This window comes from Gymnogyps californianus, unplaced genomic scaffold (assembly GCF_018139145.2).
Source record: "Gymnogyps californianus isolate 813 unplaced genomic scaffold, ASM1813914v2 HiC_scaffold_134, whole genome shotgun sequence".
In the NCBI taxonomy this organism is placed as follows: domain Eukaryota; kingdom Metazoa; phylum Chordata; class Aves; order Accipitriformes; family Cathartidae; genus Gymnogyps; species Gymnogyps californianus.
The window spans coordinates 1-60,944 of NW_026114015.1; the positions used below are offsets into that span (position 1 = coordinate 1).

At 45.3% G+C, this 60,944-nt stretch overlaps 2 protein-coding genes across 3 annotated transcripts; both read left to right on the forward strand.

Annotated features, from left to right (window-relative positions):
* Positions 1-27,533: 27,533 nt before the first annotated feature.
* LOC127028012 (ubiquitin-associated protein 1-like) lies at positions 27,534-44,332 on the forward strand. 2 transcript variants are annotated; one of them, XM_050913842.1, is made up of 7 exons: positions 27,534-27,576; positions 32,322-32,446; positions 35,016-35,945; positions 39,923-39,958; positions 40,397-40,594; positions 42,091-42,192; positions 43,640-44,332. In XM_050913842.1, the coding sequence occupies exons 1-7, from the start codon at positions 27,543-27,545 to the stop codon at positions 43,778-43,780; spliced, it is 1,566 nt and encodes a 521-aa protein (XP_050769799.1). In that variant the 5' UTR covers positions 27,534-27,542; the 3' UTR covers positions 43,781-44,332. The 2 variants fall into 2 exon arrangements, with proteins under 2 accessions (XP_050769799.1, XP_050769800.1); XM_050913843.1 differs by lacking the exon at positions 39,923-39,958.
* A 7,585-nt stretch (positions 44,333-51,917) lies between these two features.
* On the forward strand, positions 51,918-53,246 carry LOC127028011 (uncharacterized). Its single transcript, XM_050913841.1, is given in 1 exon segment — positions 51,918-53,246. A coding segment is annotated over 1 exon segment (1,167 nt). The 3' UTR covers positions 53,085-53,246.
* Positions 53,247-60,944: the final 7,698 nt, after the last annotated feature.

The following is a 60,944-nucleotide window of genomic DNA, read 5'->3' on the forward strand; positions in this document are numbered from 1 at the left end:
TGTTGTCACTTTGCAGAAAAGTGTTTTGGTGAGCACACTTTTCCAGGTATGCTGTGATCAGCTCTTAGGTGCTTCAGTAATAGGAAGTTTTTAGAACTTCTGCTTTCATGTATCTCAAAGTGTATATTTGGTGAAAGAGTAACTTATGGTGAATAGGGTTGTTTCCTGGAAAACAGGCAACACTGATGAAACTGAAAGAGGGTAGATTTAGATTGGACATAAGGAAGAAGTCTCTTTTATGATGAGGGTGGTGAGACACTGGAACAGGTTGCCCAGAGAAGTTGTGGATGCCCCATCATTGGAAGTGTTCAAAGCCAGGTTGGATGGGGCTTTGAGCAACCTGCTCTAGTGGAAGGTGTCCCTGCCTGTGGCAGAGGAGTTGGACTAGATGATCTTTGAAGGTCCCTTCCAACCCAAACCATTCCATGATTGGCTTCTCAATTAAGTGAATTTTCAGGGAACTTGCATTCTCAGAATGTGGCTCTTTTAGTTGAGAGAAATGAGGTATGTTATTGGAAAACAGACATGTCAGATGTCTGGAAAAGTTCAGCAGTTTTAACCATATTATGGGAGAGATCCTGTAGGGAGTGTCCTGGTTTTGGCTGGGATAGAGTTAATTTTCTTCTTGGTAGCTGGTACAGTGCTGTGTTTTGGATTTAGTGTGGGAATACTGTTGATGATAACACTGATGTTTTAGTTGTTGCTAAGTAGGGCTTATCTTAAGCCAAGGACTTTTCAGTTTCCCATGCTCTGCCAGCAAGCAGGTGTGCAAGAAGCTGGGAGGGAGCAGAGCCAGGGCAGCTGACCTGAACTAGCCAAAGGGGTATTCCATACCATGGAATGTCATGCCCAGTATATAAACAGGGGGGAGTTGGCCGGGAGGGGCGGATCACTGCTCGGGCATTGATCAGTGGGTGGTGAGCAATTGCATTGTGCATCACTTGTCTTTTCTTGGGTGTTATTTCTCTTTATTTTTGTTATATTTCTTTTCATTACAATTATTATATTATTATTATTAGTTAGTATTATATTTTATTTTACTTATTAAACTGTTCTTATCTCAACCCATGAGTTTTACTTTTTTTTTTTCTCCTCCTCCCCACCCCACTGGGAGGGGAGGGGGAAGCAGCTGCGTGGTGCTGAGTTTGCTTAGTTGCTGGCTGGGGTTAAACCATGATAGAGTGGGAGAAGGCTGTTGGTGGCCTTATGTGTATTTAAACTGCTTGGACTGAGGGTGCAATCAGGATTTGAAGCAGTGGCTCCCATGCTGAGTTCAAGGTTTTAGCCTGCTTGCTACAGGGCACACAGAGTTGTTTGTAGGTGGAATGGTTAATTTAACAGGCTGTATTTTCTGTCAGTACAATACTGAGTTTTGCTGGGAAAATATTAAATGTGTGATGAGAGTGGGTAGCGCATGTGACCCTAGTATAAGAGGAAAAATTGATGAATCTATAGTAGTCTAACACTGGTCCCTTTATACACGTGCAGTATACGTGTATTTTGGCTGAGTTCAAATATGAAATGGCAAGTGATGTCTGACCTGCTAGCTGATTTTATTTTTCCATTTTAAAACTTTTGTCCGAGTTGATTTCTTGCTAGATGTTTTTTGTCTGTTTTGTTAAAGTAATTCCATAAGCATTCATATTTCACCAAATTTCTAACCAAAAACATAAATATCAATAAATAGTACCATTTCTCTTCTGAGCTTTAACAGGGAAAAGGTGACAGTTGTATAGCTTGCTTTGGAATGGATTTTTTAGGTGGAGTCATTTAATTGCTGTAGTGTGTTTAAATGCATTAAAATCCAGTTAATTAATATTTATCAAAAGAATACAAATTGCTTTCTGCAATAAAATAATTTGAGTTCTTATGTCAGTATTGGGAGTAGGTCCTGGTATTGTCAACAGAGTTGAACTTGTTTCTGGATAATATAAGGTCAGCTACCTGTACACCTCTCTTGGTCAAAGAGCATAAGAAGAAAAAGCTTGAAACTGCACAGATTCTGTTATTTTTGGATTAAAAAGGAGATGTTCTGATTAATGGCAAAAGCTGTTTTACTCTGTTATGTTGGCAGCATTTTGGGAACGTTTGTCTAGCTCTCCTCATTCATAACTGGGACAAGTCTGAAGTATTAATAATATTCAAGTACTTCAGTCAGCTTGTTACATATTGAAGTATCACTGCAACAAATAGAGCAGCATTTTAATTAGCTTATGCTGCTCTGGGTTCCAGGCATACATTTTAAATGTGCAGGATATTCCACTGTTTTTCATACATCTTTACCAGAAGAACAGAATAAGTGGGGTATTTTGTTGAAGTTAGCAACTTTCTCTAGCTAGCAGTCTCTCTCATTCGAGAAGGGTTACATTGAAATATTAGCTTTCTTCTAAAGTGCTAGGATTAACTAGAAAAGTTAATGCACATACCTGGCTCTGGCTAGTGCTAAGATTGTTAAATATTTGACTCGTTCATAGTAGTATGAAGTCTTGTGCTAATTAAGCTGAAGTAGCTAAATTTGTTAATAATTACTAGATGCGTTCCATCTGACTATTTTAAGCTCTCAGAAGTGGTAGGTATTTGCTATCCAAGACTTTAGATATAGGAAAGTAGTAGTTAAAAGCATTTGCTCTGCTCATCAAATTTAGGACTTGTTACTGCATTGTGAGATTATTATAGCCCTCACTAGTGGTATGAGTGCTGGATCATCTTTTCTCGCTTTTTTCCCTAGAATGTAGGAGTTGCACAGCATATTTATATTTTCTGCTATGGTTTGTCATGCAAATTTGTCTTGTTTCTGTTTATCTCAAGGAGGGGGAGATGGTCCTTCTATTTCTAGTTTACCACCCTTTTCTTGGTGATGTTGTAGCTTCTAGATTAGTGAAGCTGATCTTGAGAAGCAAAAAAAGATGTAAACTCATTTTTTTTCTTTAATTTTTTTCCTGCTTTTCTGTTTAGATGACCTTTAACTTAGGTAATAGTCACTAGTAGGAACTACACTCTAAAAACCCACATCTGTTCTCGGAGTTGACAGAACGTGGGCTATCCCCTTATTTGCTGAGTTTGGAAGTCAGGCTGGCCTTAGATGTTAGTTGCAGATGCTTTTCTCTTGTGACAGGACTCTCTTTTTGGAAAGAGTCCATTTTAAAAAGGCCACCCATTTGCTGCAACAGTTAAATGTGAATTTAGAATAGGTGCATCTTCTATGCTCTTGTTTGGCACGTCAGTCTCTGGCCAAAGGAAAAGCTTGCACTGATCTGCCTTGACCACAGGGCTGTCTGTAAGTAATTTTCAGTTTTCTTATGCTCTTGACTGTGAAACTTCTAGTTCTAGAGGCTTGTGTGGTGTATAAGCTTCAACTTCACTGGAAACTTATATGGCTGGTAAGTGATTCAGTGATTGAAAAACTGGTGCATTAGTGTACTGCATTTCCTCAGCCTTGTAGGGTTTTCCCTTATTTCTGGATGAAATGTATGGCAAATTACCTTATATCCCAAATACGCAGTCAGGATCTTAAAGGAGGAATAGAGCTGTCCGTTATCAGTTAAGAGCCTTAAATCCTTAACCAGCTCAAATAGTATGTGCTTTTAACAAGTGCAGTGTCTTTAATGAACAAAGTGGGACATGACATGAGGATAGCTGCGTAACTACAGATGTCTAATATTAATGTAATGAATCCATACAGAACAACAGAGCAAGAGATGCCATGCTTTTCTGAGAGCCTGTGGAAGAGCTGTCTTCTGCTTTAACTTCCCATTGATTGCTGCTTTAACTTCCCATTGATTGCTGCTTTAACTTCCCATTGATTGCTGCTTTAACTTCCCATTGATTGATATGTACTGAAGCAGAAGGTCTAATTGCCCACTATGTCACATTAAGCAACGGCACAATTTGAAGAATCAATTTCTCCTAATGTTTGTCACTGCTAGGAAGATGCTATCCAACATCTGCATGTAGAGCCCTATAATGGATGTTATTGCCATTGCTAAAGAGTGGTGTCTTGTAATCCAATAATGTGATCTGCACACAGACCTACTCTTCAGGGGCTCTTTTCTCCCTGTCCTTCCTACTCACGTATTCTGGAAATGTTTTTACAAGTGCTGTTTTATTGGTTCCTGTCCCTCTGCCCCTCAGTCATTGCACTGGAAATAACAAACTGAATTAGTTTGATGTTATGGACTGTCCTTCAAAATTTAGATCTCTTGTCACAGTTGCTTGGATTGTTGATCCATGGGGTGTGTACGCAGCAGAGAGATCTCATCCCTTCCTCCCTCCACCCCCTGTTGTCAGTGTAATACCTACTATGCATTTGGTTAAATGTAGGGTGACCACTTGTACTTATATCCCATGAGATGAAGACATATCATTAGATTTGTTTTAACCAGTGGCCATTGAAAATTGAATGGAAACTCCATATCAGTGTTTGCTTCAAGGAGGGTCTGGTTTGTTCTTGTTGATCTTAAAATAGAACAAGAACCTTAATGTACCTGTCGTGGTTTAGCCCCAGCCGGCAGCTAAGCACCACGCAGCCGCTCGCTCACTGCCCCCCCACCCCTGGGATGGGGGAGAGAATCAGGAAAAAAAAAAACTCGTGAGTTGAGATAAAGACAGTTTAATAGGACAGAAAGGAATGAAAAACAATGATAATGATAATAATAATATGACAATAGTAATACTAAAAGAATTAAACTATACAAAACAAGTGGTGCACAATGCAATTGCTCACCACTCGTTGACCGATGCCCAGTTAGTTCCCGAGCCGCGATCCCCCCTCCCAGCCAACTCCCCCAGTTTATATACTGGGCATGATGTCATATGGTATGGAATAGCTCTTTGGCCAGTTTGGGTCAGCTGTCCTGATGGTGTCCCCTCCCAGCTTCTTGTGCCCCTCCAGCCTTCTTGCTGGCTGGGCAGGAGAAGCTGAAAAATCCTTGACTTAGTATAAACACTACTTAGCAACAACTAAAAACATCAGTGTGTTATCAACATTCTTTTCCTACTAAATCCAAAACACAGCACTATACCAGCTCCTAGGAAGAAAATTAACTCTGTCCTAGCCGAAACCAGGACAGTACCTTATCTCCTGGATTGCAGTAGATATACTTAAAACTTTTTTTTTTCCTGTTAAGACTAGTGAAAATTATGCTTTTTCTTTTTTCTTTTTTTTTTTCTTTTTCCCCCTGCAGGGTATGTAGTTGCAACATGTCAAATCTAGTTTTACAATGACTTTATCCAAAGAGCTGTTATCAGTGGCTCAACATCATCGTGCTTTATGAAAGGGGAGTACCTCCACACAGCTGACTGTGCTCATTGTTTGCAGAACTGTTAGAGGTACAAAGCAGAAGCAGTTGCTGCAGATTTTGGGGTGATGTCATCTATTTGGAGACTGCAGTAAATGAAAACGGAATCTGTTTTGTACTGTAGTAAACTTCTGTGATCAGCTTTTTACTGTCACTCTCCGTAAGAGATCTCAATTGCGTAGCAATAATTGAACGCTTACATACGTGGGAAGCTTTGATATGAGAATCTTAACTTTTGTTTTATCTTAGCAACAGGCACTGTCTACTTCTATTTTTGTTGTATGAGGCTATATACAGAATCCTGATGTTGGTTATAGCCTTTCACTTGCACTGAAACAAGTAGTTATAGTAAAAACTTAAACCACTGTCTAAATCTGGAATACCTGTGATGCATTAGAAATCAATCACTTGAATCAAACTGCTTTTCACTGTTTCTCAGTGTAAAATCAGTAGTAGTTCATGAATGTAATATAGGCAGCAAAAAAACCCTCTTCTTTTTAAAGTGTGTTTTTGTCTTTTTGTAGTTTTCAGAGTGAATGGATGCATCCTCAGTTCTGTATACTTAGACTACACAATGTATTAACAGGCAAAATGGAAGTTACAAGATCAGGTCTCCTCTGAAAATCATAGATGTGCTGAATTGATTATGGTTGATAACTTGAGGCATTTTGGTTTCCTCTGACCCATAATAAGTAAATTTCTCACTTATCTGAATCTTAGGTGGGAGTTACTTTAGAGAATTCATGTGGTCTGGAATCTAGACATACTTGCACCCCAAAATGAGGGATATAGCAACAAGAGACCAATTCTTCTTGACAAATAGTTAAATTGGCTTGAGTTATCACTGAGAAAGCTGTTCCAGGTACCATTAGTGATAGGATGCTTCCAACTTGACCAGTCAGAGCTCTTTCAGAAGAAAAGGAATGTAGATTAAACTTCAGGGTAAACACCAATAGAAGGAACATGGAAATAATAATTAAAAAACACCCCAACTTCCCAGCAGCTCCCCATGAGTCACTCTTGGTAGTAACTTTTTTTTCTCATCTGTTGATGAGACTGTCCCTTTGGTATTGCTTGACTGCACCAAGTCATGCTTCTCTGTGTTCTCCTTGTTGTCTGGCACCACAGCTAAGTAGTCATTCAGGTTTAAGTGGTGATGTGCCAGGTGGACTGTCTTGGTCATCTCTGCTGTCCCTTCAAGCCTTTCCAGCTTGTCACCTATCTCTCTTTGTGTCAGTTGTTTCTGTCATCAGTTTTGTCTTGTCACTTCTCTGTTTCTGCATCTTTGTGTTGTTTTTTTGTTGTTGTGGTTGTTTCCCTGTCCCCCCCATCCCCTTCTATCATCACTCTGAGGTCCTCTGCCCTCATCCTGGGCTCTGCTATACTGTGTTCCTCTGGCTGGTTTTAAGAATGTTGCCCTATTGCCTCAGTGTTAAGTGAAAAATGAACATACAGACAGGAAGGAAAGAGCTCACATCAGGTTGCTTCAGTGGCTGCTGACGTTAAATTTGCTTATAACTTTTAGGCACTTGTAGCCCTGATTTTTCTTCAGAGGGTTAGCCGGAACCAAGAATGAGGGAATGGGGCTAAGGAGGTCTACATTTATAGAAGAGAGCTTGTAGGTGGCTGTAAGAAAACCTTGTAGTACTATGCAACTAACTTGTTTCCCTAGCCCAGGAAAGGTGTTGAAAAAGTTTACATGCAGTAGAGTATGTTCTTTGTCAATTTAAAATGTGCAATAAAGCATCAGACCAAAATTTGTGCCCTGTCCTGGTTTCAGCTGGGATAGAGTTAATTTTCTTCCTAGTAGCTGGTATAGTGCTGTGTTTTGGATTTAGTATGAGAATAATGTTGATGATAACACACTGATGTTTTTAGTTGTTGCTAAGTAGTGTTTAGACTAAGTCAAGGATTTTTCAGCTTCTCCTGCCCAGCCAGCAAGAAGGCTGGAGGGGCACAAGAAGCTGGGAGGGGACACAGCCAGGACAGCTGACCCAAACTGGCCAAAGGGATATTCCATACCATATGACATCATGTCCGGTATATAAACTGGGGGGAGTTGGCTGGGAGGGGTGGATCGCTGCTTGGGGACCGACTGAGCATCGGTCGGTGAGTGGTGAGCAATTGCATTGTGCATCACTTGTCTGTCTTGGGTTATATTTCACTCTCTTTTTTTAATCTTCCTTTTTATTACTATTATTATTATATTTTTTAATTTCAATTATTAAACTGTTCTTATCTCAACCCATGAATTTTACTTGTTTTCAGTTCTCCTCCCCATCCCACTGGGGGGAGGGGGGAGGAGTGAGGGAGCGGCTGTGTGGTGCTGTGGTGGGTTGACCCTGGCTAGATGCCAGGTGCCCACCAAAGCTGCTCTATCACTCCCCCTCCTCAACTGGACAGGGGAGAGAAAATATAATGAAAGGCTCGTGGGTCAAGATAAAGGCAGTTTAATAAAGCAAAAGCAAAGGTCATGTGCGAAAGCAAAGGAAAAAAAAAAGATTTTATTCTCTGCTTCCCATCAGCAGGTGATGTCCGGTCACTTCCCGGGAAGCAGGGTTTCAGTACGTGTAGTGGTTGCTCCGGAAGACAAATGCCTTAATAACGAATGCTCCCCCTTCCTCCTCCTTCTCCTAGCTTTTATTGCTGAGCAGACGTCATGTGGTATGGAATATCTCTTTGGTCAGTTTGGGTCAGCTGTCCTGGCTCTGTCCCCTCCCAAGATCTTGCCCACCCCCAGCCTAGTGGTGAGGGGGGACAATGTTGGAGAGACAGCCTTGATGCTGTGGGAGCACTGCTCAGCAGTAGCCAAAACACTGGTGTGTTATCAACACCTTTCTAGCTACCAATACAGAGCACAGCACTATGAGGGCTGCTGTGGGGAAAATTAACTCCATCTCAGCCAGACCCAATACAATCTCCACCCCTTATTCCATACCGTTTGCGTCATGCTCAGGTCCCACATAATTTAATACACATATATACCATTGTATTTAATTCTCATTACTGAAATCCCTTCTTACCAACACTTACGACTTAAACTACATACTTAAACCATCTTTATACCCAACATACAGATTTACACATTCTCATTAACTACCATCCTCTGTCCTTTAACAGAGAGATATCACTCTCCCATTCCATGGGCTTCTTCCACTCCTCCAGATGTTCACTAACAGGCTATGACTTGGGCCCCGTCTGTCAAGATGGATGTTCAGGGCAGGAGAAGCAGTATGTTTGATTATTGGGAACCAACACTGGCTTGGTTTCGGTCATCGTTGCACTCGTCTTGTTCCTTGTGAAACTCACTCTTCATCAGTTCAGGTCATTCCTGCTGCATTACTTCCTACAACATACAACTCACATCACAGATTATTTTTCCCCCAAGGTTAAATCTCCTTGAGGCACACACCGGGCCACCCCATCCTTCCGCATTATCCACCAAGTACACCCAGGTCCTTGAGCAAAGATAATCCCACAAATGGGTTTGCCTTTTCCCAAGGGAGGAGCAATCCATACCGCCTTCCCCAGCCACTTCCCCATGTGCACTATGGGGGCCTTATCTCCTCCCACAGTGTGTAAGGGTTTTGTTTGGGCAGGACCAGGACGGTTAGCAGATCCCCTGGTGTTAACCAGCCAAGTGGCTTCTGCTAAATTTGTATCCCAGTGCTTCCATGCCCCATTGCGCAGCGCTCTCAACATAGTCTTTAACAGTCCATTATATCTCTCAATCTTTCCAGAGGCTTGTGGGTGATAGGGGATGTGATACATCCACTCAGTGCCGTGTTTCTTTGCCCAGGAGTTTATGAGGTTATTCCAGAAATGAGTCCCATTGTCTGATTCAATTCTTTCTGGAGTACCATGTCACCACAAAATTTGCCTTTCGAGGCCTAAGATGGTGTTTCGGGCAGTGGCATGGTTTACAGGGTATGTTTCTAGCCAGCCAGTAGTTGCTTCCACCATGGTGAGTATGTAGCCATTGCCTTGGCGTGTTCGTGGCAGTGGTCCAATATAGTCAATTTGCCAGGCCTCGCCATATTGAAAACGCAGCCACCGCCCTCTGTTCCAGGGAGACTTTACTCGTGTGGCTCGCTTGATTGCAGCACATGTTTCACATTCATGAGTGACCTGTGTGATGGCCTCCATGGTCAGGTCCACCCGTCGATCAGGAGCCCGTCTGTGTGTTGCATCTCTCCCTAGATGTCCCGATTGTTTCGTGGGCCCATCGAGCTACAAATAGCTCAAGCTTACGCTCCCAGTCCAGGTCCACCTGAGCTACTTCGATTTTGGCAGCCTTGTCTACCTGTTCATTGTTTTGATGTTCTTCAGTGGCGTGGCTTTTGGGCATGTGAGCATCTACATGACGTACCTTTAGAGCCATGTTTTCTACTCGGGCAGCAATGTCCTGCCACAATGCAGCAGCCCAGATGGGTTTACCCCTGCGCTGCCAACTGGTCTTCTTCCACTGCTGCAGCCACCCCTATAGGGCATTAGCCACCATCCAGGAGTCAGTATAGAGATAGAGTACTGGCCACTTTTCTCGTTCAGCAATCTCTAGGGCTTTCACTTCGGCAAACTGACTTGACTCACCTTCTCCTTCAGTGGCCTCAACGACTTGTCGTGTGGGACTCCACACAGCAGCTTTCCACTTCCGATGGTTTCCTACCACACGACAGGATCCATCAGTAAACAAAGCATAACGCCTTTCATCTTCTGATAACTCATTATATGGTGGTGCCTCTTGAGCATGAGCCACCTCCTCAGGCAATGCTCCAAAATCTCTGCCTTCTGGCCAGTCCATGATCTCTTCCAGGATTCCTGGGCGGCTGGGTTTCCCCAGTCGAGCTCGTTGCGTGGTCAACGGTATCCACTTACTCCATGTAGCGCTGGTTGCGTGGTGTGTAGAGGGGATGTTTCCTTTGAACATCCAGTGTAGCACAGGCAATCGTGGTGCCAAGAGGAGATATGCTTCTGTACCAACAACTTCTGAAGCGGCTCGAACCCCCTCATATGCTGCTAGTATCTCTTTTTCAGTTGGGATGTAGTGGGCTTCTGATCCTCGATACCCCCGGCTCCAAAACCCTAATGGTCGACCTCGGGTTTCTCCTGGTGTTTTCTGCCAGAGGCTCCAGGTGAGACCATGCTCCCCAGCTGCAGTGTAGAGTACATTTTGCACAGCTGGTCCTGTCCGGACAGGCCCAAGAGCTACTGCACGAGCTATTTCCTGTTTGATCTGATCAAAGCCTTGTTGTTGCTCAAGGCCCCACTCAAAATAGTTCTTCTTTCGGGTCGCTCGATAGAGAGGGCTCACAAGCTGACTATAACCTGGAATATGCATTCTCCAGAACCCCACAAGGCCTAGGAAAGCTTGTGTTTCCTTCTTGTTAGCTGGTGGAGACATAGTTGCTATCTTGTTGACCACATCCATAGGCACATGACGGCGTCCGTCCTGCCATTTTATTCCCAAGAACTGAATCTCCTGTGCAGGTCCCTTGACCTTGCTTTTCTTTATGGCAAAACCAGCTTTCAGAAGGATCTGAATTACTCTTTTTCCCTTCTCAAACGCTTCTTCTGCCTTGTTGCCCCACATGATGATGTCATCAATGTATTGTAGATGTTCAGGGGCATCACCCTGTTCCAGTGCAGTTTGGATTAGTCCATGACAAATGGTAGGGCTGTGCTTCCACCCCTGGGGCAGTCCATTCCAGGTGTATTGGACACCTCTCCACATGAAAGCAAACTGTGGCCTGCACTCTACTGCCAAAGGAATTGAGAAAAACACATTGGCAATATGTCAATTGTAGCATACCACTTGGCTGCCTTCGACTGCAGTTCATACTGGAGCTCTAACATGTCTGGCACAGCAGCACTCAGTGGTGGTGTCACTTCGTTCAGGCCACGATAGTCTACTGTTAACCTCCACCCTCTGTCAGACTTTTGCACTGGCCATATGGGACTATTGAAAGGTGAGTGAGTCTTGCTGATGACTCCTTGGCTCTCCAGCTGATGAATCAGCTCATGGATGGGAGCCAGGGAGTCTCGGTTTGTGCAATATTGCCGCCGGTGCACCATCCTGGTAGCAATTGGCACCTGCTGTTCTTCAACTTGCAGCAATCCCACAATGAAGGGATCTTCCGAGAGGCCAGGCAGGGTAGATGATAGCTGTTTGATCTTCTCTGTGTTCACAGTGGCTACACCAAAAGCCTATCGGGTACCCCTTTGGGTCCTTGAAGTACCCTCTCCTGAGGTAGTCTATGCCAAGGATACAAGGGGCCTCTGGGCCGGTCACAATGGGGTGCTTTTGCCACTTGTCCCCTGTTAAGCTCACCTCAGCCTCCAATACAGACAATTCTTGGCATCCCCCCGTCACTCCAGAGATCCAGATGGGTTCTGTGCCCCTATATCCTGATGGCACCAGTGTACACTGTGCCCCGGTGTCTACCAAAGCCTTATACTTCTGTGGGTCTGATGTGCCAGGCCATCGAATCCACACAGTCCAGTATACCTGGTCATCCCTTTCCTCCTCCTGGCCGAAGGCAGGGACCCTCTATTCCTGTTCCTGGTCAGAGTATTCACTGTCTGACCCTTTCAGTGCCAGACCAGAAGTGCCCTCACCAGGATCAAGGGAGCTGATTTCATTTCTTCTATGTCTGGGAGATCGCTGATTGCCGCCTTGTGTCTCTACAGCAACTATGCTGACAGCCTTCTTGGGCGACCCCTTCTTAACAGCAGTCTTCCCTCTCAGTTCACGTACACGGGCTTCCAGCTTGAAGGTGGGTTATGGTTTAACCCCAGTCAGCAGCCAAGCACCACACAGCTGCTCCCTCGCTCCCTGTCCCCCCAACCCCTGCTCCCAGTGGGATGGGGATGAGAATTGGGAAAGAAGGCAGAACTCGTGGGTTGAGATAAAAACAGTTTAATAACTAAAGTAAAATATAATACTAACAATAATAATAATGAAATATAATAATAATAGTAATGAAAAGGAATATAACAAAAAAAGGAAGGGGGGGGGAACCCCAGTAATGCACAATGCAATTGCTCACCACCCACTGACCAATGCCCGAGCAACAATCCACACCACCTGGCCAACTCCCCCCTGTTTATATACTGGGCATGATGTTCCATACTATGGAATACCCCTTTGGCTAGTTCAGGTCAGCTGCCCCGGCTCTGCTCCCTCCCAGCTCCTTGCCCACCTGCTTGCTGGCAGAGCATGGGAAACTGAAAAGTCCTTGGCTTAAGATAAGTGCTACTTAGCAACAGCTAAAACATCAGAGTGTTATCAACATCATTCTCACACTAAATCCAAAACCCAGCACTGTACCAGCTACTAAAAAGAAAGTTAACTCTGTCCCAGCCGAAACCAGGACAATATCCACCCCTTATTCTATACCATTTACGGTATGCTCAGATCCCACACTTTCCAATACATTTCCAATTAATCACCATCACTTTTCCTGTCTTTTAATGTATACACACAGATATCATTCCCGTGGTCTATGGGCCATCTCTATCAGATGTCTGTTGAGTTCGTTCAGTCCATGACTTTGGGTTCCATCTGTCATAACAGTCTGTCTGGGCAGGAGGGATGGTGCAAAGTCCGCTCAGTCGTCAGAGCAGGATTGGGCTTTGGTGTGGTGAGGTGGGCGGATGACATTGGGCACAGCAGGAGGATGGTGTGTGGTGTTGGATTGTTGCATGCTGAAGTCAGTCCTGGTTCCATCACTACTGCACTTCACTCAGTTTTGTCAAAGTTCATTCTTCATTAACCTAAGTAATTCTTACTGTAATACCATTAATATAGCACATAACAGTTATAATAATGATGACATACGTTGGCAGGATTATATAGCAATTAATAGCATACAATTTAATTCACTGGCTGTTCTCACCTAAAATCAAATCCCCTTGAGGCACACATCGGACTTCCCCATCCTTCCGCATCACCCACCAAGTGCACCCAGGTCCTTAAGCAAAAGCAATCCCACGAATGGGTTTGCCTTTGCCTGAGGCAGGAATAACCCAGGCTGTTTTTCCTAGCATATTTTTTTATGTGCACTACAGGAACTTTATCCCCTTCTACAGTATGTAAAAGTTCTGATTGGGTGGGGCCAGCCCGATTGGCAGATCCTCTAGTGTTGACTAACCAGGTGGCCTTTGCTAGATGTGTATCCCAATGTTTGAAGGTCCCACCACCCATTGCTCTCAATGTAGTCTTTAAGAATCCATTGTATCGCTTGATTTTCCCAGAGGCTGGTGCATGATAGGGGATGTGATACACCCACTCAATGCCGTGCTCTTTGGCCCAGGTGTCTATGAGATTGTTCCGGAAATGAGTCCCGTTGTCTGACTCAATTCTTTCTGGGGTTCCATGTCGCCATAAGATTTGCTTCTCAAGGCCCAGGATAGTGTTCCGGGCGGTGGCATGGGGCACGGGATATGTTTCCAGCCATCCGGTGGTTGCTTCCACCATTGTAAGCACGTGGTGCTTGCCTTGACGGGTTTGTGGGAGTGTGATATAGTCAATCTGCCAGGCCTCCCCATATTGATATTTCAGCCATGGTCCTCCATACCACAGAGGCTTTAACCGCTTGGCTTGCTTGATTGCAGCGCATGTTTCACATTCATGGATAACCTGTGCGATAGTGTCCATGGTCAAATCCACCCCTCGATCACGAGCCCATCTATATGTTGCATCTCTTCCCTGATGGCCTGAGGTGTCATGGGCCCACTGAGCCATAACTAACTCACCCTTATGCTGCCAATCCAGATCCACCTGAGCCACTTCAATCCTAGCAGCCTTGTCTACCTGTTGATTGTTTTGATGTTCTTCAGTGGCCCGGCTCTTGGGTACATGAGCATCTACATGATGTACTTTCACAACCAGGTTCTCTAGCCGGGCAGCAATATCTTGCCACAATGGGGCAGCCCAGATGGGTTTACCTCTGCGTTGCCAGTTACTCTGCTTCCATTGCTGCAACCACCCCCACAGAGCATTTGCCACCATCCATGAGTCAATATAGAGATAGAGCACTGGCCACTTTTCTCGTTCAGCAATGTCTAAAGCCAGCTGGATGGCTTTCACCTCTGCAAACTGACTTGATTCACCTTCTCCTTCTGCAGTTTCTGCCACTTGTCATATAGGACTCCATACAGCCGCCTTCCACCGCCGATGCTTTCCTACAATGCGACAGGACCCATCAGTGAACAGGGCATATTGCCTCTCATTTTCTGGCACTTTATTATACAGTGGGGCCTCTTCAGCATGCATCACCTCCTCCTCTGGAGATATTCCAACATCTTTGCCTTCTGGCCAGTCCGTGATCACTTCCAGAATTCCTGGGCGACTGGGGTTTCCTATTCGACTTCATTGTGTGATCAGTGCAACCCACTTACTCCATGTAGCATCAGTTGCATGATGTGTAGAAGGGACCTTCCCTTTGAACATCCAGCCCAGCACATGCAGTCGGGGTGCTAAGAGGAGCTGTGTTTCAGTACCAACCACTTCTGAGGCAGCTCGAACTCCTTCATATGCTGCTAATATCTCCTTTTCAGCTGGAGTATAGCGGGCCTCAGATCCTCGATATCCCCGACTCCAAAACCCTAGAGGACGACCTCGGGTCTCCCCTGGTGCTTTCTGCCAGAGGCTCCAGGTAGGGCCATTCTCCCCGGCTGCGGTGTAGAGCACATTTTTGACATCTGGTCCTGCCCGGACTGGCCCGACGGCTACTGCATGAACTATCTCCCGTTTAATCTGTTCAAAGGCTTGTTGTTGCTCAGGGCCCCATTTAAAATCGTTCCTCTTCCGGGTCACTTGATAGACAGGGCTTACAATCAGACTGTAATTTGGAATAGGCATTCTCCAAAAACCTACAACCCCTAAGAAAGCTTGCGTTTCCTGTTTACTAGTTGGTGGAGACATAGCTGCTATTTTGTTGATCACATCCATTGGGATGTGACGACGTCCATCTTGCCATTTTATTCCTAAAAACTGAATCTCCTGTGCGGGTCCCTTCACCTTACTCTGTTTTATGGCAAAACCAGCTTCCAGAAGGACTTGGATTATTTTCTCCCCTTTCTCAAAAACTTCTTCTGCTGTGTTGCCCCATACGATGATGTCATCAATGTATTGCAGGTGTTCTGGAGCTTTACCCTGTTCCAGTGCATTCTGGATTGGTCCATGGCAAATGGTGGGGCTGTGTTTCCACCCCTGGGGCAGTCGATTCCAGGTATACTGGACACCCCTCCAAGTGAAAGCAAACTGTGGCTGGCACTCTGCTGCCAAAGGGATTGAGAAAAATGCATTAGCGATATCGGTTGTGGCGTACCACTTGGCTGCCTTTGACTCCAGTTCATATTGAAGTTCTAGCATGTCTGGCACGGCAGCACTCAGCGGTGGTGTGACTTCATTCAGGCCACGATAGTCTACTGTTAGTCTCCATTCTCCATTAGACTTTCGCACTGGCCAAATGGGGCTGTTAAAGGGTGAGCGAGTCCTGCTGATCACTCCTTGGCTCTCCAGTCGATGAATCAGCGTATGGATGGGAATCAGGGAGTCTCGGTTGGTGCGATATTGCCACCGCTGCACCCTTGTGGTAGCGATTGGCACCTGTTGTTCTTCGACCCTCAGCAACCCCACAACCGAAGGGTCCTCAGAGAGACCGGGCAAGGTGGACAACTGTTCAATTCCCTCTGTCTCCAAGGCAGCTATACCAAAGGCCCACCGATACCCCTTTGGGTCCTTGAAATACCCTCTCCTGAGATAATCTATGCCAAGAATGCATGGGGCCTCTGGGCCAGTCACAATGGGGTGTTTCTGCCACTCATTCCCAGTTAGGCTTATTTCGGCCTCCAATACAGTTAGCTGTTGGGATCCCCCTGTCACCCCAGAAATACAAATGGGTTCTGGTCCTTTATAGCTTGATGGCATTAGAGTACACTGTGCACTGGTGTCCACTAGAGCCTTATACTCCTGTGGGTCTGATGTGCCAGGCCATCGAATCCACGCAGTCCAATAAACCTGGTTGTCCCTCTCCTCCCCCTGGCTGGAGGCAGGGCCCCTCTAGTCCCAGTCATAGGATTCTCCACTCACTTTTTGTAAAAATGGATTAGAATTCCTTCTCATAGGATCAGGAGTAAGATCAGCCCTTCCACTCTGTCGGCCACACCGCTCGCAGTGCTCACTGGAGGCTGAAGCAACCATTTTCTTGGAAGAACCCTCATGTGTGATTGTTTTTCCTTGCAATTCACGTACCCGTGCATCTAGGACCAAAGTAGGTTTTCCATCCCACTTCCTCATATCCTTTCCGTGGTCAAGCAGGTAAAACCACAGGATACCCCGTGAGGTGTACCTTCTCTCTCCTCTCTCTTGCCCAGAAGAATACCTTCTCCTAAGAGCTGAGATATTGGTCCATACAGGTGGGCGGCCAAACTTATCCTCAAATCGCTGGAACTCTTGGGACCATTTCTTGGCTAATATGTCTGGCAGTTTCTCCACAGTCGAGACAAGGGAGGAAGTGAGACTTTCTTCGTATTGCCAAAGTCAGTGAGCCAATTCATCTACTGTTGGTCCCTCCTCGTCTTTCCAGTCCATTACTGCCAATGCACTGGCATACGATGATGGTGCACTTTGTACAAACTTCCGTCACATGAGTTGTGCGCATTGGACTTCATCTGGATCTGTGGGTAACCGCCCATCATCTGGGTCATAATAAACCATCTCCCGCATGGCTAATTCCCTCAGGTACTGGATACCTCTCTCCATGGTGGTCCACTTGCCTGGGTGACATACAACATCTTCCTTGAAGGGATACCTTTCCCTCATGCCTGATAGAAGTCGCCTCCAGAGGCTGAGGGCTTGTGTCTTTTTTCCAATTGCCTTGTCAATGCCCCCTTCCCTAGAAAGGGATCCCAATTGCTTGTTTTCCTTACCCTCTAATTCCAAGCTACCAGCCCCATTATCCCAGCATCGGAGCAGCCAGGTGATAATGTGCTCACCTGGACGATGGCTGAAGTCTTTTCGCATATCTCGCAGCTCACTCGGGGATAGGGATCGGGTGATTATCTCCGGTTCTGCCTCTTCCTCCTGTTCTCGTGATGACCCTGGTTCACCTTCATCCTTCACTAAGTGAGCTGGTTTTTTTGAGTATTTCTTCTTCTGTACAGGGGCAACTGATACCAGCATGGGTTGGTTCTCTGGTTCAGCTGCAGTGTCTGTCACAGGCATTGGAGTAACCGTAGTGCCTGTCACTGGGGTTGAAGTGGCTGCAGTGGCTGTCATTTTGCTGTCAGATCCAGAGACCTTCGCTTCCCCTTGAGGGTACTGAATAGTGTTAAACAGGGCTCGGTAGGCATGGGCCAGGCCCCAGCACATTGCAGTGATTTGTGTCTCCCTGGAATTGTCGGGGTGACAGCATACTTTTTCCAAATGTTCTACTAGTTTTTCAGGATTCTGCACTTGTTCAAGGGTGAAGTTCCAAAACACTGGAGGTGCCCACCATCCTAGGCATTTGCCCATGCTACCCCACACACCCTGCCACTCATAACTCTCCAGCCTTGGGGCAGATCTCTGGGTGATCCTCTTAAATAGTTGTTTAACCCTGAACAAGACCTGAACCACATTCAGGAACAAGCTAGTTCCTAGCAATAGGACCATGTTAGTTTCAACATTCCAAGGATATTCAGAATTTTCAAAATTTTCAAACACTACTGTAATTAGCCTGGAGGAGAAGGGGAAGGTGAAGGTGTCTCCCCCATAGATTGGCTCTCCGAGGAGAAAAGGTAAAGGGTGTAATTATTAAGAGTTTCCGCTAGATAGCTCCCGAAGTACGGAGATAACGGCAATGCTGAGTACAAATACTGGATTAGTCCCATGACCGATAATTTTATTGTACCATAAACCAGTGTTACATAGTAAAGCAAAGCAAAAACCTTAATCCACCTCACCTTATGGGTGATAAGCAGCAGCAGCACAGGGACTATATACGGCAAGTGAGGTGATACATAACACAACTCTAAGAATGAGCGCCACAATTCTAAGAGCCAATAACCCAACATTGTGACCAGCGACTACTAGACTAATACAATGAATGCTTATAACAAATTAATTTTAACACATACGGGTCAGATCTGTTGTTATCTCAACCCTTTGTGCCCCACATTGGGCACCAAAAAGGACTGTTGTGGTTTAACCCCAGTCAGCAGCCAAGCACCACACAGCCGCTCCCTCGCTCCCTGCCCCCCCCGCCCCTGCTCCTGGTGGGATGGGGATGAGAATTGGGAAAGAAGGCAGAACTCATGGGTTGAGATAAGAACAGTTTAATAACTAAAGTAAAATATAATACTAACAATAGTAATAATGAAATATAATAATAATAATAGTAATGAAAAGGAATATAACAAAAAAAAGGAGGGAGGGGAAGGAAAAAAACCCAGTGATGCACAATGCAATTGCTCACCGCCCGCTGACTGATGCCCCAGCAGTGATCCGCCCCTCCTGGCCAACTCCCCCCTGTTTATATACTGGGCATGACATTCCATGGTATGGAATACCCCTTTGGCTAGTTCAGGTCAGCTGCCCTGGCTATGCTCCCTCCCAGCTTCTTGCACACCTGCTTGCTGGCAGAGCATGGGAAACTGAAAAGTCCTTGGCTTAAGATAAGTGCTACTGAGCAACAACTGAAACATCAGAGTGTTATCAACAGTATTCTCACACTAAATCCAAAACACAGCACTGTACCAGCTACTAAGAAGAGAGTTAACTCTGTCCCAGTCGAAACCAGGACAAGGTGGGTTCACCATCCTACTTCCTCATGTCCTCCCCCTGATTACGCAGGAAGAACCAGAGTGCACCACGCGGCATGTGCCTGGGGCTCCCTTTCCCTCTGACTGGGGCAGGAGGGGACTGACTCCTTAGGGCGCCCCTGACAGACAAGGTACTGTTCCGTAGGGATGAGGTACAGAGATTGTCTTCAAAGTTTTGGAGCCAGGAAGACACTCTCTCCACAGTTGGTGTATCCATATCTGGGCAATACATCACTGTCAAGCTGTTAGAATATGATGCTGGGGCATTTTGAATCACCTTCTTCCACATGGCCTGTGTGCACAGGACATCCTCTGGATCTTCGGAGACCTCATCATCATCTAGGTCACTGTAGATGACTTCCAGCACTGCTAATTCTCTCAGGTATTGGATGCCTTCATCTGCAGTAGTCCACTTCCCTGGGGAGTTCACAAGATCTTCCTTGAATGGATATCTTGCCCTCACACTTGAGAGGAGTCGTCTCCAGAGACTGCAAATTGCTGCCTCTTTTCCAATTCCTCTCTCAATTCCCTGGTTTCTAGCAAGGGATCCCAGCTGTTGGGCTTCCTTACCTTCCAGTTGCTGACTATTGGCCCCGCTATCCCAGCATCAGAGCAGCCAGGCAGCAATCTGCTCACCTGGCTGGCGGCTGTAATCTTTCCGCATGTCTCGAAGTTCTGATGAGGTCAGGGACTGGGTAGTTTCTCCTTCCTGTCTAAGTTCTCTCACTCCTTCCTCCAATTTCTTTGTTGAAGGACCGGCTTCTTGAGCAAACCTTTCCTCTTCTTCCTCCTCCTCCCTTACTAATCAATGATATGGACCCATTGTTCTCCTTGTCCACTGTTTCTTTTTCACTACTGGGGCAATTACTGTAGTTGTTGTTTGGGTGCCTCTCTCAACCATGGCGTTCTCAGATGCAGTTTGGGTCCCTGCCTCAACCACAGTCCTCTGGAGAGTACTGAACTGTGGCTCGGTAGGCACAGGCCAGGCACCAGTACAGTGCTAGAAGCTGCTGGTTTTCATTGGGGTAGGCAAAGCACCTTTCTATCAGGCGGCGTGTCAGTTTGCCAGGGTTGCTTGCCTGTTCAGGTGTAAAGTCCCAGGCTATGGGAGGTGATAACCATCCTAGGAATCTGCCCAAATCCTTCCACACACCCTGCCACCCAGGGACCGGCCGCCTCAGGGCACATTTCAGTATTGCCTCACCCAAAAGTTGTCTTCTCTTACACCAGGACAAGACCAGGTTCCACAAAACCCATAATATGCCAACAGTATTAATTAGTAGTATTAAACAGCTCACATAAGGGTGAACAAGGACCTCGGGAGCTTGCATAAATAAAACCATCCACATCAATCCCGGGTAGGGAGAGGGAGATATATTCCCTCATCTTCTCCACAAGAGAGCTCCCCCAGCACAGCAAGGCCATCAATGCCAGGGCAAAGCACAGAGCCATTATTTCTATTAACATGTTCCCAAGCTCAGCAAAATAAAGAGATAAGCAGTGCAGCCAACAAACTCCGTGACCCGCACAGGAGCTTGCCACTTAATAACTACTATAGTTATAGCAGGCTTACTACAAAACTGCCGTTGTCGAGCCCCACGCTGGGTGCCAAAAAGGACTGTGGTGGGTTGACCCTGGCTAGATGCCAAGTGCCCACCAAAGCTGCTCTATCACTCCCCCTCCTCAACTGGACAGGGGAGAGAAAATATAATGAAAGGCTCGTGGGTCAAGATAAAGGCAGTTTAATAAAGCAGAAGCAAAGGTCGCGCGTGAAAGCAAAGGAAAACAAAAGATTTTATTCTCTGCTTCCCATCAGCAGGCGATGTTCGGCCACTTCCCGAGAAGCAGGGTTTCAGTACGTGTAGTGGTTGCTCCGGAAGACAAATGCCTTAATAACGAATGCTCCCCCTTCCTCCTCCTTCTCCTAGCTTTTATTGCTGAGCAGACGTCATGTGGTATGGAATATCTCTTTGGTCAGTTTGGGTCAGCTGTCCTGGCTCTGTCCCCTCCCAAGATCTTGCCCACCCCCAGCCTAGTGGTGAGGGGGGACAATGTTGGAGAGACAGCCTTGATGCTGTGGGAGCACTGCTCAGCAGTAGCCAAAACACTGGTGTGTTATCAACACCTTTCTAGCTACCAATACAGAGCACAGCACTATGAGGGCTGCTGTGGGGAAAATTAACTCCATCCCAGCTAGACCCGATACAGGTGCTTAGTTGCTGGCTGGGGTTAAACCACAACAGTCTTTTTGGCACCCAACGTGGGGCAGGAAGGGTTGAGATAATGACAGATCTGATCAGAGTGTGTTAAAACAAATTTGTTATAAGTATTCATTATACTGGTTTAATAGTCGCTGGTCACAATGTTGATTTGTTCGCTCTTAAAGTTGGTGTGGTTGTTCTTAATGTTGTGTTATGTAATACTTTACTTGCAGTGTATGTTCCCTGTTGTGCTATTTATCACTCGTGGGAACTGGGCTAGAGTTATCATGTTGTTCTTGGTAACGCTGGCTTATGATATAAGTGCTGGTCGTGAAACTAATCTGGTATTTGTACTCAGCGTTGTCGTCACCTCTGTACTTCAGGAGCCATCTATTGGAAACTATTAATAATTACACTTCTTGCAGTTTGTCCTTGGAGAGCCAATCTATGGAGGAGACATCTTCCCACATCTTCCCCTTCTCCACCAGGCTAATTACAATAGCGTTTGAGAATTTTGAAAATTTTGAATATATTTGGGATGTTGAAACCAGCATGGTCCTATTGCTAGGAATCCTGAATGTGGTTCAGGCCTTGTTTAGGGTTAAACAGCTATTTAAGAATACCACCGAAATATCAACCCCGGTGACAGGCACTGCGGCTACTCAGACCCCGGCGATGGGTGATGCAGCTGAACCAGAGAACCAACCCGTGCCGGTATCAGTCACCCCTATACACAAGAAATATATACGAAGGTCAACTCGTTTAGTAAGGGATGAAGAAGCAGGGCCATCATGAGAAGAGGAGGAGGAAGAGGCAGAAGCCATAACAGAGATAGTAACCACCTGATCCCTATCCATGAGTGAGCTGCAAGATATGCAAAAAGATTTCGACCGTCATCCAGGTGAGCACATTATCACCTGGCTGCTCTGATGCTGGTATAACGGAGCCAGTAGCTTGGAATTAGAGGGTAGGGAAGCCAAGCAATTGGGATCCCTTTCTAGGGAAGGGGGCATTGACAAGGCAATTGGAAAAAAGACACAAGCCCTCAGCCTCTGGAGGCGACTTCTATCAGGCATGAGGGAAAGGTATCCCTTCAAGGAAGATGATGTATGTCACCCAGGCAAGTGGACCACCATGGAGAGAGGTATCCAGTACCTGAGGGAATTAGCCATGCGGGAGATGGTTTATTATGACCCAGACGATGCACAGTTACCCACAGATCCAGGCAAAGTCCAGTGCGCACGACCCATGTGGTGGAAGTTTGTATGGAGCGTGCCATCATCGTATGCCAATGCATTGGCGGTAATGGACTGGAAAGATGAGGAGGGACCAACAGTAGATGAATTGGCTCGCCGACTTCAGCAATACGAAGAAAGTCTCACTTCCTCCCTCGTCGCGGCTGTGGAGAAACTGCCAGACATACTAGCCGAGAAATGGTCCCGAGAGTTCCAACAATTCAAAGAGGATATGCCCTACTTCCCACCTATATGGACCAATATCTCAGCTATTAGGAGTAAGCGTTCCCCTGCTCAAGAGAGAGGAGACAGAAGGTACACACCACGGGGTACCCTGTGGTTTTACCTGCTTGACCACGGAGAGGATATGAGGAAGTGGGATGGAAAACCTACCTCAGTCCTAGATGCACAGGTACGTGAATTGCAAGGAAAAACAATCACACATGAGGGTTCTTCCAGGAAAATTGCTGCTCCATTCTCCAGTGGGCAGTTTCCCAGACAGAGTGGAAAGGTTGATCTTACTCCTGATCCTATGAGAAGGAATTCTAATCCATTTTTACAAAAAGTGAGTGGAGAATCCTATGACCAGGACTAGAGGGGCCCTGCCTCCAGCCAGGCAGAGGAGAGGGACAACCAGGTTTACTGGACTGTGTGGATTCGATGGCCTGGCACATCAGACCCACAGGAGTATAAGGCTCTAGTGGACACCAGTGCACAGTGTACTCTAATGCCATGAAGCTATAAAGGACCAGAACCCATTTGTATTTCTGGTGTGACAGGGGGATCCAGAGTGAGTGAGCAGCTGCGTGGTGCTTAGTTGCTGGCTGGGGTTAAAACATGACATGCCCCTATGCGCCATTCCTACAGATGCCCTTCAGCATCCTGTTCTGGAGTCTGGAGATCAAAGGAACAGTGATAGGGCTGCAGTCATCCATTAGCTGGTTTGGAGTAAGGCTTTAGGAGCAAGTCCTTTAAATTTCTAAAAGAGCGGTTGTCCCGTCCCACTCGGTGGGTGATGTTAACCTTTTGATTCTCTGTGCGGTAATCCGGAGCAACGACAACTATTTGAGAGGTTCAATCAGATCACAACTTTACTCAAAACTTGCTTAAAACTTGGCAGAAAACAGCAGATAGTGGCTTGGCAAAACTTGTAACAGTATAACCACGACAAACTCGCAATATTACCACAACAAGCTCACAATGATATCACCACAACAAGCTCACAATGATATTACCCTTATGTGCCCAGAATAAGGTCAGAAAACAGAGAGAGAAAAAGATAGATACAAGAAAACGGGAGAGAGAGAGAAAGATAGATATCACCACCCTTGGATCCAGCAATGGTCTCTGCTCTGGGTTGTACTCCTCCGGTGGTGGGTGTGCACAAGGTGGCTCTTTGCAATTGTGTCTTTTATAGTCTAAATGTCCATCCACAGTCATGCCTCCTGAAGACTTATATGGGTTCATTCTAGTCAGTTCTTGACATATATGGTGGTATTCCAGATGGTTCTTCACCTACTGAGCATGTGCGGCTTATTGGGGTGGTGGTCTTAGGGACTTTCCGAGGAGCTACAAGCCCCCTCCTCAAATAAGCTTTGTGTGGCCTCTGGCCATATGTGGTGGGTTACCAGGCTGGTTCTGCCAGAACACAGGACTGCACACCCCCTGTGTCCATGCCAACCAACTTCTTGCTAAGGTCTTTCTTTGTTATGCAGACTGTACCTTGATTGCTACAATGTTTGAGACATTGACAGACGTTAACTCTTTCAGTCCCTTACAGCAGTAACAAAGGTAAGCAAACCTTTACTGCACAGTGTAACGGCTTTGACTAAGCAAATACAGTTCAGGCCCAGAAGCATAGTAGCAACATCAGTAACCTTCTAACTGGCTGCAAATATTTTTTTTTTCCAGCCAGCAGGACAGAGCAACAGGAAGATACTTGTAACAGTGGTTCCTGAATAGCCTATCAAATCTGATTAGTCAGAAGACACTATCTTAATAAAACCCTCTTTGGAAAGGAGGTGACGAAATGTGGCTGGCAGCCTGTTCTAGCATTACTGTGTGCAGTGCTTAACAATTCTATTTGCTGACAGTGCCTTCTGCAGTAATGGTATCTTAATAAGTGCACGCTCACAGTGCATCAGGAAGAGCTAGTGTGCTATAAACTCAAATGCTACCTGAATCTTAAGCATGACTGTCTCTCTGGAAATGGTGCATTTCATGATTAGCTTGCTATTGATGTGCCTTAGCTAGTTCTGTAGTTAAAATAAGGTGTTGCATATGGCAGAGGAATCATTTTTCCCACTGCACCTTGAAGTTAATGCAGGTGCCTGGTCTGCACTAGGATTTTACTACAGGATTGCCAACAAAAGCAAGATACTTATTGCTTATGTGGGATATTTTGACACTGAGGACACATCCAAGGCTTTATGCAGCTCCAGATTGATATACTGCTGCAAAACTCCCTGGATGCTAGACATGCGCATCTTTGGTTCTGCGGGATTCATACACATTGCTACTAATGTCCCTGGAGCAAATTGATAGTGTCACAGTAACTTAGTGTTCAGTTACCTAAGATCAGTGTGTGAGATGGTAAACTTAGTATGTCCTTGCAACGGCCTGCTGGAGAGGGGATATAAATTATCATTCTAAAAATTATCTCTTTGAATTTTCTTTTCAATGTCCTTTATGTAGGTACAGTCTGGAGTAAGCTGCTTCTGGTAAATGAGGTAGACAGCATAAACTCTATTGCCTGTAGATAACTGGTGCTGCATTGAAAAAAACTTCCTTGTCAGTTGAGTTGCTAAAGTGAGGAGGTTACTTCCTCTCATCAGAAGTCTTAAAATCCTTTAGAAAAGGAGCACTTGCTTTTCAGTCTGAGATAGTAACTAGAAGAAAGATGAACTCGGAGAAATTAAAGGAAGTGTGTAGAGGCCTTGTCCCTAGTTCAGCTCCGCTGTAATTGTAGTGGATGATGGGCAGCCATAGTACGTGCTTGCAGGCAGTGCCTCACAGTCTCCGGTGACATACAGAGGACTGGTGAGGTATGTGAAGGCTGTATGATTTCGCATGTGGCCTGGCTTTTTCAATAATAACAAATCAAGTTGACATCTTAATTGCTACTCTCATACAGAGGAACTAGCAACGTAGCAGCTTGTCTGACAGTGTGATCCGGGTCTGAAAGGTGCAGCCTTATTTCACGTGCTGTAGTCTGCAGTCTGGTCTCCTCCTCTGTGGCACTGGGACTAATAAAGCCCATTCAGCTTTAGTAGTTGACATGCAACTGTACCGGGTGATCTTGTGGCTTTGCCCTTGACAGCCTTCCTGAGATGGCAGGCTCGGCACTGTTTCACCTCCTTTTTCTTCCATCTTTGAAGCTGCAATGTTTTGTTCGCTTCTGAGAAGCAGTTGCCGGCTAGTGACAAAATCAGTTCTCTGGCTTAGTGGAGTGGTTTTGGACATAATGCCAATGTTGAGAGAGATGGTGAGATGTGCTGAGAAGAACCTGACAGACGTTGAGCAGAATGACACACAGCTTTTATGTACAAGGTATGCCTGCAGTTGCCCAGCATGACTCACTTCCTCATAGCCTAGTGTCTGCTCGTTGTGTTTCATGAAGTCTGGTTGCACCTGGGTAATCTTCTTCGTACAGCTTTGGCTTTAGCTGTGTGTTGAATTCCTGTTAGCCAGTAGGGTTAGTTCACTTATTGATTTCAACATAATGTTGAAAGGGACCTTTGCACAGAAAAAGGTACTTTCCTAAAGTACTTGAAACTGGCTCTTCCTGACCCCAGATGTGTCAGCAGCTGCCAGGAGGAATAGCTAAGCTGTCTGTGTAATCCTTGCCTTATGACACCCTTCCTTTAAGGTAACATTTGCAGTTGGAATCCGCAATGGAAACAGTGAGGCTAAGAGTAAGATTTCAATTGGGGAATGATGGGTGTGAATGTTGGATCTGCTCCAAGTTGTGCTTTGAGTGCTGTCTGCTGCTGGTGGGGGTGTACCAGATAACTTCATGTTTTTGAAGAACGGCTGTTGGGTATTTCAGTCTATGAGCTGGAGGACTTCAGAAACAAAGGGCAACTCTGATTCTTTGTCATGTATAATGTCAAAGGAGGACTTAAAAATTCAGTTATTCGAAGAATTATGCTGTGGTGTCTTGAGAAAGATCTTTTGATGTACTTCTAATCTAGCAAAAGAACTAGTTATGTTATTGAACACACCATAAGCATCCTGGAGCAGGGTTTTAGCTAACAGCTAATTAGACAGCTAATTCTATCTTAAAAACAGCTCTTTTCTCAGGACAGGCCTGCTCTGTGTTAAAAGCTGGCTAGGCACTTCTGTGTTTAACATCTTGGCCACGTAGGATTTGCATCCAAATTTTAAAAGTTGTTAGTAAAATTCTGTGGGCAGTGGATGAGGACTATTGTTAGCAATGTTTTCTTGTGTGTATCTGAAAATATCTTCCTAATGTTACCTTTTATTGTATACCTGTATTGTTATCTGTGCATTACCCAGTGTGTCTAGACAAGTGCCACGCTGGCTAACTGACTGCGTACCCAATATGATAGTATCCTTTTATAGAGCAACAGGGATTAAACTGAAGAGGATCAGTGTGGTATTTCTAGTAGGAAGGGCTATTCTTAATGCCAGGGTAGACAGGGTATGCTCCATGGGGCTGGGACAGAGCGGCCTCTGAGCACTGTGATCTGGAACTCTCTGCCTTCCTGATCAACCTGGCTGGTTCTCGGCTCTGTTTTTTCTTTTTCTTCTTCATTTTGCCATTTAAATTGTCAGACCCTGGGTTAAGTTATTTGTCTGCTCGGTCAATTCTCAGAGCTATAAAATAAGTTTGCTTATCTATCTTGGGAACAGGATAAACAGCAAGTGTCTGCAACATGTCCCATAATCTAGAGATAAGATGCTGTAGAACTGCATAGGCTTATGCTGTGCTACATGTATAAAGTTGTTAAAGCTGTTTTAAAATGTTTTTCAGGTTCTAAATGGCTTCTAAGAAGTTGGGATCCGACTCTCATGGTAAGTGAAATTTGGCATCCCTGTCTCTTCAATAGGATGAATCCTACTATTGCTGCTGACTAATGTCCCAGCCTAGACAGTCCATAGAGACTAATCTGTTTAGCCTCTGAGTAGTTTTTTGTTAGGAATGAAGTGCCTTGGCTTCCTTCTTGCATAGTTGCTTGCTAATGCTGTGCCTGTTCTCTGGTTAAACTGAAATTCAGCCTGTGACTGTTCCCCACTCCTTCATGGCAGAATAATACCTTCCACTTCCCCCACTTCCCCCTTCAAAATCATAGCTGAACTGCAGTTGTGATACTTATCTGATGTTTGCTGAAGTGGACACTAGATCTGTAGCTCCTTTCTGTGGAAGTCACATGAGAAGTTGGATTGAAAGTGAAGCTTTTAATATATCATTGAGCTATGCTTGCTTTTTGCTCAGCAGTGAATTTTTTTCCTAAATTGGACTAATCTGGTTCAGCAGGCAAGTGAAGAAGAGAATATCTTCTACATTTGAGGTGTGTAGTGTCATGCAGATGATTGGTATCATAAAAATTATTTGCCTGTATATGTGCTTGTCTTTTAGAAAATGGGGTGTAATTTGGGAGGATTAATGTTCCACAGAAATATTAAAGTTCAGTTTGTTGTATGTAATGTGGCTTCTTCAAATCAGTAATCATTCAAGGCAGTACTGGGAGGTTCATGTGAAATTTCTAACATGATTTTTCATGCTATAGAAACTTCTGCTTTTAGAAACTCAGCCTTGATCTTCCTGGATAATCTTTCAGATAAGAGGGTCCTGGGGAATTCCATTTTTCCTTGAGCTTTTTATTCAGTCTTGCAAGTGTAAAGTTGAAGTACAGAATAATACATGGTTAAGGATTAATAAAAATGACCTATCAAAATTTAATTTTTAGATGGTCTCCTTTGCTGTGGCCCAGTGATCCTGCTGCAAGACAATTAATTTCTTTATTAGATAGCTGCCAGCTCTTCAGCAGTTGTTCTCTTGTATCTATGAACACTGACTGCTTGTCTTTTGAGTCTGTTTTTATTTCTCTCTTCTGCTTCCTAAACCAGACTAACAAAGACACTGCTCGGAGCTAGAATTCAACCTGTCTTAAATATTTCTCAAAACAGTACGGTGTGGTAGAACATGCTTCTGGCTTCAAAATAACAAAATCAAAACAAATGGTGCTGTAAGCTGGCTGGTTAACTTGTCTACCCTTTTGTACACCCTCTGTTCCTAATGATACCAGCGACACTGTCATAGTACTGTTTCTGAGGAGTCGTGGAGCAACTTCCTTGGCTTATTATGGTCTTAAGAAATCAGCAGGGCAATTTTTCAGTTTTCTCCAGGGTTGTTAAGAATTAATCCCACCAAGTGAATTTTGGCTTACTGTAAAGCATCTAGCCCAACAGCTACCTTTGGCTCAGTGTCTCTGGCAGGCTGATTAAATTGGTCAACATAGTTGATGCATCTCTTGTACTTATTGTTGAGCTGCTTATTGGAGGTTAGAGGACTGTTGTTGAATCACAGAATGGTTGAGGTTGGAAGGGACCTCTGGAGATCATCATGTCCAAACCCCCTGCTCAAGCAGAGCCACCTAGAGCAGGTTGCTCAGGACCATGTTCAGATGGAGATGAAGATGGGAACATAAGGTATGGATGGAGAGGAAGGAACTCTCTTCCTGTCTTGAAGGGTATTCTTAGCATACACCTATAAGTATACCTAAGCATGTAACTTCAAATGCTCTCCTGTCATTTGAATAATTGGAAGTTCAAGCTTAAGTTGTAGTAATTAGTGGCATCTAGAAATGCACCTCTCATCTGTTGCGCAAAAGGTGTGGGTTATACCAAGTGCAGTACGTTAATATTGCTGTTGTATTGTCACTGTCACTATACAACTTGAAAGCTTTTAACTCCAATTTCTGAAAATTACGTAAGTGTGATTTGTGTGACCACAAAAACTAAGTTCCACTTGGTTTCAGAACTGTTCCCCATTCATAACTGGTAACTGGTTTTATCTGAAATGTTTCCATTTTGCTACCAAACTGGAGGACACTTCTATGAGTTGGCCAGTGATTTCTGCATTACGCTGAAGCGGAGAGAAATCTTACTCTCGTAGTAGATCCTTGGGCCAGGAATATCATATAGTACGTGGTGCCAGAGATCAGACTGACAGGTACAGTTTTGCCAGGGCTATTCTCAGAACTTCCTCAATATGCTTTTAACTGCTGAAAGGATGAAGTGGCTAACAGCCATATTAAATAACAGTTCAAAAAAACCTTTAATTGCTTCACTTGAACATGTGACTATTGAAACAGTGGCTTGCGTAATACTTTCTATATGTAGATTTTGCTTATTGCTTTAGAATTTGCCACTTAAAACAATTTGCACCCTTACCCATCAGTGTGTTCAGGCAGAAAGGTCATCCGTTTACAAAAAGAAAAGGATTCTTGGCTTTCTGGATCAGATTTTAACTTCCCTAGACTAGTGCTGTTCTGATTGGGCTGGAACAAAGTGAATACTATGTGCATCAATGTTTTGCTTCAGAAAGACTTTTTACCATCAAATGTCCTAAAACACTTGGTGTGTTTCTTAACGTGTGCTTGCGGGTTTTGTAGCAGAGTTGTATTCAAGATGAGGTTATTAGCAGTGGTCATTGTTAAAAAATCAGTATACTGGGAAGAAACTAGAAGGTTTTTATTCCTTAGTCTAGTTGCTGAGGTTAAACTGGCAGCTGTCAGTGCAGCCCATCTAGTCTAGGTGTGTTTAGGGTTTTTTACTGTACCAAAACAAAGAGTGTTGCTATGTAAATACCGCAATGTGTGCTTGTACCCTCTGTGGCTAGTATCTATTTCAGGCAAACAAGAAGGCTGTGCAAGGGGAGGTGTCTACCACTTACTGTGTCAATAGGCCTAATAAGACAAGTATTTGCACACTGAGTAATTTGGGCTGTGAGATCAGTGCAGAGAGGTAATCCTGCTTCACTTGGATCATCCTGCTTAGAGCAGGACTTGTGCCAGTGGGACTAATGCAGGGTATAGTAGCAGCAGTCACACCAGTCTCTGAGCAGTCAGGAGATCTGGTTGTCTCTGATCTGGCCATGATTTACCACTCTCGGTGCAAAGGCTGCCACAGTTGCTATTTCTGCATAAGCAAACACTTTGGCATATCCAGGTTCTCAAATTGCCAGCTCAAATACTGTTTGGATGCCGTGTTGCAAATAGTGGTGTTGGTGGCCAGTGAGGTGCCATCTGGATGCTGTGCTGTGTAATGCTTGAATGTGTGCTTCTCAGTAAGGATCAGTGAAAATGCTATTATATTCTGCCTGGAGCACTTTTTCATCCTGGTGGTGCAGGTGGGATGTAGGTTATTCAGCCTGATGGTTTCAAAGCTGGAGGAAATACCACCTGTGTCCTAACAGGACTCTGGGACCAGCCAGTGCAGTGCATAGTATGAGAGCTCAAGTGATGACAGCACATAAACATTTAACTCCAAATTAACAGGATGTTCCTGTTTTCGAAAGCTGCTCATCCTTTTGGAGCCTGTGACTGCCTTGTTGTAGATGAGTCAACAGTGAAGGAACACAAACAGGACTTAAACTGTCATCTGAGTATGAAAATGGGTCAGATAAAAATGGCAAGTCACAGCTCGCTGAGAAAGAGATTAGTCACTGAACAACATCTTAATGTTGCCACTAATGTCTTTTTGGATCCACAACACTCAAAGCAAAGTTACAAATGAGTGCTAGAGGAATGCTTCAGAATGTTATACACAGCCAGAAACCTTGCCTGTAATTCCAAAAGCTTAGACCAGTGATCCAAGAAACCCCTTTCAGTTAATCGAGAAACTGGGCACAATTTATATTGTGTGTTTTCTAATACTTCTTCACAGCAGCTCAAGGAAAACAAACCTATAGTCTGGCTTCTTGGAGGTGGTTGAGCTCTAAGTGATTCTGCCTCATGAGTTTGCAGGATGCCTGAAGAAAGTGTTTTGTCCTAAAATACTTTTTAAATACCACATGTAAGTGATAGATATAAAGGACAGATGGAGGACCATGAAATAAGTCTGAGGCCTCTCATTGGAGTGATCACAAATCAGACAGCTGATTAAGTTAGATTGCCTTGTTTCAAAAATCAGAATTGCTATGCTAAATAGTCTTGAGCTATTTCACTGTGTTTTGGTTAAAGTTGAGTGTCTAGACTTTGGGTCACTTTGCCCTTGTGACCACTTCTGTCCAAATGTTACTTCCTACTTGTATGCCAAAACCTGGATTTTAGTTTGTCTTAGCTGCTCTAAAGCTGGGTTATTTTAAAGCCTGTTTTGAATATGACAAAAATGATGGATCTTTTTATAGAGACATAACAGAATACAGTGTTCAGGAGAGTTTCAGCTTCCAGTTGTGTAGGCATAGTCTTGTCACAAGGGAAGCTAAAATGTTGGGTATATTGACTTCAAAATCTGTTCAATTGTTGGATTGTTGTGTTGTGTGTTTGTTTGGTTTTTTTTTTAAATAGTTATGAGCTAGAACATTAAAAAAAAAAAAACCCAAACCACCAAAACCAAAACTGAGGCAATGAAGTCCAAACAGATTCAATGTGTTTCTGATCAAGCAACTTCCTTTGTATTGAGTCACCTGGTGTAGTTGGGGCAGCAAATATAAAATAGCTCCCAAATACAGAAATGTGAGTCTTAATTGAATGCATTAAACTCATAAGTTTGGTTTTTGGGTTTTTTTATACAATTTCTGCTTTTGATCTTAGGGCCTTTCAGTTATCTTGATGATGTCCCATTTAAGATAGGAGACAAATTCAAAACCCCAGCAAAGGTTGGATTACCCATTGGTTTCTGCCTGCCTGATTCTTCTCAGCTTGTCAGAGAAGCCCAGGTAAGTGATGTGTTTTGCCTTTCTGCTCTCTTCACCCTCACCCCTGGCCCCCAACATGTGGTGCTGTAAATTGCAAGTAGTCACAGTTTGCACACGTGTTCAAATGTTAGTCTTGTCGGTCCTGTAGTGTCATTTCATATGCCAGGCAGTAGTTGCAGAAGATCTGTTAGAATGTATAGAAAGATAAAAATATGATAGGCCGTGCAAAAGGTTTCTACTTCTTATTGCTTTAAAAAGCCTAATAGCATTTATTTTAGTGTATCTACTTCAAAAAAAGCACAATGTTTTTGTGTAATAGTTATAAATGTTACCCTGACTAAATTTGAGTAGCATTTTTAAGAGGAAAAATGGTAAGAACTGATATAGCCATGCTATGGCATACTTGCAGAATCTTGTTTGAGGGTAACAAGTGTTTCTATGACCATATTTTATGGGTTCTCACAATAGTGGGATGAAGAAATAAATTTCCAGTTCTTGTTTTCTGTGCAGTTCTGAGTGGGAATTCTTTTCCAGCTGTAGGGCAAACAGGTTACAGCTTGGTACGGATGGCTTCCAGGTCTTTGAGGAGCATGTCTCTGTTACAATAAACTCTTGGTAGCATAAAATCAATTGCTTTAGCATAAATGTTGAAAATCTAATCTCCAAATGCAGGTTGTGATACAGGAAATCTAATTGAACTATGTTTTCTCATTTGGATCCATGATTTTCCTTGGTCGGTCCAAACTGATGATTGTTTTCACTTCAGCTGTGACAAATTGCTGTAGATGGTTCTGCTTTTTTTTGCTTTTTTTTTTTCCCTGCCCTGCAACTCATCCACCGGAGAGCTGAATATCTCAATTACCCTACATCATGGCTTTTTCATTATAACCATTAAATGATTACCTGATTGTCCTAATACACATATTTCCACCCAATTAAGTTGGTGTGGGAGAGCTAAAGGAGACTCTAATGTCCTGTTGCTGGTTTCATTGTGCTATGTCTCCATTTTCCTGCCAAGCTGAGGCTCAAGTATAGTATGCTCAATTGGACTGCAACACCTTGCATAATATGATGTGACTATGTAGACTATGTATCTCACGGTGCAATTTGACTTCTTTACAGCTGTAGTGAGAGCTGTTTAAAAAAAAAAGTGCAGGGAAGCAAAATTGCCCAAAGCCATATATTTTTATATAAATACCCTCCATTTTTTAATATAAAAAAAATACGGCTCTAGTCAGTTTTGGTGTCTCTCTATATATAAAACCATATACACACACACACAAAAAAATACGATAGCTCTGCTCAGATAGCAAAGAATGTGTAATGAGTAGTGCCCAGCACTTCTGCCAGTGAGTTGTTTTTCAAAGTCACCTTGCTGATAAATTGTGTATCACACCTCTTGGAGTCTTAGAGCTAAGGGAAGGGAAAACTGTTATACAGTTGAGACAACAGGTCTCCAGGATCTCACTGGTGCCCGCTATAGGATAGGATGTGATGCAACACATAGCGAGTCCCAGAAAAGCCTAGTAGAGGCCTAGCAAGCCTTGCTGGCTTGTTGCTCTTCAGAGCTAGGAATTTGTATGACCTAGCAGTCCCATGGCAAGAGCACTCCTGTTTGGTTATGTGCTGTTATCCTGGAAAGGATATCTTATGACTTCTTGTGAGTCACAGGTAGGTTATACCCTGAACTTAGCCTGTAGGCTGTGTTCTCTGAACATTTTGTGGTTATTAAAAGAGCATTTGAGGCTGTTCATTCTTCATAAGATATTAAAGCTTTAAGTAGATTTAGTCTGTTCAGAATTTTGTCCTCAACCAGGCCACTACAGTGGCCAGTAAACTGGTAGTGAGTAGCTTACAAATGCCTTCCTGTGCTAACCTGGCTCTGAAGGAGCTGATGTTAAATGAGAAAAGCTTGTGGGATCCTGTCATGCCAGTAACTGCAGCAAAATCTGCTACTGCAGGTAGTTGTCATCATCGGTGTAGCCGGTATATCCCCTTTGGCTGGTGAGCCATTGGCACTGGGATAAGAATACCAATACCTCTTAAACTAGTGGGTGTAAAACTCTAATATCAAGTCCCTTAGGAATCTTTTAGGGGGAACTGAGTAATACTGTATTGGTCTTTGGATGCAAAAATACTCTGCCGTAGTCTTGAATGACTTGTGGAACTTGTGGACAGGGAAGTAGTTCAGTGGTGCCAGATCTGGGTATGATTGTCCATCTAGTAATGCATTAGACTTCCCCTTGCTACATCCGTTGTCTTGGGGGGAGAGGGTGGGAGGGCTGTGAAACTGATCTCCGGATGATCAGTAGCTCTAAAGCAAAACTAAATGTAGGAAGGAGGCAAAATATGATATTCTAATCCAGACTATAGACAGGTTTTGCTGCTAGAGGCAAAATGAACTACTTCTGGTGTCTTCTAGCTTTGCCAGTCTGTAGGTTACAAGAGATGCTGGGAAAAAATTGATGCCTGTCCATGGTAATTCACATAGCTCTTATTCTATGTTACTTATGTTGCTGTTAGAAGTAGTGGCTATGATCCTTATAATTTATCTTTTTTCTCCTTTCCTTTCCCCTCCACCCCCGGTCAGTATGACTTCTCACTGGAAAAGAAAACAATTGAGTGGGCTGAAGATATCAAAAAAATTGAAGCTGCCCAGAGAGAAGCTGAATGCAAGGCAGAAGAAGTGCTAGCGAACTCAAAAGCAGCTCCAGAGGTCAGCAACAAAATGGGGTTCTCAGAGGGACCTTGCCCTGAGGCCATGCCTCCTCCTATTAACCCCATCCTTGCTAGCCTGCAGCACAATAATATTCTTACTCCCACGCCAGCCAACAGCAGTGCTGTGAAGCAAAAGGTTTGCAGTCCACCTTGTCCAAAAGCAGACTTCAACCCAGCTGATTTTGAATGTGAAGATGACCCATTTGACAAACTGGAATTAAAAACTCTCGATGATAAGGAGGAATTAAAAAATATTCTTGAAATTCATGTTGGTACTACTGGGCCAATTGTTGCCCAGCTGTTAGATAATACTTTGCCCAAAGGAGGGTCTGAGTCTGTGTTGCAAGATGAGGAAGTTCTGGCATCCATAGAAAGGGCCACGTTGGACTTCAAGCCCCTTCACAAACCCAATGGCTTTATCACTTTACCGCAGTTGGGAAACTGTGAAAAGATGTCCTTGTCTTCCAAAGTGTCCCTATCCCCTATCACTTCAGTGAGCAATATCAAATCCCTGTCCTTTCCTAAACTTGACTCCGATGAGAGTGATCAAAAATCATCAAAGCTCATGAGTGCTTTCCACAGCACTACCTGTCTCCACAATGGCACTTTGCTCAGCTCTTTGCAGACCTGTGCTCAGAGTAAAGCTAGTGAACTGAATGGACACCATATGGTTGATCTTTCTGCTCTAAAAGAGGACAGTGGCATGGAGACATCAACATTATCCTCTTCATCCAGGCTGCCTTCCCTGGCTGTGTCAACAGTTTGTACAGAAGAAGAATCATCTCAAAGCACAGCGACTATGGTAAATGTGCAGTGGATTAGAATCGGGGTTGCTGGGGAGATGTGGAGGTGTGGAGGCAAATGTTGCTCCTAAAATGTCCTGTGGTTTTAGGTTCGTTTAATGGGAGTGGTGTGTAGATCATGTGTGGTAGTTCCTCTTCATTTACGTGGCAAATTGATCAAACAGGTCTTCATGCTGGCAGTTCTGAACCTCAGGTTATTACTCTTCAGGTTTCCCCCAAATCTGATATTTTTAGACCAATTCTGGTGACTTTTCTTTCAGCTTTTCAGCTCTTGTTGTTCATAGTTGCACACCTTTGAGCTAAGCATATGAGAGATCTTTGTACAGTCCTGCATTCTGTCTTATCCAACTGAGATATATCAGATTCTGAACTGCTCTTAGTTTTTGAGTTAAATCTCTGCTAGATTTGTTCCTCGGCTTGCTTATTTATTTGCTGGAAATAATGGGAAATGCAGACTTTTCAAGGAATAGAAGCAATAACATTAAAAAACACACATGTGCTGTGTCATTCAGGGAAGAAAAAAGTGCTTGCAGTTGACCTGCAGTGAAATAATTGTCTGTCTTTTTTTTTTTTCTTTTTCCTGAGATCCTTTTAAAATCTAACCTTTAAAAGGATGAAAATGATGGTGGTCTGAAATCTGGTATTTACCCTCTTCCTTGTAAAGGAGGGTGGAAGGATTGCTTTGTGGATACCAGAAGCAGTCTTGAGGATCATCTCAGATCACTAATGTTACATTTGGTTGCTGTACAGCTCTGAGACAGGAGTTTAACGCTTCATTTCCTCAAACTTGTAGCAAGTTCTAAAATTACTTTGGGGACACTTAACTTCACACCAGCTGTTGTCTTTGTCTCTTTGTGAATAAGAGCAGAGATTTGAGTAAGCTTGTGGACTTTTTTTCCAAAGAACCTAAGATCTGGACACCAATACTCATGAAGCCTAGTAGAAACTGTGTAGTCAAATCCTCTAGCTGGCTCTAAAATAATCTGGCTGCTTCTGTCCAATATAAGTGGTGCTTCAGTGGTTCTGTGGCCTTACTGGTATACTGTAGGCTTTTGTGTGACACCATGTGCTCTGAAACAAGTGACACTGCTTCTCTCCTGTTGTTCTTTCTCCTCTTTTCAGGCTTAGGTAAATGCACTATTAATTGCGAAATACAGTATTCTGGCAGCTAGTGTATTTGTCGGAGCACAGCAGAACAGCTGTTTGTTGATCACTAGAACAAATTTAATACAGTAAACTTTGGCAGAAGCAGCAATGCACTGAGCAGCTGCTCACTGCTACAGGTCACAGGTTTGAGAGGTGATTGTATGATCGTATGTAGCTCAGAGGTGAAACCTCGAAGTATGACACGTGACACATCTCTAGGGATTAACATGAAAGATCACAACTAGATAGATGGGCATTCAGATGGCCAAATTTTCACTCTAATTATTCAAATCTCTATGCTGGATTAAAACTTATTAAAGACCAAGAGAGAAGGTGTATTCTCAAGAATGCTGTAAGGGAAGATACAAACTGATAAATAAACAAAAAATAGTCTTACTAGGAGAAGTAATAAAGATCTTCATTTGAAACTATTTCTGCTTTGGAATTAGCAAACCAAGAAATAGGTATGCCGACAGAACTAGTTCTTTCTGTTTCAATTCCAAGACTTCAGAATATACTTGTTTCATATTTCCACAATATGGTCCCAGTGGCTGGAAAATGACAGCTGAGCTGCAAGAAATTGAAGTAAATGTAACAAAAATCCTCAGAGTATGAAAATGATAGAAGGAAGTCACAGTCATCTCTGTGGCTGGGAGCAGAAGGGTCATGCATCCCTTTTCTGCGAGGCTACACAAGAATAAGCCTGTCCTTTTTAGAAAGCCTCAGGACAATTATATGTCCCAGTGTATTCCACAGTGATTTTATATATAAATTTTTTTCTCACAAGACTAGAAATTGTAACTTTGGATTTGGAGTTACCACTGGAGTTTATGCTTTACCAGTGAATTGGGTCTAGGGTTTTTTGGATGGAAATAAACTTGTGATTTCTCTGAGGCTGCACTGATTCTGTCCTGGGTGATCCCCTCTCCTCTGAGTATTTTTTTGAAGCTCACTAGTTTGCTTTTTGCAGCATTGGTAGAGGGAGAAATGACTAGTGAAGACAACAGGTTGGAATTAAACAAAGCTGGTCAGAGACCTGATTAGTATGATGCATTTTATTTAGAGAAATCTCTGGTTACGGGAGGATGAGGCACTTCTGGTGGACCGTTCAGAATACATACCGCTGCACTAGCATGATGTGTGCAGGCATACCAGCTGCAGGCAGGGCTCCCGGCCTCTGTATGAAGTCCCTAAAAGTAGGCACAGTGTGCAAGCACATACTGAGAGCACTGCGTGTCTGCTTCTTGAAGGGCACTGAAATGCAAGTTTGAGATGTAAGGGAGGGTGGCTACTGAGTGACCAGTCCTGGCTTTGTCCCCTGCAATTCCTTTAGGTGTTTCTCTCCTCTGCTGGAAATCACTGACCACAAGCACAGGTTGTCAAGCTCAAGTAGATTGAGGAGGAGGAGTTGGTTTTCCTGGACTCTTGAATCTCTAGTGTCAGAAGCAGTTTTGGTTTTCCTGACTGCAGCACCAATAACAAAGCATCATCCTTCAATTTGATAACCAGCTGATTTCAGGGCTACTCCAGACCCCCATTTCAGTGTATCCCATATTCTAGTGCTTTTTGCTCTGGCAAAAGTGCCTGGAGGAAGGGGGTGTGTGAAGAGCTTTGAACCCCTCTACCACCATGAAGAGAGGTTCTTGGGTAAACCAGTCCATCAGACTGAACATGATTTCTCGGGCTTTGTCTCCTAGAAGATAAATTCTTACCCTGGAGATGAAAATGGGCAGAAATGCAGAACAAAGCCTTCCCCCCCCCCCATAGATGGAATTTGCCAAAATCCTAATATGTATTCTCAAAATTGTTTTTCTATAAACAGTTTTTTGTTGTTGTGGTGTGTGTTTTTTGGTTGGTGTTTTTTTTGTGGTGTTTTTTGGGGGGTTTTGTGGTTTTGGGGTTTTGGTTTTTTTTTAATTTGGGCCCAAAGAAGGCTTTTCTGAAAGAAGTGGACAAGCTTTCAAGCAATCTATGTTGGCTTAAAAAGATATTAAGGAAAGGCAATAAACGGAGGCTCTTGGTCCAAAGTAATTTCTTGCAGTCTTTTCTAATTTGATTTAAAATGCAGGAAGACTTTTAAATGGATGAATTGAAATGTGCAGATTTGATGGGGCAAAGTTCTGACTTTGCACTCCTGTTATCTTGGGCAAAGTAGTATAAAGCGGTGGGTTGGTTCTGCCCTCTGGCAGCCTGGTTCTGCAGGAACGGAGCAGGTATACAGCAGGGAACGTTACCCAGCCTTGTTGGTGTACTGGGAATAGGACCAAGTGTTGGGTGTTGGTAGAAAAATCACATGCTCTTTTTAGCCAGTGTGCCACATTGCTCATATATGGTGTATGAAATGCAGTGCTTTGAGAGTAGAAAAGGGGTATATGTTTCTCTTGCCCCTTCTCGTGGTCAAAAAAATCAAGGGAAGTCTCTAGACAATGACTTTAAAATTATCACTGTCATTCAGGCAGCATAGCACTGGGTCAAGAGCTGAACAGGAGCCAGTGTGTTACACTGAGCTGTATGAACATGTAGCAGTCATAGTGACAGAATAAACAAGCTTACAATTATTATGAGGGGGGACACATCCTTCTTGGAGTATAATCTGGTTTTGTAGAGTGCTGAGAGAAGAAACGATCCTTATGATGGCTATTCTATGACTACACACAAATGTGTAACGTCTGCATCTCACATGTGGAAGCCTGATCAGACCACAAGTCTCCCTAGTATGGTAGACTTATTCCCAGATCTCTCCCATAAAACCCTTCTCCCCCAGCTGTAGCAAGTTCTGCTCACTGGTGCATAACGTTTATAGTCATCTTATTCGTGTGTTGTCCAACAGGTACACCCAGACTACAAGGAAACAGAAATCCCTGTGGTAAGTTCCCAAATACCTGTGTGCTTGCACTGGATCGTGTTTCTGAAAATCTCCAGAGTAGTGTTCCTTTGAGTACAGAAAATCATAGGTGACGAGTAAACTTGGGGTGAAGGAAGCAATCTCCATGCTTCCTCTGAGGTACAGGGTTTGACTATATCATAAGGTTTGGTATTGAAAGGTTTTCATCCACCGGTAGGAGAGGGTATATTGTGAAGAATCTGGGTTGTTGATTGTTGTTTTGAGGGTAAAAAGAGTATGGTGGGAGTCAGACTACGTGCACTGCTTGGTTTCATCCTAACAGTGAGTAACTTCCCAAGGGCAGTCTAGAAAGCCTCTCGGATTAATTACATGGGGTATCCTGGTTCTGCACTAGCCAGAAACAGGATATGGGGATGCAGAAGATGACCATCACCTCAGCCTCTGGATTTTCCCCTTTAGGTAACACACCAAAATTTCCCAGTGTCTAAAGTGCCCAATAACACCAGCCGCACAAAGCAGTTGGGTGGCCCCGCTCCTGAACTACAGCAGGTCCTCTCCGCTAGCGAGAGGCAGTGCATAGAGACGGTCATCAACATGGGATACTCACCTGAGGACGTCCTGAAAGCCATGAAGAAGAAGGGACAGAACATAGACCAGGTAAGAGCTTGTGCAATGGGGAAGAAACCCTTGATTGGATGCTGATTCTGCTGAGAAACAACCTTGGGTTTGCAAAATGGATAGGGGGGAATACTTTTATTCTAACAAGGGGTTGCAGCCTATAGCTGCTGCAATATTAACCGCTAGAGTTGTTGTCACCTGGCAGTAAAGGCTCCCAAAACCAAAGAAAAGAGTGTCTGTGCATGTTTCTGATGAGAGACTGCTTGAGTCAGCCACACCTGTGGGTGCTGGGTCAGAGCTGCGCTGAGCTTGGGATGGGCCCTTAGCTCCACGTGAAGCTGGGGGAGGTATTGGGCCTTCCCAGGAGCCCCAAAACCATCCGAAGGAAGCTTAGTGTGGCTCTACGCCATGCTTAGTGCTGTGTGACAAAAAACCAGCCAACTTCCCTTGTTCTGAGCACGGCTTACGATGCTGACGTCTCTCCTTGTAGAGATTGGCCCCTGCAGGCTTACAACAGCCCTGAAAAGCTCTCGCAAGGCACCACTGACTGACTTTCTTTTGTGTGCTCTGGTTGTGGTGCTTCCTGCCTCATGTGTTGCCTCAAATGGTTGCTAAAACCAGGTCACAGAGCATAAAGTGCTGCAGGGTGAAGCGTGGCTCTGGGTCTTGGATCCACTTCAAACAAACATTTTAAAGCAGGGAGAGCATGGCCAAACTTTCTGTGCTGACCCTAGGCAGGCTGTGTGCTGTGCAGAGCATTGCCTGGTAGGACTGCACCTGTCGCCTGGGGAGGAGGAGTGTCCCAGTGACTTCTGCTTGTGGAGCTGATCTGCTTGCCCACTACCTATGCATCAAGAGCAGTTTAAGCTATGCGCTGGAGTGAACTGTAGTATCAAATGGAAAAAATGTCCCTTAGGAGGGCAGTTTTAAATCCTGCTGTATTTGCAGGCTGCATTCTTTCGCGTACCTAGCATTACCTATCTGACCTTTCCCCGTACCTCTCAAAGCTGAGGACGGATAAGAAATTTGGCAGTGATTTCTGGACATGTGAGCTGGGATTTGCAGCTCACTCACCAGTATGCTGAGTTGATCTTAAAAGGCTGACTGCTTTCAGATTGCATCAGCTCTTGCGGCTGTCTGAGAGGAAGCTAAAAGCTGATACATCTTGACTGCTGGACCAACAGTTTCATTTTAAAAACTTGTAGTATAAAAGGCACAGTTAAACTTCTGCCTTCTGCTCAGTGATCAGGCATGGAAGGCTAAAGATAGGCTTCTGAGACTGCTTTGACTGAAGTGGAAGATGATGTTCAGAGCTGGTGGGAGAGCACAGGAGGACAGAAGGGCTCGTTTGTTTTCTCTGAACAAGCTCTTGCATAAAGAGCATCTCAACTCTACTAGGAAGGACTTTATCTCAGTCCCTGGTGAAGCCTGGGGTAGTGTCGTGCTCAGCCCCTCTGCGTGTACAGAGATGGTATTCAACCGCATGCTGCAAATGCCACTCTGCAAACTTAGTTTCTTTTCTTCATTCCCCACAGGTTTTGGATTACCTGTTTGCACATGGACAGCTTTGTGAGAAGGGCTTTGATCCACTTCTTGTTGAAGCGGCTTTGGAAATGCACCAGTGTTCAGAGGAGAAGGTGAGGGCACAGTGTGCTAAGGAATAGAGAGAATGCGCCGTGATGGGGAATTCCAGCAGCAGTTCCTCTGGCTGATGTAATTCTGGCTTTCATGGTAATGCTGCCTTGTTTCCAAAACTGACTGCTGAAGGACATTCTTGTGGTGATAAAGTGAATATGTGTTAAAGCATTAGAATTTTTCTGCGTTGCTTTATTGCTCTCACTTGCATGCATTTTTATGGGGACAGGATTTTTTAAAGACCCTGCTTATTCTGGTTGTAATGTTTTGAACCCAGAGTTCTCTTGTGGGTGAGGTGCTTGGTACAGAGACAGTTAATTTCAGAAGCCAGCAAATTATCTTTCAAACCCTGCCAGCCTGTCCTGGCCATGAATTTTCTCCCTTGTACAAATGCATCTGCCTGGCTGCTCAGCACATTGGGTTAGTGCTCTCTCTGGAAGAAGCTGGAAAATATGGTTTTTGGGGTCTGTTTCATTGTCTGGCTGTTTTACCAGCACCAAAGGTACAGAGGCAGGAGTGGGTAGCCAGGGCAGAGGACAGCAGGATCTTTTAAAATTTGCCAGCCTGTTGTGTGCCAAGTTATTATATGAAATCTTTAGAGGTGCAACCCAACCCTCCCAGACATATATATGCCTTCCTGCCTTTCTTGGACTTAGTGATGAGCTTGCAAACAGAGGAACAACAGTGTGAAGATGGGAGAAGTGACTGAGTTCAGGAAACGCATTTGCTACTGGCTTAACCCCAAAATTGGAAATGGCTAATCTCCTGATTGTCCATTTCAACCTGTTTGTTTGGTTTTTTGGTCCCGTCCCGTCCGTCCGTCCCCCCCCCAAAGTGGAGCAGAGGCCCTGTAAATGGCAGAGGGTTCATAAAAGTCTGATCAATTGATTCACTTCTTGTTACTTTATTTTTTCAAAGCTCAGGGAGGATTTGTGGTTGATGTTGGTAGTATCGTACACAGTGTGTCCAATAGGATTTGTGCTAATCCCCCAAGTTTGCCCTAGATCTGAAGAGCCATTTGATAGCAAGGGCTACTGTACTGTTCCCAAAGTCAAAGTAACTTTAAAAAAATTCAGATGCAGCAGTAGCTGCTAGATGGGGGGCAGGGTGACATTAATCAGAGTCTGAATTAGGCCAGGCTGATAAATTTCCTACTGGGAGAGACACCCCCACAGACTGAGCTTTGGTGCCCTTGCTGAAGAAGATTTTGGAAATGCAGGACTGCAAACAGGGGACTGAAGGTGAGACTCCGTGGGCTACTGCACCCAGAGCTCTGCCGGCTCTTGCGTGAGTGGACTTTCTCCAAACGGAACTGGAACGGGCTGTACTTGGGGAGTAGGAATCCACCCCATGGGGTGCCCAGCTGCTGAAGACTGGCTCTGTGCTAAACCTCCACCAAGCACTGATCCTCTTTTCTCTTGCAAATAATGGACTGTCTGTGTCTTTCAGATCACAGAACTTCTCCAACTAATGAGCCAATTTAAAGAAATGGGCTTTGAACTAAAAGACATTAAGGAGGTCTTATTATTACATAACAACGACCAACACAACGCTTTGGAAGATCTAATGGCCCGTGCAGGAGCCAGCTGAAAACACATTCCTGGATTCTTGGTGTGCAACGGAGCAGGACCAGCCTTGCCACCTTCGTATCCAGTGTGACTTGCTCTCGGCAGGAAGGAGTCCAGCTTTTCGCATACAAGGGAGAGTGACTGAGCAAGCCCACCCACGTGCATCACTCTAGCATTTCTCTTTCCACTGAGAGCCAACTTTCTTAAATTAAATTTTTAAAGTGTCCTTTCCTAAGTTTCCTTTTTCCAGCTTGACAACGGAGAGTTTAGACTGCCCAACCTCTACTGGAATTCTGCATAGGTAGAGACAGGAGTGGTTTCTCCCCCTCACTGTTGCACTGGAGTTGGACAGAAGAATACTAAGTTGGTTCTGAAACTAGGATGCTTTGGTTCTTTGAAGCTGCTTTCATGGTGTCTGCTTGTACTGAATTACTTGACTGTGTCATAGTCCAGATTAACTGGTTAAATTTGACCTTTAGTGCAATGGAGTTTTATTTTTTGGTTGAAAGTTAGTCTGTAACTTAGTAAAACACTGGTTCAGAAACTGTCGCTATGCATAAAGAGAGAAGCTGTTCCTCTTGTGGTTTTTTTACCCATGCATCCAACACTTCTGCCAGACATGAGCATCCAACGCTGAGTGGTGTGTAAGTTCTCTTGAAACAGGTAAGCTGTGAACTCCACCTGGACCTGCAACTTGTGTTGGTTCTTGAACCTGAAGGCAGAGAGCTGGAGCTCAGTATTCTTAATCCCCCAGGTTTGTAGGATATTTAAGACAATGCCCTGCTAGGAACTCAGTTATCTTTTTGTTTTAAATAATACTCAGTGTGATGCAGGAGGTTTCTTTCAAGCACTTTCTTTAAAACAGATATACTCACTGCATTAGTTCCATTTCTCACACTGCTATAGAATTACATAATAACATCTAGTACTAGAAATCAGGTTTTGGGTTGGTTTTGATAGTTCAAAGTATTACTTTGTACATTGTTCAAGTTCTAAATACATAAAATATCAGCAGTCTTGAGGAATCTTTAAAGTAATTTGCTAAATATTTTGATTCTGCAGAAGAACAACTAATAAAACCCTCAAATATAACTCCCAGTGTCATGGTTCCCATCTCTCACGCTCTTTGGCTTCAGCAGATGAAGAACTTGCTGGATCCTGCCTGCCCAGGTGCTGCCTGCTCCTGTAGGCACGCATGAACACTGTCTGTGTTGGGCAGAACAACCAGAGGTCTCCAGGCGGATGGCTGCAGTGGTGGAATTTGCTGCTTTTTTCTGTGGCTTATTTTTGTTTTGTTGCAAAAACCAAGCCTAGGGATCCAAACTCATGTTAGAGCATGGAGCTGGGAGCATTGGACTTCAGGAGGGGAAAATGACTCGGCTCGTTGCCTCAGTTTTGGTTTTTTCAGTAAGAGGTTTTAGCTCATTAGGACCCCGAAGGAGATGGCATTTGTCTCCCTTATGTTGTTAACTTCATATGACCAAAACATCTAATTTGCGTTCAGTGTTAACTCCTGGAATTCTCTGTGAGGTGCTTAACTGTGTTAATTACATACTGTTACTTAAAACAAAATGATGCTGAGGAGAGATGTAGCTGGCAAGTATCTAGGAGATGTGGAGATGGATGATGAGCAGGACCAGGGCAGATTGCCTTGCATCGTATCCTGTAGCATTGAGCTTCACCAGCTTATAGTGGTGGGGCTGAAATTAAAACTTGTCTAAGAAGGACATTCAGCAGCTGGTGGGTCAGCAGGTGCTGCCTCTGTGGGTGCAGGTAAGGCAGTTGCCCAGCTTTCCTTCCCAGGTGAGAAATGTGACAGTTTGAAACAAGGAAATGGGGTTCCTGATTAGTCAGAAAAGCTGGAAAACAAAACTCAAACTGCTTTACTGTCACTGCTGAGAGCATTCGGTTGTGTTGCTTGTTTCGGTTTTCTCAGAACTAATATCCAAACAAGTCTGTCTGGTACTAGACAGTCCTGAAGGGACAAGAAGTCTTGCCAGCAAAGAAACTATTTAGACCAAACCTCTGAATAAAATCATCTCTTTGGTTGTGTTAATGTGTGTGAAGTGTTTTCATAATCCCCCCACTACAATAACCACTCTGCTTATGGAGACTGTTGTAGAGGTGAGAGCAGAGAGGTGAAGATGGGAAGCGATACCTGTAAAGCTGGTCTCCTTCCGAAGAGATGTACCCGTCTGTGTCTTCCCTGGTGATGCTGCTCTTGCTTTGTCAGTGAGGTTTCTGGATTTACATCTGTATTGGGTTTGCGTGGCCAGGTTTTGGTAGTGGAGGGGCTACAGGGGTGGCTTCTGTGAGAAGATGCCAGAAGCTGTCCCCATGTCAGACAGAGCCAGTGCCAGCCAGCTCCAAGACTGACCCGCTGCTGGCCAAAGCTGAGCCAATCAGCGACGGTGGTAGCATCTCTGTGATAATGTATTTAAGAAGGGGAAAAAAACTGCTGTGGAACAGCAGCCAGAAGACAGGAGTGAGAATATGTGAGAGAGAAAACTCTGCAGACACCAAGGTCAGTGAAGAAGGAGAGGGAGGAGGTGCACTAGGGGCTGGGAGCAGAGATTCCCCTGCAGCCCATGGAGAAGACCATGGTGAAGCAGGTTGTCCCCCTGCAGCCCATGGAGGTCCACGGTGGAGCAGATATCCACCCTGCATCCTGTGGAGGACCTCATGCCAGAGCAGGTGGATGTGCCCCAAAGGAAACTGTGACCCCGTGGGAAGCCCATGCTGGAGCAGGCTCCTGGCAGGACCTGTGGCCCTGTGGAGAGGAGCCCAGGCTGGAGCAGGTTTGCTGGCAGGACTTGTGACCCTGTGGAGGACCCACGCTGGAGCAGTCTGTTCCTGAAGGACTGCATCCCATGGAAGGGACCCATGCTGGAGCAGTTCTTGAAGAACTGCAGCCCATGGGAAGGACCCACATTGGAGAAGTTCATGGAGGACTGTCTCCCATGGGTGGGACCCCATGCTGGAGCAGGGGAAGAGTGTGAGGAGGAAGGAGCGGCAGAGACAACGTGTGATGAACTGACCCAAACCCCCCTTCCCCATCCCCCTGTGCCACTCGGGGGGAGGAGGTAGAGAATTCGGGATTGAAGTTGAGCCTGGGAAGAAGGGAGGGGTGTTTTAAGATTTGGTTTTATTTCTCATTATCCTACTCTGATTTGATTGATAATAAATTAAACTAATTTTTCCCCAAGTCGAGTCTGTTTTGCCTTTGACAGTAATTGCTGAGTGATCTCCCTGTCCTTATCTTGGCCCACAAGCTTTTTGTTGTATTTTCTCCCCCCTGTCCAGCTGAGGAGGGGAAGTGATAGAGCGGCTTGGAGGGGATTAACCTGGTGGCTTAGGGGAGAGGCACTTCTGAAGAAACATGTAACAAGTGACACAATGTGATGAGACTTGAATGTTGTTTTGGGTGCTGTGCATTGCTAGTTACTCTGGTACTGTCATTCTCTCATGTCAAGTTATGATCAAAGCTCAGCCTGGACGTGGGGAGGTCTTGCTGATAGCTGGTGAGATGATGACTGCATTCCCAGTCACACTTGAGACTTTAGGGCCTTTCCTTAGGTTCTCAGATCAGATTGATTTATGTACCTGATTTATGTACTTGGCACTGCTTTAACTTTGTCAGAGGTTGTTCTGCCTTCTTGTGCTAGCTGCTGCCAGATACTGAGGGTCTGGCCTGACCCTCACAGACAAAGGTCAATGCCTCTAAATACTGAGGTTAACTTACTCCGGTAGTTTTATCTGTTGGTGAAATTACAGCTAATACAATGGTTTAAAAATAAAAATGTATAAAGCACCTGTTATCACCATTCTACACCGGTTAGCTTTTCAAAGGTTTAGTATAGGGACTGGTCATCTGACGTGCAGTTTTACAATGTACTGAACTCTGTTCCTGACACCTCTCGTGTTGGATCTAGCAATCATGAAAATAAATGGTGAGTTGGGCCACTCATTGATCAGACATAATAGCCCATTCTTGGGAGACGGAAGGGATTATTTCACATTGGGTCACAGGGCTAGTCCAACTCCTGCATGGCTACAGGTCTGCTAGATCTGACATGAGAAATATCAGCAGTGTATATAGCCTCGGCCAAGGGGAACTCTACCTTCCATAGCAACCTGCCACACGGATAAAAAGTGATATGAAACTGCGATTAAAACTGAAATGGAGGCAGTTATTTTTAAGTAGGGCTTGTATTAATAAGGGAACACTCAGACTTGCTCTGCTCTCCAGCTGAGAGCAGAGTTTCGTGCCTTTGTTCACAGGTCAGTGTCTAAGAAGCTGGGAGGTGTCAGCATCCTCAGGGCTAGGGACTTCAACTGCTACCACATGAAAATCAATCATTCAAAAGCTTATTTGGCAGGACTCTAGCTATCTCGTGCACTGTATCTTTGTCTTGCAGGGACATCAGGACTGTAATGAAGACCAGCCCAGCTACTGTGGCATATTTTTCTTAAGCACTTTAAATACTGCTTGGTTCAGTATGTGGCCGGTCTTGGCAGGAGTCTCTCCTGCGGCCAAAGTTTCAAGGCTGGAGAAGTTGCAACCATCTGAAAGTGGAAGGAGATAAACTGATATGGGAAGTCCAAGTGAATTGCATTGCCCAAAGAAAGGTCATGCTGTGAAATAACACTACAGGATATGTTATTCACACACTGCTGGGAGGCCTGGCAAGCTTGTCATAATTCTGCTAGCCAGAAAATGATTGCTTGCTGCAAGGGGCAAATATATGGGGGGGAGGGCTGGTGTCCGATGACCAACAGACTTAGGAAGAACAATCTCAAAAGATTAAAAAAAATAAAAATAAAAAAATAAAAGATTGCTTTGTATCACTGCATTCTCTGCCACAAAACTAATGGAGTTTATGGCTCTTGTGCTGTTTTGTGAACTTCTATATGTTATCTGGCAACACATCACATGCAGCTGGAAATCACAGCAAATAAGCCACATGGTGGCTCCATTCTGAAATCCCTGAGGCAAGAGTCCCTGTAGCTGTACTTCAAATCTGAACTGTGATAGGAATTAAAATGGTTTGATAATGTAATGCAGTAATGGAGCTTGGCTTTATTGATGAGGGAACTGGGAAGGCAGGAGGTTCTCACTGGGAAATGTTAATAATCTGGGTGAGAGATGAGACTTCTCACACAGGTGTGACATGCGTCTATCTGGATGCAGGAGAAACAGAGAACTGGGATTGCCTGGCTAGCAGTGGGGCCATGCAGGTGTCAGTCTTTAGGTCTAGCCTATACTACTGTCATCTGAGACAAGGATAAGCCAAGAAACACTTGAGTGACAAAAGTCAAGAGCCTATGAGGACGCAAGCCACAGTGGTTAGAGCACTGGAGTGAGTGGGGCCAGGGGTTGGCACATCTGCAGCGTAATAGGCAAGGGACTCCCAGAAGGAAGAGGCAATGTGGCACTACGCCACCAACTGTGACATCCCAGTGTCATGCTTTAGGGGTGTGCTGTTTTCTGTGGTGCTGCCGATGGGCCTGAATTACAGCCTGTCTGATTAACATAAAATATACCACTGGTTACACAGCCTGCTGCGCTACCTATAATTACTGTTGGGCTCAATAAACCTTTAAGAAGGAGGAATACCCCAGAGGAAGCCTTGCTGTCTTGTGGTCCCTGGCATTCAGGGTATTTCAAGGACCCAAAGGGGTACCGGTGAGCCTTTGGTATAGCTGCCTTGGAGACAGAGGGAATTGAACAGTTGTCCACCTTGCCCAGTCTCTCTGAGGACTCTTCGGTTGTGGGGTTGCTGAGGGTCAAAGAACAACAGGTGCCAATCGCTACCACAAGGGTGCACCAGAGGCAATATCGCACCAACAGAGACTCAACTGATGCTATATGGAGTAAGTGGGTTGCACTGATCACACAACGAAGTCGAATAGGAAATCCCAGTCGCCCAGGAATTCTGGAAGTGATCACAGACTGGCCAGAAGGCAAAGATTTTGGAATATCACCAGAGGAGGAGGTGACGCGTGCTGAAGAGGCCCCACTGTATAATAAACTGCCAGAACATGAGAGGCAATATGCCCTGTTCACTGATGGGTCCTGTCGCATTGTAGGAAAGCATCGGAGGTGGAAGGTGGCTGTATGGAGTCCTATATGACAAGTTGCAGAAACTGCTGAAGGAGAAGGTGAATCGAGTCAGTTTGCAGAGGTGAAAGCCATCCAGCTGGCTTTAGACATTGCTGAACGAGGAAAATGGCCAATACTTTATCTCTATACTGACTCATGGATGGTGGCAAATGCTCTGTGGGGGTGGTTGCAGCAATGGAAGCAGAGTAACTGGCAACGCAGAGGTAAACCCATCTGGGCTGCCGCATTGTGGCAAGATATTGCTGCCCGGCTAGAGAACCTGGTTGTGAAAGTACGTCATGTAGATGCCCACGTACCCAAGAGCCGGGCCACTGAAGAACATCAAAACAATCAACAGGTAGACAAGGCTGCTAGGATTGAAGTAGCTCAGGTAGATCTGGATTGGCAGCATAAAGGTGAATTATTTCTGACTCGATGGGCCCATGACACCTCAGGCCATCAGGGAAGAGATGCAACATATAGATGGGCTCGTGATCGAGGGGTGGACCTGACCATGGACACTATCGCACAGGTTATCCATGAATGTGAAACATGCGCTGCAATCAAGCAAGCCAAGCGGTTAAAGCCTCTTTGGTATGGAGGACCATGGCTGAAATACAAATATGGAGAGGCCTGGCAGATTGACTATATCACACTCCCACAAACCCGTCAAGGCAAGTGCTATGTGCTTACAATGGTGGAAGCAACCACCGGCTGGCTGGAAACATATCCCGTGCCCCATGCCACCGCCCAGAACACTATTCTGGGCCTTGAGAAGCAAATCTTATGGCGACACGGTACCCCAGAAAGAATTGAGTCAGACAATGGGACTCATTTCCAGAACAATCTCATAGACACCTGGGCCAAAGAGCATGGCATTGAGTGGGTGTATCACATCCCCTATCATGCACCAGCCTCTGGGAAAATCGAGCGATACAATGGATTCTTAAAGACTACATTAAGAGCAATGGGTGGTGGGACCTTCAAACATTGGGATACACATCTAGCAAAGGCCACCTGGTTAGTCAACACTAGAGGATCTGCCAATCGAGCTGGCCCTGCCCAATCAGAATTTTTACGTACTGTAGAAGGGGATAAAGTCCCTGTAGTGCACATAAAAAATATGCTAGGGAAGACAGTCTGGGTTACTCCTGCCTCAGGCAAAGGCAAACCCATTCGTGGGATTGCTTTTGCTCAAGGACCTGGGTGCACTTGGTGGGTGATGCGAAAGGATGGGGAAGTCCGATGTTGTGAAGGACTGGAAGCTGTCAATGTCTCAAACATTGTAGATAAGTAAAACCCTGAGTTTCAAACCGTGTCGGGAAGATAAGTAAATCGCTTGCAAGTGTTGAGACATTCTTTGGTTATCTAAAGAATGTGGAGGCCCGCTTGCAGATGTTAAGTATCTAAAGACATGTGGGGGTAGGAGTAGCCAGGACTTCGGCCTTCATCCCAGCAACCCCCAGGAAGCAGATTACAACCACCTAGCAACTGCCAGCACCGGACCAGCCGACATGGAGGCAGGGACTAGAGACTGTATAAAAAAGGGAACCCTTCTCCACTTTGGTGCGCGCCCATCACCGGAGGATTGCCACGCTCGTCGCCGACATCGCGGGAAGATTGCCACGCTCGTCGCCGACATCGCGGGATCCAAGGGTGGTGACTATCTCTTTTCTTCCCCCCCCCCTCTTTCTTTTCTTTTTTTCCTTATTCCTCTCTTTTCTCTCTTCTTGTGAACGTTTTGCTGCAACCCACGCTGCCCACCGTTATGCCTTCCGCAGTTTGGATTGTTCAAATAAAGCGTTCAAAGTGATCGTTTGGTGTCGTTTCACCTTAATTTAGCCCGGGGGAATCCCAGAACCTCTACGGCCCTCTGGTCTGTCCGGTCCGGGTCGTAACAAATTTGGCGTAGTCGGCAGGATTCCCTCATTGGTGCTAAAGCGATCACTGGGACTAGGCTTTTACCAAAGCCCCTCTCTGAGAGGAGTCATACACCAGGGGAGACAGTCCTCTGAGGACTAGTACGGGATCTGGTCCCTATAATTGTACACTCATAATGGCCTCCCTGGGAGGACCGATTGTAGATTGTACCCCTCTCCTGGAGAGGTTAGAGGGCTATAGCGCCCGACCTTCTCTCTCTGGTATGACTTGGGCCCACAATAATTGGCACAATCCACAAGCGGTAGCCGACAGAATTTCCACCTTGGCTAAAGAACGAAAACTGAAACAAGGAAAGGGGAAGGCAGTAGTTTGTGCGGTTTTAGGAGCAGCTCTGGTGGCAGCACAACGGAATAAACACATGGCCCAACACGTGGAAGGGGAGACAATAAAATCCCTTCAAGATCTGGTGGGGGCTCTGCAGGAGCAATTAGGAAATGAGACAAGACATCTCTCTGATCAGCTTACCGCCGAGCGGGTGACTAACCAACGGCTACACACCGCTTTGACGGAAGCTTTGGAGCGGGAGCGAATATTGCGGGAACAATTAGATGAAATCCGCTCCCCAATTGTTGTAGAAAATTCGGATGCCGATTCTGACGAGGGGAAAAATCCAAAATCGTTATACCCTCTTAAAGATCTAGACCGTATAAGAGAAATATTTTCCCTCGGGGAGGGAGCTGTAATGCGACCTTTGATTAAAACTGAGACTGTGGATGGTGGTCAAGGAGGACCCCAACAAGTTACCACTCGTATCATTCCCTATTCTCCCACTGATTTGGGTAAAATTCAGGAGAAATATTCCCGGGGCCCCTGAGAAACTGAAACTGAGTATGTGTGGAGAGTGTCTCTTACTGGGGGTGACCGTATCTTGCTGAGTGAGGACGAGGCGAGAGGATATTGGGGTCCGGGAGTTTTTCTAACCACAAATGACAATAGAGAACCCTGGTCCCTGACCCAAAGAGTGGCATACTGGGCGGGTGGATTGGATCCCATGGAAAGGGGAGACCCCTTCTCGATTAAAACGCCTACGGCGGGGCACATTTTAGAGAGTGTACAGAAAACTGCGTGCCTCCAGTTGATGCATGACCGGTTATTGGTTCCGCAACAGCCCTCTCCCATGCAATATGTGGCAGACCCCGACAGGTTGCATCCCCTTATAAGAGGATTACCTGATGCTTTGAAATTATATGCGGTGCAACTACAAGATCGGTTGAGGGCGCCTCGACCCCAGAGAAGGGGAGCCCCCCGGAGACGACATGGGGAGAGGTGGCACAAGAATTGATTAATTACGGGAGACGGATGGGATTTACCGGCCAGGGAGAGACAAAATCCAAGGCGGACCTTAGGAGGGTGGAAGGCAATGGGCGAATAAAAGCTGCACCCCCGAAGCCGACGCGGCCCCCTGATAGTAAAAGATATGTCTTATGGACAGAAGGCATCTCAAAGGGGATTCCAGGGAGGTGATGGATGGGTTACCCACGCCCAATCTGGAAAGTTTGGTGAAAAGCTGGGACAAAATAAAGGAATCCCCATCTCCCTCAAACCCCAAGGATTTTGTCCTCCCATCCCGGGAACCTGAAACAATAATCCCGTCCGCCCCCCGGGAGACTGCATTGATCGATCTGAGCGTCCCGGAGTCGGGAAACCCCCTCCGCCGTCCCCAGTCGGTGAGCCGGGGGATGGCCGGTGGATCTATTTAAGGAGGCTCACAGAAAACGACAAAGGGGACTTGTTAATTACCTTTCCCCTGGGTCCCTTTAAAACTCCAGTCACCTTTTTAGTAGATACCGGAGCCCAGATGTCGGCCCTCCGGGAGGACGTGGCTAACCGCTACGGGATAGTGGCGGATAAAAAGCGAATTTGGGTTACTGATGTGTTTGGAAATTCCAGACCCCAACCGACTGCTCGAGTAAAATGCTGGTTGCCTGGGGACGAATCCCCGATAGAGGTTTTGATGATATTGGGGAAATTGCCGACGAATATCTTGGGACTTGATTTGCTCCGAGGGCGTGCTTGGGTGGACTCGAAGGGAAAAGAGTGGGTGTTTGGTTTACCGACAGTCACGGTGCGACTGTTACAATCCGCGCCGGAATTACCCCCGTCTAAGGTTGTGAATGTTAAACCCTATCCTCTCCCTCTAGGAGCTAGAGAAGGGATTGCTCCTGTGATTTCAGACCTGAAAGAAAAGGGAATAATTATCCCTGTACATTCCCCCTATAATTCTCCCGTTTGGCCTGTCCGCAAGCCAGACGGCAGATGGCGGCTAACAGTCGATTATCGGCACCTAAACGCCAATACAGGCCCCTTAACCGCCGCGGTGCCAAACATAGCAGAACTGATCGCAACCATCCAGGAACAAGCACACCCGATTTTGGCAACCATTGATGTAAAAGATATGTTCTTTATGGTTCCCCTGCAGGACTCAGACAGAGAGCGTTTTGCTTTCACATGGGAAGGTGTACAATACACATTCACTCGCCTTCCCCAGGGCTATTGTCATTCACCGACTATTGCCCATTATGCTTTAGCACAGGAACTTGCCCAAATTACCCCCAGGGAAGGAGTCAAAATATATCAGTATATTGATGATGTGCTAATCGGTGGCCCTGATGTTTCCGTGGTAGGACGGACTCAGGAAGACATAATTACCCATTTGGAAAATTTAGGACTCCAGATTCCAACAGGGAAAATACAACTCCCGTCCCCTGAAGTGAAATTTCTAGGCATCTGGTGGAGGGGAGGAACAGTGTGCATTCCCTCAGAGACCTTAACTACCCTTGAGCAAGTGAAAGCGCCTGGTAACAAAAGGGAGCTTCAACACGCTTTAGGCCTACTGGTATTCTGGAGAAAACATATTCCGGACTTTTCTATTATAGCTCGACCTTTATATGACCTGACGAGGAAAAGGACCTCTTGGGATTGGACCCCTGTCCATGAGGAAGCCTTAAAACTATTGATCTTTGAGGCTGGGGTATACCAGGCTTTAGGGCCGATACACCCGACTGATCCACTCCATATTGAGTGGGGCTTTGCCATCCACGGCCTATCAATACACATGTGGCAGCGTGGACCTGAAGGACCAACTCGCCCTGTCGGGTTCTACTCGAGAAGCTTCAAAGATGCTGAAAAACGATATTCAATTTGGGAGAAGGGTCTTTTTGTAGTTAATCTAGCCCTACAGGAGGCTGAAAAAATCACAAAGCAACAACCGATTATTTTGAGAGGGCCCTTTAAGGTCCTGAAGCCAGTGCTGGCTGGGACCCCACCCCCGGCGGGGGTTGCACAGCGAGAAACAGTCAGGAAATGGTATGCGCAATTAGATCACTATTGTCATGCACGAAGGGTAGAAGAAGGGGCACTTAAGGTACTCCAAATACAGGAGCCACCTGATAGCCAATCCAACCAGGATACCCCTCCTTCCCTTATAAAACCAGCTCCTCCATTTGAACCTCATTTGAAAAATGTGTGGTTTACTGATGCGTCCTCAAAAAGGGAGGGAAAGGTGTGGAAATATCGGGCAGTAGCCTTACATGTTGATTCGGGGGAGCGGATTATAACAGAAGGGGAGGGAAGTGCTCAGGTGGGGGAGTTGGTGGCAGTGTGGAGTGTGATTAAAAGAGAAGCTGAGAACAAAGAATCGACTTTTATTTACACAGATTCATATGCGGTATTCAAAGGATGTACCGAGTGGCTCCCCTTCTGGGAACAGAATCAATGGGAAGTTAATCGCATACCCGTGTGGCAGAAGGAAAAGTGGGAGGAAATATTAGAGGTTGCTAAACAGGGGACTTTCTTGGTGGGATGGGTAGCCGCACACCAGAGGGGGGATCACCCAGCCCATATTTGGAACAATCAGGTAGATTCGCTGACACGTTTAGCTCCAATGGCAGTGGAAGCCGAAGAAAAAGAGTGGGAGCGCCTGCTAGAGTGGTTACACGTGAGACGCGGTCATTCAGGAGTTAAAGATCTTTTCAGGGAGGCTGGTAGCAGAGGCTGGCCAGTAACTCGGGAACTGTGTAACACGATCACTTCTGCTTGCAGTCAGTGCCGCACCCGATTAGAGCGGCATCCCTTGCAAGGACCCCCTCTCCACTTACGGGACGGAAAGGGTCTCTGGGAAACTTGGCAAGTAGATTACATAGGTCCTTTCAAAAAATCAGAGGGAAAACAGTATATTTTGGTTGGGGTAGAAGTCGTCTCCGGCCTTGTTCAAGCCGAAGCAGTGGCACGAGCTACCGGGGAAAATACGGTAAAAGTGTTAAAGCGATGGTTCAGTTACCTACCCAAACCTAAATCTATCCAATCTGACAATGGCAGCCACTTCACTGCCGGGGTGGTTCAAGAATGGGCAAAGGATGAAGGAGTTCAATGGACATTTCATACCCCTTACTATCCCCAGGCTAACGGGATAGTAGAAAGAACGAATGGGTTATTAAAACATGCTCTCAAGTTGCACAGTGCTGGGTGGCCTGCACGGCTCCCGGACGCTGTGGCAAAGGTTAATAACAGGTGGGGAAAGAACGGATGTCCCAAACTCACTGCTTTCTGTCCGAAACCCCCCTCTTCACTGCCGGGAAAAAGGGAAGATGAAGACCCAGAAAAAACCCCTCCATTATCCGGGACAGCCAGTTTTGGCTGATCTGCCAACTATAGGGGAAGTACCCCTCACTCTAAAAACCTCACTGAATCTTTACACATGGGTGGCTACTGACGCCCACGGGAAAGACCATCGCATTCACACCCGATGGATAATCCCGTCTTTCTAATATATGTATTACAGGTTGACAGAAGCCCATCGTGGGACTTAGGGTTTCAGTTGTTCAGCGGGTCATTCTTTGCATTGCCTGATCCTGTTAGGCCCGTTGCTGTTCTTTATTAGGGAATAGATGGTGTGGGGAAAGTTTATATTCTTACTTTGTGAATGTATAATCTTGTCTCAATCAACGGGGAATCTGAATAACCAACCCAACCTGGCATGGGAATTGATTACTGGTTTCGTCCGAATCTGGAATCGGACAGACCAAGGGTTTTGCGTGGACCTCCCTACGTCCGCGTCAGAGGGTCTCAAATTTGCCGTTATTTGGTTAAATCTCTCACGAGTGTTAAATTCAAAATTAGAAATGTTAAACCAAAAGTGTATTCGGAATACTCTCTGGAAGGAACAATGTTTGTGGGGGATTGACTACGCACCTTCTCTGGGGTGGGAAGCTGACTACATACCCTCTCCGGTAGCCTATAAGTTTCCAGTTAACACGACCTGGAGGGATATGTGGAAGGCTACATGCTGGAAGCAACAGCTCTGCATAGGAACTATGAGTGCTACCCTTGCAGCCCGAGAGGGTTGGACAGCGTGTCCCCAGGAAGTGCAACTCCCTTGCATGTCTGTACTGAATTCGAAGTGGTGTCCCCAGGAGGAGGAGATCCCTTGTAATCTGGTACGTTGGTGGGACCCTCCCCTCACGGTGAACCCCTACAACATGAATATAATGTTCCGCTATCCCCAGGTTGGTGTATTCAAATTCCTCGCAGATGGGGTACCTATGCCCACCAGAATCGTTCTCGCTATGAATACGCTTGGTCCCTTAAGCATGCTTTACGTGATCCAGACAATATAATTGATGTACGGGAAATAGATCCCCTACCCTATAAGAACACCCCCTTAATGACCTGTTCACGGACCATTGATTGTAAATCGTTAACATGGGACCCTATAGAAACATGGTATGTCTCAGAATTGCGAACTTTCATTCGGGATATGTGTACTTGCTGGGGTTTTCCGGTACCAGGATTTAAACGTAGAGACCCCAGGTGTAAAGGGCCCATTACCAGTCGAAAAACTGCATTAAAATGTGGAGTCACACTTACCCACGAAACCAAGTGGAACCTTGTGTGGAAAGGAGGAATCGGAGTAACTAAATCCTATGACCCATTAACGTGCTCCACTATGAGATATCCATCCCCTCAGGGCACCTTTTGGGCATGTTCGAATGGGAAAATGTACTCACACCTGCATGTACACGAAATGGCAGGTTTACGCTGTACCATCGGCGTTCCAACAATGTGCCCTTCTAAAGTGTTCAATTTCTCAGTGCCCCATCATAACAGAAGGCGCCGGGAAAGTGATGGACCCAAGACGCGACCTGAGTGGGCAGTGCATGGAGTTCAGGTGCCTGATTATTACACCTGGGGCATGACAACATCTCTGATGTTGGAGAATATATTTACCCCATATGTGACCCTTAAAAGGCACCAATTCGTTTTAGAAAATCTGACCTGGCAAGTACACGTCCTAAGCAATTGGACACGTTATGCTTTCGGGGAAACAAATTTACAGGTTCAACAAGTGTCTAAAATGGCTTTGCAAAACAGATTAGCTTTAGATATGTTATTGTTAAAGGAGCAAGGTGTATGTGGAATGTTAAATCTCACCGATGGAGAATGCTGTCTCACCATACACAATGCAACTACCACCATAGAAGAAGCGCGAGAGAAGATGAGAGAGGTAACAGAGAAAACCGGAGAACTTTTTCAAGCGATGCAGCCCAAGGATCGATTTAACGGCTGGGATCCGAAAACTTGGCTCACCTCTCTTGCAGGCTCACTGGGACTTACAGGTTGGGGAAAATGGCTTGTAAACATTGGTCTCATGATACTGTGTGGATTTTTATTTTTGATAATGGGCCTTGCAATAGGCAGATGTATGATCTCTCGCTTGCTATCCCCCATTACATCTATTCGTCAAGTACGGATCACAACGGTCGAAGAAGACCTTAGGGAAAGTAACTTTTGAATATTGTTATAATGTTAGGGCTGTGGGTTCCTGTTTCACCTATTCTTGTTACTCTTACTTTGTGTTTCCTCTTTTCTGCTATCTGTAAAGTCGCCACCCTGGATCAGGATTGTATGGACAATGTTTGAGCCACGGGGTGGTGTGAAGGACTGGAAGCTGTCAATGTCTCAAACATTGTAGATAAGTAAAACCCTGAGTTTCAAACCGTGTCGGGAAGATAAGTAAATCGCTTGCAAGTGTTGAGACATTCTTTGGTTATCTAAAGAATGTGGAGGCCCGCTTGCAGATGTTAAGTATCTAAAGACATGTGGGGGTAGGAGTAGCCAGGACTTCGGCCTTCATCCCAGCAACCCCCAGGAAGCAGATTACAACCACCTAGCAACTGCCAGCACCGGACCAGCCGACATGGAGGCAGGGACTAGAGACTGTATAAAAAAGGGAACCCTTCTCCACTTTGGTGCGCGCCCATCACCGGAGGATTGCCACGCTCGTCGCCGACATCGCGGGAAGATTGCCACGCTCGTCGCCGACATCGCGGGATCCAAGGGTGGTGACTATCTCTTTTCTTCCCCCCCCCTTTCTTTTCTTTTTTTCCTTATTCCTCTCTTTTCTCTCTTCTTGTGAACGTTTTGCTGCAACCCACGCTGCCCACCGTTATGCCTTCCGCAGTTTGGATTGTTCAAATAAAGCGTTCAAAGTGATCGTTTGGTGTCGTTTCACCTTAATTTAGCCCGGGGGAATCCCAGAACCTCTACGGCCCTCTGGTCTGTCCGGTCCGGGTCGTAACAGATGTGTGCCTCAAGGGGATTTGATTTTAGGTGAGAACAGCCAATAGATTAAATTGTATGATATTAATTGCTATATAATCTTGCCACTGTATGTCATCATTATTATAACTGTTATGTGCTATATTAATGGTATTACAGTAAGAATCACTTAGGTTAATGAAGAATGAACTTTGATAAAACCAAGTGAAGTGCAGTAGTGATGGAACCAGGACTGACTGCAGCATGCAACAATCCAACATTACACACCATCCTCCTGCTGCGCCCAATGTCACTTGCGCGCCGCACCACGCCGAAGCCCAATCCTGTTCTGCCGACTGAGCGGACTTTGCATCATCCCTCCTGCCCAGACAGACTGTTATGACAGATGGAACCCAAAGTCATGGACTGAACGAACTCAACAGACATCTGATAGAGATGGCCCATAGACCGCGGGAATGATATCTGTGTGTATACATTAAAAGACAGGAAAAGTGATGGTGATTAATTGAAAATGTATCAGAAAGTGTGGGATCTGAGCATACCGTAAATGGTATAGAATAAGGGGTGGATATTGTCCTGGTTTTGGCTGGGACAGAGTTAACTCTCTTCTCAGTAGCTGGTACAGTGCTGTGTTTTGGATTTAGTGTGAGAATGATGTTGATAACACTCTGATGTTTCAGTTGTTGCTAAGTAGCACTTATCTTAAGCCAAGGACTTTTCAGTTTCCCATGCTCTGCCAGCAAGCAGGTGTGCAAGAAGCTGGGAGGGACCATAGCCAGGGCAGCTGACCCGAACTAGCCAAAGGGATATTCCATACCATGGAACATCATGCCCAGTATATAAACAGGGGGGAGTTGGCTGGGAGGTGTGGATCGCTGCTGGGGCATCAGTCAGCGGGTGGTGAGCAATTGCATTGTGCATCACTGTTTTTTTCCTTCTCCCCCTTCCTTTTTTTTGTTATATTCCTTTTCATTACTATTATTATTATTATATTTCATTATTACTATTGTTAGTATTATTTTTTACTTTAGTTGTTAAACCATTCTTATCTCAACCCACGAGTTTTGCTTTTTTTTCCTTTCTTCCTCCCCACCCCACTGGGAGGGGGGAGGGGGAAGCGGCTGCGTGGTGCTTAGTTGCTGACTGGGGTTAAACCACGACACACACAAGGTCTCACCAGTAGTTGGCACTTTAGTCCTTGCAGCACACATGCACATGGGATAGAGAGAGATTATGCAGAGAGATAGTTAAGAAAAGATTTAATAGGAAGATAGGACAGACTGCGGTGATCAGGTGCAGGACTCAGCCAGGCAAGCATCTAACTTTACTGACTGCCCCCGTTTTACATGCGACTGGCCCGTTTTATACCCTTTTCTGTCTACACCTCTCTTTGTTCCTCCCTGCTCCTACTTCCCCCTGCACATGCCTTCATGGGTTTATACAGCTCTATCGATTCCCGAATCCCTCCCAGTTCAGGATCCCCCGGTTTACAGTCTTGTTAGTTGCAAAGTCCAGGTTGATCTTCCTGGGAGTGGCACCTGTAGTTTCTTGATAGCCCATCGATTAGTGTGACTGACGAGGTTTG

Coding starts and splice junctions, on each gene's coding strand:
- LOC127028012 (XM_050913842.1), top strand. CDS start 27,543: ATGGCTTCTAAGAAGTTGGGATCCGACTCTCATG. Junction 35,946..39,922: donor CTCAAAGCACAGCGACTATG/GTAAATGTGCAG, acceptor GTTGTCCAACAG/GTACACCCAGACTACAAGGA. Junction 40,595..42,090: donor AGGGACAGAACATAGACCAG/GTAAGAGCTTGT, acceptor CATTCCCCACAG/GTTTTGGATTACCTGTTTGC.